Source organism: Oryzias latipes, chromosome 5 (assembly GCF_002234675.1).
Source record: "Oryzias latipes chromosome 5, ASM223467v1".
NCBI classification, from domain to species: domain Eukaryota; kingdom Metazoa; phylum Chordata; class Actinopteri; order Beloniformes; family Adrianichthyidae; genus Oryzias; species Oryzias latipes.
The window spans coordinates 23905631-23977719 of NC_019863.2; the positions used below are offsets into that span (position 1 = coordinate 23905631).

The 72089-nt window shown below is 40.9% G+C and overlaps 1 long non-coding RNA gene and 1 other non-coding gene across 2 annotated transcripts; both read right to left on the reverse strand.

Annotated features, from left to right (window-relative positions):
- Positions 1 to 9068: 9068 nt before the first annotated feature.
- LOC110015154 lies at positions 9069 to 34890 on the reverse strand. The gene is made up of 3 exons (XR_002290276.2): positions 34289 to 34890; positions 33319 to 33435; positions 9069 to 13739 (listed from the first exon to the last, which is right to left on the reverse strand). It is a non-coding gene; the product is annotated as an uncharacterized LOC110015154 (long non-coding RNA).
- On the reverse strand, positions 15421 to 15525 carry mir135a-1 (microRNA 135a-1). The gene has a single exon (NR_107092.1). It is a non-coding gene; the product is annotated as a microRNA 135a-1 (primary transcript).
- Positions 34891 to 72089: the final 37199 nt, after the last annotated feature.

The following is a 72089-nucleotide window of genomic DNA, read 5'->3' on the forward strand; positions in this document are numbered from 1 at the left end:
TGTACCCATAAAGCCCGGTATAGCACCATACTGTGGAAAACCGAACAACACTTTCCATAACAAAGAGCTAACAGACGAAGTCTTCACTTCTCCCTATTGCTTCATTTTGTCAACTTCTCCTCCTCCTCCTCTCCTGCTGCCTCCCTGCTTACTCAGAGATGTAGTTAAGGCACTTTTTTATTCTGCTTTGGGCAGAGGACTTTCCAATCTGTACGTGTCTCTATTATTAGAGGCTCCCAACATAGCCTGTGTTTCTGTAGCCAGTTCACACAAACAGCAACGCAGCCAGTCACTGCCCACACAATTAACCCCCCAAACACACACACACACATGCCGAGCTGCAGAGAAAAACGCAGTTTGATATGTTAACTTCTAATTAACAACAGCACTGCCGCCTCCGCTGCCTCTCCCACGTGTGCGTGACTGCGCGTGCACATCAGGCGGGCAGTTGCGGTAAGAGCTGTCCACATGTGCAGCGTGTCCAACAAGCCGCGCGTTTTTTTTCCAACGAAACCCTGGAGAGAGTTTGACCTGGTTCCATTTGGCGGGTTTGGAGGATGTGGGGTGGAGAGATGATCACACTGGCCAACTGCATTTGAGCTGCTCTTACTGTCCTCAGAGAACAGACGGAGAAAACTATCAATGTCAGCAATTATGTAAGAGCCAGATAAAGAGAGAAAAATGCTTTCCTGATGGAAAAACACAGACTTTCGGTCACTAATGTGTTTCGTAAATTACATTGTAACTGTAATAATGTGACACCTTTTCAAAATAACTTTGTGTTTTATTTCAGGTTTGTGTTCATCACTTATTTTCTGAGGCTGGATGGCTCAGTTGGTTAAGTGCAGAACTGGCATGTGGGTTCTATTCCCAGGGGACATGATGGGCGTCATCCAGTGTGGGTCCTAAGGCAAGACCCTTCGCGCTACTGCCTAACTATGTAGCCACATGGGGGCCCAAGTCTGGGTCTCCCTGTGCCGGTCCCCCGCCCCTGATAAAATACAGGGTTGTGTCAGGAAGGGCACCTGGCACAAAAATGTCTGCCAAATTACCTGTGCAAATCAGTAATTTGCACAAGTAATGATTGTGGCAACCCCTGCCCTGAGGGGATATGCCAAATAGTGAACAACAGTAACAAACATCACTTATTTTGTCCATGGGCTGTCTGTGGGTGAAAACTGGGCAAACTTGTCTGGGGAACGCAAGTGGCCTGCAGCATATTTTAAGGTCATAGGCCGCTCAGTGAGCCTGTAAAGCAGGGTCACTAGCGGACCGCGGTCTCAGATGCTGGGTCATGTGGACCCAAACCCGAATCCTACCTTGACGCAAAACTAATACGACGGGCACCTCTATTTTAAATGGTGCAACACATACTCACTTCCCACTCGTTGTCAGGTGGGGAGGGCTGGTGAGCATGAAGGACCCATAATGCAGAGACAGCTCACAGTTCCAGGGCAAGGGGTTTATTCTCAAACAAAAGGCCCTGCTAAGCAGGTGACAAAACAGAAACTCACTGTGGGCTAACCAGGTAAACAGGGCAGAAGACGGACATGGACATGACAGCCAGTGAAGAGACAGTATGGACCAGCACAAGAGGAAGGCAGAGACAAGATTTAAATACAAAACAGGACTGACGAGAAAAAGGTGAACATGATCAGGAGAGATTGCGACAAGGGAAGTAAAACTCAAAAGCATGACAAAACAGGAAACCTTCCAAAATAAGACAGGAAACAGAACTCAAAAATGACAGAAACAAAAGGAAACAAAAACTAATACAAAGAAACCCAAACCATGACACTCGTCATATATGGATTTATTTTCGGGGCCCTCCGCCTCACTTTCTGACATTTTGGGTTTCCCAAACTCGTCACTTTTTTAAGTGTTGCCTGTTCCTATTAAATCAAGGGTCCCCAACCCCCAGGCAGCGAACCAGTGTCTGGCCGCAGTCCGAGCGCCACTTGGGCAAGACACTGAACCCCACCTTGCCTCTGGTGGTAGGCAGGCACCTGTGTTTGGCAGCAGAGCGGCCACCGGTGTGTGAATGTGTGTGTGACTGGGTGAATGGGTCTGTGACTGTAAAAGTGCTTTGTCCTTGTAGGTAGAAAAGCGCTATACAAGTATACGCCAAGTGTTCCCTTTATGTTTTGAGTAGATAGATAGATAGATAGATAGATAGATAGATAGATAGATAGATAGATAGATAGATAGATAGATAGATAGATAGATAGATAGATAGATAGATAGATAGATAGATAGATAGATAGATAGATAGATAGATAGATAGATAGATAGATAGATAGATAGATAGATAGATAGATAGATAGATAGATAGATAGATAGATAGATAGATAGATAGATAGATGGATGCGTGGTTCCAGGAGCTGTGCCCAGTTAGAAACACCCCCAGTTTTTCAAAATAACTGATTGGTTTGTCTTTATCACCAGCATGGATTTTTAAAACAAAAAACAACTTGTTTTATTTTTGTGCTTTTCTTTTTGATCGGTTAACATTTGGCAAATATAAAATAAAAAAAACAATGGATCAAATTCTATATCAATGGCAAAACCGTGAAGACGATAGACCAACAGTGTTTGAGTTATTATGAGGATTCACATTGGCTGTTTTACAAATCATGGTAGCCTTATTTATCACCTTTTTCCTGTCTGGCCTTTGAGAGAGTCTAATCACTGCAGCATACAAAGCCTTCTGAGCAAACAGAGCAATTAGGTTTAGTGTCGTCCCCCTGTTTGGAAGAAGGATAAAGTCGGTGATTGTGAGAACAGCCCATAATGTGCTTCCCAGTCAAAGGTTTGTAAATCACAGACAGACATGAGTCATTATTCAGATCGTCTCCAGAGGTCCTTGTCAGGCACTTGTCGGTTCCTCTGGGGTTGGATCCCTGCGGAACGGTTCTCAGCTTCATGATTGCCGTCTATAATTAACGTTCACTGACAGATCAGGAAGCAGTGGAGCCGCATGGGGAAGAGTTGAAAGTAGAGACTCTATATGCGAAGCTTGCAGATTACAACCTTCGCCAAACAGTCATGATTTATTAAATACAAAATTTCTTTAACCTTTATCACAGCGGGCTGGAAAAGCGTTAAAATTACATGGAGCGTGAACTTTACAAACAATCATCAAAAACGCGGGATGAAAGAAATGCTGGATTTTGCAGAACTGCGCAAGGCCCTTGTAGTTCCATGGTGATAAGGTTGCATTAGCATAGGTCACTTCGGGCAACTAAGAACAAAAGGCTGAGTGAAAACCTCTGATGTGCAGCGGCTGATTAAATGCACTTTTTGAGAATGAAAATTCTGACATCCAAAAGTGAGATCTCACAAAAAACCAATATACTAAGGAAGTTCCGAGTTTTCTTTGGCTACTTTTACTTATCTAAACATGCTCAACACAACGAGAGGGTAGTCCTTCGTCTCTGTTGACCTCGTAGCAGGTAATCAGATTTAGTTATGTCTTGCAATCAATCTTTTAGAAAGGTTTCAAACAGTTGTCAAAACTTTATAATTCTGGGCTGTTTGCTGTTTAGTTTGTTTCCTCCTTTCATTCGTGCGTGTCAAAAGTTAAACCAGGTTGACATTTGACCAATCAAGGACTCGGTTTTGGTAGTGACATATGAATGAAGTTCCTTTTCATTCATGGATGTGCCAACTGTTTAAAAAACGGTCATGTTCTTGAACACCGGGTGTGAATGTAACTTTAGGGAAAGATACACTCTTTATGGACTGTGGTCTACCTGTTGATGTAGTCAGTTAATTGACAAGATAATTGCATTTAGGTAGCCTGAACCCTAACCTCAACCCTACAGTACTCTTTCTGCCTGTTATCCTGATTCGGGAAGGAGGGGAAACCATGATTGAAAATATTTGAAACGATTTAAACACCAAATATCAGTACTTGGGACGGCTTGGTTTAATGGCTAGCAGTCTGGGAGAACAGGGAGAAGGCCCTTGTTGAAATTCCAGTTTGGACCCTTCTCTGGGACCCTTCTCCTCGTGCATGTGTGGGTTTTATCTGGACACTCTAAGTAGACCCAAGGTCTGCATGTGACTGTGTGCAGCCCTGCAACAGATTGGTGGTTCTTACCCGATTACGTACAATCAAGTAATTGTAGCTAGGTTGGCTCCAGCAACCCCACTAGCCGCTTTTTCGATAAATGGATGGGTGATATCAGTGTTCGCCAACATGTGTTTACTTTCTCTTGATATGGATAAATGAAGTATTATCTAAGTTTTTGATACTACCGGTATATTGGAGAACAAGGATTGTCGAAATTGTGCATCAATTCACACAGTCCAAGCAATGTGGGATTGCAAAAACTAAAAGTGGTGAAATCCAGATGCTACAAGTTAAACATTTTTTGGTGTGGTTGTAAAAAACCTTAAGTACCCAATCTGGTCCAACAAGAAATGTTAGAGTTTAGCCTCATATATAATAGGTATTTATACAAATATACACATTGTGTGTCCAAAGATTTAAGACTTCCTACTGTAACAGTAAAATCTCTCCAACGCAAGACTCCTTTAGCTCTTATCTGTTTGTTCCACTGCTGGACAGGACATGTTTAAAAGAAATTTGAGAAAATACCCAGAAGGTACTTTCTGTTCTGTAATCCGAACATACACTCCTGAGCCACCGACATGCAAAGAATTCGAAAGGTTGCCATGGGGCTATCGGCTTCGTAGCGATGGCCAGTTTTTTAGAAAAGGTCAATCTTCAGAAGGTCATTTCAGTTCATTGTTGTGTTGTAGCCTGTCTGTCATTTACATGTCATTTGCCTGTCAGTGTAGTTGTAAGAGCTGGCATGAAAGTTGGAGTTAAAAAAAGTAAAAAAGGTAAAAATCCAGTAGATTCGCACTCTCCGATGCTTCGACTCTCTGCAGTCAATTCCTATCCGTGTGTGGAAACATCAGGACGAAGGCAGCGCCTCTGGTCTCCATAGCTGTACTGCCCAACTCCGGTTGCCTTGGTTACCGTTTCCCTAGCGAATGGTCATCTTACAGTTACTCTGCTAATGATCATATATCAAAGTCACGAGCGGCAGCGTGCGCCTGTCGGGCGCCGATGCGCGGGGGTCGCCCTGAGGCCGAAGTTTTAAACTTAAAATGTCACGCCAATTAAGAATTTGTGAAATTAAGCAAGTGGCATAAAAAACTTAGCATTTTGTTCATTAAGCAGGGAGCTGCTCCTAATGAGATTCCTCTTTGGATCATCTCCCACTTGATTTTTCCACATTCTCGTCTCTGGCTCCTCTCGCTGCGGTTTACCAGTTTAATCAGGCTGCAAAGTGAAGGGGGGGGGGGGGGGGGTCCGAGGGTGTGCATCATTCTCCCAGCTTCACAGTAATGCATCTTTATTAGGCTCCCAACAGCAGCCCAGGAGATGAGCCTGTGCTATCACTGTCAATTAGCATGGGGGGGGGGGTGCATTCGCTGGGGGGTGGAGAGGGGGGGGGGGGGCTTGCACCTCTTTATTAATATCAGCAAACAACCACACAAGACTCAGATGTATAGAAAGGAGAGTCTTTATTAAAACACACAGAGCGTCAGTGCAAAGCAAACATGGGGGTTTTCATCAGGCGTCAGCTTTTATTCACTGCGACAGTTTCAGTACAAATAAATAAATACATAAAAGGGGGGGGGCTTTGTTTTATTTAGCATTACATTATCATTTCATCATGGCTTTTTTGGCAATATGGCTTTTTCAATCAGCGCGCACGGATTATTTATTCATAGATGCATTTTTTAAAAAGGCACACTAGAAAGAGCCTGGCCAATCTCCGCAGAGTTGACACAATCAAATACACATGAATATTATATTAGTGTGGGTTTTGGTGTGAGAGTGGATGAATTAAACTTTATTCACACGGAGAAGGAGGCCAGGAAATGGAAGAAAGGATTAGAGCGGAGAGCGTTTCAGGAATATCTCAGCTGAGGTTTGGGTTTGATTTGACGGAAGCTGCTTTTGGATTTGCATTCGCGCGTGTGGTCTGACACCACATCCTTGCTTTAAGGCTAGTGTCTCTTTAATGAGGCTTTGCTGCAAAAGGGAGCTCCTCAGGACTCCTGATGTGTCCTGCATTGAAAGCGCACACTCTGTGGCGCCGCTCACACACACATGCCGACACGATGCCCCACAGGTTGAGGCTGAACGCAGTGGCATTGATCGGTGGCTATCCTGAATGTAGTGAGCTCGTCAATGAGACATAGCCTTTCTGGAGCTCCATATTGGGCCTCGTCCTTACACTTTTTTTCTTCCACCAGCTTGTCCTCCTCCCCCACCGTCTCCTGATTTCATGTTTATGTATCTCAACCTGAGTTATCTTGTTATAGTGCATATCAGAGCGTGTGCCATCACTTGTGCTTGTCCTAATGAGCTTAGGTCACATGACCCACTAGTTTCAATAAAAGCCATTTTATAGAACTTTTTTTGGTTATGACAGTGTGATGTTGGCTTCCTGAAAATGGTCGTAGAGATCAGACGAACAAAATTATAAATGGGTTAAATCTTTGAGTAAGGCTGATGCAAGACACGCTTTGGCACAAACTCAGACACAACAAAACAAAACTATTACATTAATAAAAACATACTTTCAGGACAGCTTTAATTTCGCTGAGCAATTTTAAAAGTCTGTATCAACGTCAGGTAAAACCCTTTTTAAGTGTTTATGACATAAAGACTGTCGAGATAAGAGTATGAGAAGCACTGTGTCTCATGTCAAAGAGCCTGCATTCGCCTGTCCACATTTTAATTGCTGTGTCTCATTGTTGCTCCACGTTCGTCCGCGGCTCTTTGTTTACATCCCTTAGTGCTCAACTACAGTGGCCATTTTGGCCCAGTTGCCCTGCTCCTGGCACGGCGCCTATTCAGACTGAGGTAACTCAGTGCGAATTTTGAAAGTCACAATCCTACAATAAAGTCAGCTTCAACCAAAGTGTTTTGAAAGAAAGGAAACTTTAAAGATAAGATGTTGTAAACAAGCTCAGATAAAGGCCTATCTGGTTAGACCGTAAGGCTTCACAAATATTTCCAGACACCATCCACCAAAATTGGGCATGTGTGTGCGTGTTTGTGTTTGCAGGCCATTCCTGTTTCTGAAGGGGAATGAAGTGTTCAGACCATTAGCAGCCGTGCTGAATCACTCTTAATGAATGCTATCAGCCGCTAATGAAAAGTATTGTTCTTGAGCAGCAGTAAATCAAAAGGAGCTTTAAGCGCACGCTCGCTGCACTCACATGCACTTCATCAATGTGCTCCCTGATGGGAATTCGACACCGTGGAGAAATCAAAGTCTCATTCTGACCACGGCCTCGGCTCAATACCAGCTCTGGAATTGACCGGCGTTGGCAGAGGGGTGTGGAATCTGATGGGGGCAGCTGAACTGAATTATCCTTCATTAATAATGGTGATTCAGTATGAAATAATGTGGCACACCAGACCTTCTCTACAACCCCATCCCCCCAGGCCAAAGGTAGGAGTTTTTCTTGCTCGCTGCTGAGTATACTCGTTTTCCGCCTGAATTTTCTGAAACAAAACTTGCATCCAAGCTCAGATAGCCTGCAGCAGCTGCTACAGCGGTGGCACGTAACTTGTTCAGAGTTATGGAGGACTCTGAAGGTGAAAAAGTTTCCACTGGCTATTCCTTTAACCTTTGACTAACACTGAAGGCCGCAGGATATCTGCAGAATTCGAAATGCACACTTTTTGTTTTAAAAAGGTAATACTTTCGATTTCTGAGCTTAAGAATTTCTCTGACTATGCCTCTATTAATTTTTGACGGCCTAAAACTATTGATCAAATGTGCTCTGGAGTAAAGACAGGGGAAATGAAGACAGTCAATAGTACCGCTCCTAAATTATAGAAAATATTCTTAGACCCGCAGCATTTCGAAGTGCCACGAAACGAAGGCCGGTGTTTACCCCAAGGTGCCTGCAGGGAAACAGCTTACAAATGTGTGAGTCAACAAAGCACAAGCCAAAACCCAATGAATTCATCCAAAAGATAGATTTATATTATGCACGTGTTGACAAATAAACCTTAAGGTGATTTGTTTTCATCCACTGTACCTCATAAAAGATTGGTGGTTTGAGATTAAAGACTGGCTTCTGATTTCCAAGAAAGCGTCATGTGTTTGTAATTCGAGTTGATGGGTTGTGCCCCCTTGTGTAGAAATGTGCAAATACACTTCATTACTAAAAAAAACACTCAAGAAATCGAAACTGACTTTCTGTTTATTTATTGAGAGTAAAATATTTAGATGCTAGGAGGATAGGTACAGGGAAAACTTTTATTTATGTGAATTACTGATAAATTTCAATGACACTATCACTAATTTCTTCTTTTGAATTTTTCCTTCTTTGTTTTACGGAAAAGCCTAGTTTTACTGCCGTTTCTGTGAAGTTCGCAACTGCACATCTCTCCACTTCCCATATTTTATCCCTGTATTTTATTTTTGTTTACGTGCTAAGAAATGCTGACTCATTTCTCAACTTCTTCAGCAGATGTTTTGGTGGTTTTGTGATTGTCTTTACAGCTTTATAGGTGGTTACCATTTGAGGTTTTAGTTCTGCAAGAAATTTTATTGAGAGGGTAACGTCTTTCCGTCTATTGAATTCTCAGTTTAAAATTAAATAACAACAAATAATTAATACAAACCATTGGTTGCACTTCAGTTTTTTTAATAGTTAAGTTGAGCCTAAACCAGACCCACATGATTTCTTTCTTTTGCTTTATTTTTGCTTTTATGAAATTGTCTATCCTCTATACAAAGTGTCAAGACAGGGAATTGAATCTAAATTGGTGCCTAATAAACAATATTTACTGAAGAATTATTTGTGATTCATCTAAACAGATTCTTTACCAACTAAAAAGTTCAAGATTTTAGTTTTTGTATCTTACGTACAAAAAAGCATTTGGTTAACATTAATTTCATTTTTAAATGAATATGAAAACAAATTAAATTGCCATAGATAGATAGATAGATAGATAGATAGATAGATAGATAGATAGATAGATAGATAGATAGATAGATAGATAGATAGATAGATAGATAGATAGATAGATAGATAGATAGATAGATAGATAGATAGATAGATAGATAGATAGATAGATAGATAGATAGATAGATAGATAGATAGATAGATTTATGTATCACCTCATGTGATTCATCTAGCTGACAGCACCTAAATGGATTTTTTTTCCTGCAGAAAGTCCAAGATTTGAGTTATTTCTCCTGGCCGTTGGAGTTTGACAGGATTGCCAGGTGCAGCTTTAGCTGCGACTTATAAATAAATCCCACTCTACTTGATTTCATCTCCCCCGAGGCATGGACCTCAACTCTTAAGTGAGAATTGGTTTTTCTATTACAGACAGGTTGCGGGGTGGCGAGTGATCGACACAGGTGGGGGGCTGGTAATGAACATGGTGCAGAACTTAGGTTGGCACAGCAGGCACCAATATAATAAGCCCTCCACCCTTATTTTTCATTTAGACACGGGGGGAGAGTTTGGTATTTACCAGTGGCAGTTGTGCTTTTCAATCACACGCTTATGTGGACACCTTGTTAAACACTGAGACAGGTATAATCAGACGGATTTGGTGTGTTGTCGTGGTGTATTTGTGTGGGTTGGGTGTGAGTGGGTGCGTTTAACAGGTAACCGCACTCCAATCAGTAATATTTATGTGCATTGTGAGACTTGCCGTTTGATGCCCGTTGACTGGCACAAATTAGCAATCAGGCGAGGTTGGTATAGAGAAGAGCCTCTTCTTATGAGGATCCTGACTCCAATTGGCCCCGCTCTTTGCTTTCCCATTGTCTCCTCTCTCTCCTCCCCATCACCGGAGCCATTTTAACTTGACCCTGACAGGTGCTCCTGACAAAACCTATTACAGTCTCAATTACGCCATATATCTCTCTCCAACACCTCCTAGGCCCGTTTTTATCTCCTCTCGCAGCATGCCTTTTTCCCAGTTCCCTCTTCTGATGCTTTGTGACTGCTAGGAGATCCAGCATCTGTGCTTCCCATCTGACTCTATTACTAGTCTATTAGTGTTTTGCCTCTCAGACATCCTAATTAGCCGTGGAGCGGCCATCACTCTTCTCTTTATTGGGAAAAACACAACAGATGTGGGTAAAGGGGAAAAAGGTAAGGTGGGAAATCGTCAAGAGGCTTAACTGACTTCTATAAATCTCCTAAAAATAGGGAGTAAAGTAGTAAAAAAGTAACTTCTAAGGTACTGACCTATCAAAAACCCATTTTTCCATAATTTCTTTGTAAAATTAACCTTCAATTGAGCCTAGTTTTCATGACTGCAATGTCAGTATTTGAAAGATAAAGTATAAATTTACATTAATATCATCCATGAATCCACACAGGATTAGCTTTGGGATAAAAAAAAAAGGATCATAAATCAATGTTTTTTTTTATTTCAAGTCCTAAAATCAACCAACATGAAAGGCTCACCTCTTCTATCCGTCAAGGGTAGACCCTGGAAAGGTCACCAGTCATGAGCGGTCTGTCAGGGGAAATGTTTACGGTTTGAGATAGTTGGGAGTAGTGACATTTGGTTGGTGCCAAATTGTAGCACAGTCTAAATTTAGCTGACATCTTTGGGCAGGATTGACACACTTGGCATTTAGTGCCTCAAAGCAACATTTAGTTACATTTTAAGACATTTTTCTCCTTGATTTTTCGTATGGTTGTAGGGTTTATCACCCATGAGCCAACCTCTTTCACTGACCGTGCAGTTAAGCACTTTACCTGAACACTGTCCAGGTGTTTAAAGCACAACTGCATCTTTTGGATAAATATAATTTACTTGCATTGCGTGCTGGAATTCTATCCGTAAAGTCGCTCCATTGGAAGAGTGTTTCTGACAGGGAATGTTTTTGAAAATCCACCTCCAGTGGCTAAGCACCAACTATTCTGTTGACTGCCAATGACAACAGAAAGACAAACCAGTTAATAAAGAACAACAATCAGAAAATATTTGGGCTTTGAGTTGAGGTGCTGAAACTTTTCTTCAGATGTTAAGATAAAGTTTTGGGCCAGACCAGAAACAAGCAAAAAGTTGGTGATCAAAAACCCACTCTGATGAAAAACACCTTTTTTTGTGTGTGTTTAATATGTTCTTGAGCCATTTTTCTGATGATGGAGGACATATATTAGGAAAATTAAGCTCAAATTGCAGTGAAACCAGCAGAATAATTCCAAACATTGGGGGCTTATGAATTACCACATTTTGGGGGGCTTAAAGCTTTATGAATGTGTTCATTACACAGTCAGTTCAGGCTGGAACAATATGATGAAGACTTTAGATTTGATTAAAAAAAGACATCATTGATTAATTTTTCAAACGGGCTTTTTTTTTCCAGCATTTCCTCTTTACTGTCTAAGTTTCTAAGTGGAAAGGTGTCCAAAAGGAATTTCTGCTTTTATATTTAAAGTCAGATTCAGCTGCTCTGTGGATATCTGTTAAAATATGAGTGAATTCTTAAAACCTCTGGTATTTTTGACACTCATTTCTGTATTTGGTTGTTACAAATCAAGAATCTTCAGTGTCCCTGACCTACTTTTTTTTTCTTAACAGGTCCTCGCGTCTTCTGCATCCCTGTTTGTGTCGGCCCCTCCTATACCGTCAGGTGTTTTGCAGTAGAGGCGTCAGAGAAGCGCCGAAAGGTGCGACAGATGAGTCTCCGGCCGTCTGCAGCAGCCTCCGCTTCGCTGGTTCTTCCCTTTTTTTCTGACCCAAATCTAATGCGACAGGACTCATTTTTCGCGCTCGCCCCCCTCTTATACCCACCTCCCTCTACCCCCCCATTGGTGCTATCGTAAGAGTCGTGCACCGTCCTTCTATTTTTAGCTGTTTGTCCTTGACTTGCATTGCCTGAAAATTGCCATGATCCATAAAGGATTGGGTTATAAAAAAAATAAATAACACACTGCTGCCAAGTAACATTTCCCTGCAGCTCTACCCCCCACCCCTACCCGACAATAAATCCTTTCACCAAAAAACAAATCATTTTTTGTCTTTTGCTATTACTGCTGCCAATATTCCTCCTATTAGGAGGGTTAAATGAAGGGAGCGGTGATGAAGGCAGATCATGCTGCTCTCTTTACGCCGCATCCCTCACTCCCCCCACCCAACCTTCAGAAAGTTATCTACTGTAGCCAATTAGCATGACTATTCTGTCTAGCATAACACCCCCTCCCACCCCCATCTGCATTTTCAGCCCTCGCACTCATTCTCATCTCCTGGCTTCCTCCTCCAACCCCTCCCCTCATTCTCTGCTTCTCATTAGAGCTGCATCGTAACACTGAATCATAATAGGTGCCGTGCTCTGTGAAATGGCTTTAGCTTTGTTTCACTGCATCGCCTGTGCGTGCGTGTAAACACACCGTCTTTTCAGACACGCACTGGCGCACACCATCCGGTCGTCCATAAATCTGAAGCAAAGCAGCATTTTGCGCATTTTAGGAAGTTGCTGATATTCCGAAGAATAGAGTTTATCTGTAAGGCCATGTCCAACCAAGGAGAGTTTGATATAAAAGGTGGTGGTGTTGGTGGTGTAAGACAGACAGAGATCCACAGAGGCACATTCTGAATGTAAAAAATGTGTGAGGGGATTATCGCTGAGTGCCAGGCGGCGCTTTTGGGGCTTTGTCTCCGTGACACCGTGACGTTGGCTTTGTTTCCCTGACAGCAGACGTGTGTGAGTCTGTTTGTCATTGTGCATGTTTGTGTGTGACGTCCAGGCATCTGTTTCCTGCTGGAAAAGGTTAATTACATCTCCACCGCCTGACTGGACGTGCCGCGCATAATCACGCCCGCAAATGAGACTTTGTCTTCGTGGTCGGACGCTGAAGGTAACCCCAAACCACGCTGGCCTTGGCTCTAGCAGTCTGCAGTTATGACCATAGATGGAACAGGTGACAGCTGAAGGGGGGGCGCTATCAGTAATCTATTCGTAATTACCTGCCTGCCGATTAACAAGACGGAGATGCCACAGCATCAGAGGACAAGGTGCTCTCCGATTCCTCATTCTGACCCTTGACTCCCATCTTCACACTCCAGCTAAGCTGCTGATTGGACAGCTGCTTGGCTTTAGATGGAGCCCAGCGCAGCGTGAAAATCTGTGATGGGCTCCAGCGCTCTGTGGGCGACTCTGGAAATTACTCCGCGCCTTCTCACTCGGCTTAAGTTTTCTCTAAGTTGATCTGACATGAGCAGGTAGGTGTGGATGCGGTGCGGCTCGGTTCCAGCTCAGCCTCCAACAGGGGCTTGCAATACAGGTGTGTGTGTGTGTGTGGGGGGGGGGGGGGGTTCTGAGGAGTGTGACTGAACCAAACAAGAGTCTCTTCACCACTTTGTGCAGCTATTGAGAGTTTTTGTAAACGTACAAAATAAATAATTTTCTCTAAATCCCAGTAGAAAATCGATGCTCTGATTCAGAACGGTGTCTCTTAAACCTCGATTGTCTCATTTATGTACACAAAAAAGTGAAAAACTACTTTTAAAAACACAGACTGAGCTGCGCAGATCCAGACAGAGATCCTGTCACACCTCTGTTTCCTCATCCCGCCGTTGCTCTTCTTCCTCGCCCTCCCTTTCTTCCACACGCTCCCTTCGTTTCTGCCTTCGTTTGCAGCAGAAGCCGTTCAGGCCACAGAAGCAGGCGCAGGTGAACGGCATGGTCTACCTGACGCACGGCATCTATTCAGACCTGCAAGAGAAACCCAAGAAAGGAGAAGTAAAGCTTAACTCCATCAGGAGCTCACACACTTTGTTCCTGGAAACTCTGTGGAATCAAAGATGAAAACAGAATTAGGACATTGTTTTTCCTCTGTTGCAGGCAGAGGAAGAACTGAAGGAGTTTTATTTGTTCTTTTAGAGAAGTCCTTTGTATTTTTAGTTTCTTAAAGTACAGAAAAGAAACTTTCAAAAACAATGTAGCTAGAAATTAAAAACTAACTGGAGCAACAATGAAGGTTCGTCATTTAAATTTCCGTCCGTCAAATTGAAAAATGTTAGCTCTCCTTGTCCTTTTTCATGTGTGATTGTCACTCTTTAAAGATTCCAAAGATGGCAGTAATCTGGCCTAAAAATTTAGAGATTATTATTTTGAGTGGAGTTAAAAGTCTGGATTATTCCTTTTATTGTGGTTATATGTTATAACTTTCAAAAATGTTTATGGAAAATGTCAGTCCCGTCTGGAGTCACAGTGACACAGAAAAGGAACATCAGAGCAACAGTCAAACATGGTGGTAGCAGTGTAATGGTATGGGGTTGCTTTTCAGCTTCAGACTTCTTTTTTTTATTTTGCTGGCCAGTTATATTTTCAAGTAATTATCGTCATTATCGAATGACATTCATTAAAGAAGCATTACAATTTTTAAAAATGCAATCTAATACAAATTAGACTATATTATTGAAGTAAAAATTACTTTTATTTATCTTGTATTGAACTTTTCTAATTTTATTTTTTTTGCTTCAATTTGGGTAACTTTGTCTACAATAGGGAAAAATAGCAAATTGAGATCCAAAAAAGTAAAATTAAGCTAAGAAACGGGATAAAATCTGTTTGATGATCAAAATTGACCGAAATTTGTTGTTGAAAGTTAAATTTAAAAACATAGATGCACATTTTTCTTTCATTTGTTTTATTAATTTAGTTTTTGATCATAATGACACATTGTGTAAGAATTCAGAAGGTAATAGTTGGGCTAGCAAAGGTCAGGTGTTCACATTTGTTCCACAGACCTAAACGCTCTTGTTGTATATCCTTTCATCACAAAGAAAGAAACTTTTGCAATCAAGAAAATTACAATGGCTGTCGATAAAAGTGCCTCTTTTTGCTGTTTTCAGCACAAACTGCACACTTCGATCCCCACCTTTGCCCCCCCCCCCCATCCACACTCACAGTCTGAAAGTCTGTTGAACTCCCTGCGTTAACAGTTTTTGAAAAGGCGGCCAGGAGCCAATCAGAAGAGAGCCCTGAGATTAGGAGACGTGAGGTGAAACTGAGAGTTTCATTTAATCGCAACCTGAGTCAGCAGCAGCAGTAGTAGCGGCGGCAGCGGAGGCGGCGGGAAGTGACTGGTTAGAGCGTGGTGAGGGGGTAATTTATGTGGGAGAAAGTGGGTGACAAAAAGAAAAAAAAACAGACCAAACAAAGTGTCTGCAGTCATGAAGGGGTGGGATGGGGGGGGGTGTTTGTTTGTGTGTGGCTTTGGGGATTGATACTGTCTCATATGGGGGCAATTAGCTGAGCTGTGCTCTGAGCTGCCTGCGAGCTAAGACAAAACTGCCTCAGGCTCTTTTCTGTGTGTACGTGCACGTATAGACCGTGAGGTTTGGTTTCATCCCGGCTCTGCCATCCCATATATCCATCTAATCCTCGTCTGCAGATCTCCCACTCTGCACCCAATGGCTTTAGACCCTATGTGACATGCCAGAGAAAAATCACATAGGAATAGAAAGCCATAAGACACAGCAGTGAATCAGTCACACTGGTAGCAGGAGTAAACTTTTCTCCCCTCGTGGTGGTTTGTGTGCCTCTGTATGTGAGTGTGTGTCAGCCTCTTTAATACCCTCAGCCTTCCTGACAGCTAACAAGGCCCTGCAGAGGATTTACAACGGTGCAGAGACACCTTTCGTGTCTCTCGTGTATCCCTCTCCCGTGTTCTTCCATCTTTCCACCCTTCTCCGAGTCCCTCTGCTCCCCCACATCCCCTCCAAATCACCCAACTCTTGTTTTGATCATTGCACAATTTCTACGGGTTCCTAATGTTGACACAGATGAAAACATAGCTGGCAGGCCTCTGAATTATTAACTAAAGAAACCGGATGAGTCAGCGCTAACAGAGAGGGAGACCAAGGAGTCCCCATGTGTCTCCTGTGTGGGCCCCCCACCCATCTAGAAAACCTTTATTTATAAGTAGAACTAAAATCATGTGATCAGGGATTCATTGAAATGTGTGAAAAGGCAAATTAAATCTAAGTTTTCAACTTTTAACCCCGTAAAGACCACTACATCATACACAGAAAATTCAAAGTTTTTGGACTTATCAACAATTTTGCATTCTTTCAATACAGAAAGTAGTCATTTAAAGAAATGAATAACAATAGATGAGTTATATTCACTATCGAATTTTAAAAATGAGCAAAACCTTTTTGGCCAAAAGTGTTTTTGAGGTTTCACAGAGGCAGCCTTTCTGCTGCCCCTAGTGGATTAATGATGAACTACAGGACAGAAAACATGGACCAAGTAATTCCAATGGGTTTATAAGGAAAGTCTTGATCATGCTAATGAGATAGGGGTCTCAAAAATGTGTGTATCAAATATGATTTGAATAATATATAAGGGTTTAAGTCAGAGATGTCCAAATCCATGCCTCAGGGGCCGGCGTCCTACACGTTTTCCAAACAAACTGCCATTGAATCTCCTCTTTTGGCTAAACACATGTGGATTTTTACTTTATTTTGCAGGTTTTCAAAGCTGATCATATGTAAATGCAAGTAGCGTTTGCATTGAAAGCTTTATTGAGCTTTGTTTTACAATGTGCACTTTTTTTGGCCTGTTTTGCATATCATCAAGCATTAATTGGCTTTTAGGCATTTGGTTTTATCTACAACATTTAGCTGTAGCTGATAATTATTAAGTTGTATCGCTGCATTTTGAAAGAACACTGTGTTCTTCGTGTGTTTCTGAGTGTTTCTGAAAGAGACTGCAAACTGAAAAGAGACCGACAACAGGATGAGCACTGCGCCGCAATCAGCAAAGTGACCTGCTGAGCTACTGCAGCTAATGACTAGCTGCTAGCTTGTTATGAAGTAATGATCAAAAGCCCATGCAGCGTGTTTGCAGGTTTTCTTTTTCTAGAATTAGCTTCACTGAATAATGTTTGCTTGTTGTCCATTAAATGACATGTTTCTCCTCTATTTTCTAAAGTTAGCAGACAATTCCCTTTGTATAGGGAAGCCGTCATGCAGGACTACCATGATGCTCGGCAACTGCAATCCGATTTCATGACACTCCAAAAGCTTTACCCTTTGGTTATACTTTAGTTCCTGCATTTAAATTGTTTTGACTAATCGTTTACACAATTAATGAAAATCCAGCAGATTCTGAAGCGGCGAAGATCAGCCTCACGCTGATATGTAACACACTGCAGTAGTAAAATGTTTAAGGAACACATCTGCTGAAAGGATCTTGACCCACACAAAGGGAAAGCATCTCCCCTATCCTCAAAGCTCTTTATTGGCCCCCGGTTGTTTACCGCTTTCAATATAAAATATTAGTGCTGACTTTTAGGGCCCTTCATGGTCAAGCTCCTACATGTGTCTGTGATTTGATCGCCCCCTACAGACCATGTGAGGTCTATGGTTCAGAACTTGTTGATGGCTCCTTGCACACGGTTCCGGACCAAGGGAGACAGATCCTTTCAGGCTGTTGCTCCTAAACCCTGGATTGATCTCCTGGACTCTGTGAACTATTTTAAAAGTCTACTGAAAACTTTTTTTCTTTTGCAAAGCATTTCAACTGAAACCGTTTTTATTTGGGCTTAGGTTGATTGTTGTACGTGGTGCATGTTTTTGCCTTTTATGTTTTTATATTTTTTAACTTGTGAAGCACCTTGGGACTTCTGTCCTGTGAAAGGTGCTGTATAAATAATATGTGCTTACTTACCTAATTAGTTACATTGTCACAGTATAATTTATCTTAGGGTAACCCTTTAACACAAGTAATATCGTTAGCTGCACTTGAGTAACACACACTGTTTGAGCTACCCTAACTGTTTGACCATTTATGCGCCATTAGTGTTCCAAAACGACGCAAAGCCACTTTTTTCTGGGTAAAAATGAGCTGATCTATGTTGATCGCGTAAATGGTCAAAAAAATTTTATTCAGGTGCCGCTAATGATATTTACAGGGTTAACTTAAGAGAAATTTTGTTTGATTTACTGACAACTTGTGGAGGAAGTTTTGCATTGCAATCAAGTGATAATAAAATGGACAACAAAAATGTATAGTTATATTAATAATTCAAGGTGGAATCCCTTAAAGAAACTGTGAATGCCTGAAAATGGTGTGTGTGTCTGTGCATCCGTACACTCAATGTGTCTTTCCTCTCGAATTTTGAGAACAAAGAGCCGCTTTGGCGGTTTAGAGGGGAGCCCATCCTTTTCAAAAGGCTGCTGCAGCAACAGACGTGGGAATAGAAAAGTCAGAGGGCTGGAGAGACATGCAGAGATAAAAAGAAATGAGAGATAAAGGCAACGTGGTTTGAGAATAAAGCAAGACGGGCAGTCGGAGAATTTGAAGCAGCTTGGATTAATGTCAAAGTCAGCCATCCTTGTTTTAATCCATATTTTTCAGCCTCATCCCAGCCAATCCCCACTTTTCCTATATGCTCATGTGCATTGGCGTGTGCTCCTAAGCTGATTTGTGTCTTATCGAGATTCGGTGTGGAAACAGACAATGCGGTTTATTTGTGATCGTCTTGTTTGTCCGACAAGATAAGCGCTCACACGCCGACGTGCGGGCGGGCGTGCGTGAACGAACCAAGCAAAGATAAGCCGAGTGTTGTGTCTTTGACTTAGAGTGACACAATCCATATTCTGATCCCAGGCGGTCAACAGCCCCTAGACTTGCAGTAATCTGCACGCACTGTAAATACAGCGTATGTACGACCTCTACTTGTGATGGGAAATCCTCCAGAGAGAGAAAAGGGTTTCCAGAAAAGCTCACACTCGGTCCTCTTTACCTGCTCGGACTGCTGGAAGAACAGAAGCTTTTCCTTTTCAATGCCTCGAATATCTGAATCCCAAAGCACTCTCTTTCAAGTACAGATTTTTAAGGTCATTATATTTGTGGGGTGTACACTTCAGAGGATGCTTTCAGAACTCACCCAGACTTCTTCTTAAAAGCAGAAATGCTCCCGAAAGAAGAAAAAGCCTACAGATTCCGTTTTTACTTACGTTGTGTGCCCGTTTCTTTCGGTCTTTGAGAGACGCCCCCGTTTTTTTTTTAAATTCTCCGAGCAAAAAATGCTGCATCTAAACGAGCACTAAAACCTGTGTGGTGAATGGTTGGTGTCTGCTCAAAGATTGTACCTGTATTTGTTGCATTCCTGCCCCCCCTCAATCGCAATTCATTATCCCCTCCTCCTCCTCATATCTATTCTCCCTGTTCTTCGCTTCCTTGTCCAGGACAGAATGCTCTCTATGAAGTTCTCAGGTAAACCACCCCCCTCCAAACCCAGATAAGCAGGAAGGAGCAGGGAGTAGAGTTTCTGCTGCTCCACAGATGCTGAAGGCACCAAAAAACAGGAAGCTTCCTATAGAAAGAGGAACGATAAGCTCGCGCTGAAGGTAAAGGGAGCTATATGGAAGATTGAATGACAGCCCGTCAGGCTTCCATATTGGAGTCGGTGTGTGTTTGTTGCACCGTGCGCCGTCTCAGTGTGCCCTCGCAGATAAGTGTCTCCCAGGCCGGCACACAAAGAGCCCATTGACTTTTTAAACACACAAGAGCTTTTTCTCTCCTCCACAGGCCACTGCTTTGTGCTTTGACCCCCCCCCCCCCCCCCCCCTTTCAAAAGCTCACATATCTGTACATTCCCCACAACACACACCACCTTCACCGCCACACTAACAACCACTCCAACATCCCCAATCCACCTGCGCCGAGTGCTGCTGGGCTTCCATTTGAAAGTTTTTCTTTATATACAAAACACAAGCATGGAGCAGATTTATAATCAAAAGTATCGACCGCCACTTGTTGACTGCCTTCACCTTTGCCTTCCCGTTTGTCAGCTCACTGTAATCCACAGGTTTGAAGCCAACTCTAACGTTCCAAAAGCTAAAACAGAGGTCAGTTAAGCTTTGAGCCCAGTTTTTTTCCATGCACTAATAAATAAGTGTGTGGATTTGTGCAACTGCATTTGTCTATTTAACATGGCAACCATTTTTTTTCCGCACTCATCGGTGTTGTTGGGACAGTCATATTCCGGTGCTGCTTACTAGGGGCTGCTTGAAAGCTTAAAGAGTACCTGGAGCCAGGTCATATCATTAGGTAACCGCATGTTACACAAACAAGTCAGTTCCTATTTAACCCAATGTAGAACATATACAGTAGTCCCTCGCTATATTGTGGCTTTGCAGTATCGCTGGTTTGATTTATTTTAATTGCTGTTTTTGAAACAGTACACTGTCCTCTGTGTCCTTTGGCTGTAGACCTTGTCAATCAATCTTCTCTGTACCGTGTCTCCTATGTAGAATGCGTTCAGCGTGCCACATTCACATAAATCTTATGCTACATTCACATCACCCAGGGCAACGCACAATCCAGTAACCACTTTTAATGAAAAGTCTACGTAAACGCGTATATGCGCATTTGGGACTTTCGTTTTTACATGTCCCAATGCAAGTTTTAAAGTCTGTTTTCAGGGTCTACATACAAAATGCACGGCCAGTAATAGTGGTCGAAAGTCAAACCAGGTTGAACTTTGACCAATCAGGGCCTCAGGTTTTGGTAGGGACACTGGAACTAAAGTGATGGGTTGCGTTCTTTTTAAACACCAACTGCTTGAAAATTGATCATGGAGGAGAAAAAAGAATAATTGCATTTTGTGCCCGGACAGAATTCTATGACACCAAGACTTTCATAGGACGGTGAAAGAAAGAGCCTGGAGCAAGATTTGCACAGCTTTGACATTTCAAACCAAGAATCTTCCAACTGTGAGTCTTCTTTCTCTTTCGGCTTTTCTTATCAGGGGTCGCTACAGCGAATCAACCTCTCCCTTGAGGATGAGTTGCATGGTTAACTTGGCAATGTTTTACACTGGATGCCCTTCCTGACGCAACCCTCTCAATGGATCTGGGCTTGGGACCGGCACAGAAGTAGAGAAGGGAATAGAGAGCAGCCCGGATTTGAACCCTGGTTTCACGGACGGAAGGTGCCGCAAACCTGCATGAGCTAAACCGGCTCCTGATCTTCCAACTGTGAGTACAGGTATTAAAACCATATGCTAAAAACGTGTTAAAGATCCTACGTTGTGCGCATTCTTGAACGTGCACCGCATGAGCGGTGTGTACTATTGAGAAATAAACAGCTACAACTTAGTTGTGTGGTGGTCTGTAAAAACTTTTAAAAAAAAACATTCAGACCACCATCATGCCATTGTCTCCATGTTCTAACTACCATTAACTACCATAGAGGGTTTTAAAAAATAAGATACACAGAGAAAAAGTGGTGCCAAGGTGCTATTGAGTCTTCGGCAGAGCTCATGACCAACATGTGTTGACAAATTTTCCACCTTTATGAAAGTCCTTCAACTTGTTTAATCTGGACATCTTTCTAACACGTGTTCTTCCTCTGTGCCAGTTATTTCTTATATTAATTTAGATCAAGGTAAGAAAAAGGTTTGATCTTCCTTCTCTGTAGTCTGCATTTTACTGCTGACCTACTTCTTCAAAATCTTCTCCGAAAGGTTTATGCTGCCAAGAATTTACATCATAACAAATGAACACGAGTGACGAAAGTACCAAAAGAAATCAAATATTCCAAAAAAGAGGAAAGAAAATGTTACTTTTATTTCAACCAATAAAAAGCCTATATAATTTTTAAAGCATTTCAGAGTAAACTATATCTATCTGTATGGTAATCTATTACTTTTGGCACACTAAAGAAAGATTTTTTTTATGAGTTATTTTCGCACCTCATTTTCCTTCCAGAAAATGGCAGCACAGACTCAAAATATATAAAAACTTAAGAACCTTTGCATGATTTAGGCTCTTTAAAGCCAAACAAAACATTGATGGTTTTGGTCCATACTAAACTCACTCTGATCATCTTTTGATCTACTTAAGGAGTGTTTGCAGTCTTTTAATTATAATTAGGTCATTTTTAACCAAAACTGGGAAAAGAAACGTATGACATCACTTCTGCAGAACAGCCATTAGAATTTTGTGGGACCACCACCACTTCCTGTCATCCATCTGTTTACATGCTCTCCTAGCTTACAGCCCCCAACAACCTCAACCTTACATTACCAGTGCAACAAAAATGGCGAGCAATATTGGAGCTATACAGCCGTACAGTTTCGAGCGAGCAAATGCCATCAAAGACGTACATATTTGTAGTGGTCTACAAGTGGATGCATCAGAATGGAGCGGAGCAGGGAGATTATGGATCGTCCAGCGTATTTTCTATGTAGCTAGTCCACTTTTTTTTCTCCACACAGCTTTTTGTTTAAATCTGCTCTTGATTGACACTGAATTGAATAAAAAACTACTCAGAAATGCAATTTTGAGCTATTTTTCTGTATATTTGTCCTCCATCATCAGAACAATGTCACAAGAACACACCATTTTCATAAGAGTGGGTCTTTAAACAAAATAAATCCCAGAATTAGACCATTTTAACATCTAGTGCTGAGATTATAATGGAAAGAGCTCATAGTCACCAACAATCGTTAGGTACTCGTGTCATCCCTCCGTGGAGCAGCACTAACTAAAGAGAGGCTCAGGGGGGTTTCCGAAGTCTGCTGGAAGAACATTCAGCGAAAGCTCCACGTTCCCAGAGGAGACGGAGGCTTAACCAGCCCTTGGTACAGAGCAGAGAGATTAAGAGGTCTCAGCTGCTCTACAGCTGTCTGCTGGACCGCTGAGCCTCTCTGTAAAGTTCTGAACTCTGTACCAGAGCGTTTGTGCACAAGTTCTGCAGCCGAGAGATTTCACGGCTGAGCTGGCTAAACAGATTAGCTGAAACAGAGAGAAGAGAAAGGTAATGAGTAACCATCGACAAAAAAACATAAAGAGGGGCCAAATAAGGAAGAAAAATCTACAGATGAGGTGAAGAAATGTTGATGAGAAAGGAGATATCTTTATCTGTTGATGTACTTAGGATGTTACCTGAGCCCTTGGATGTTTAATTATTTTTCAACGGGGAGGGGGAAAAAAATTATGTGTGAAACATGCTGTGAGGGGGAGGCGCTGCAGGCGGCCTCAACCATGCGGCGCAGGCCAAAGAGTCTCTTCTCTTCTGTCAGCTCGTTGAACGTGCCAAAGAAAGACGGCATCATAGAAGTCAATATTAATCACCAAATCAGGTTATTTTGAGGAATTTAAACACCACTTCAGCTGGGATAATAATAGCAGTAAGGATAAAAATACTGACTTTAACAAAGACTTTTTACTTCTTTGTCCAACTAGCCAACTGAACATTTGGAGTTTATTTAGAAGCCTGATTTATTTTTACTTTTGGCTCCTGATTAAGTGTAGTTTTATATTTCTTTTATGGGCTAAATTTTAGATTCTTGCCTAAAAAAGGACACACCAATCTCTAATAAAGCGTATCTGTATAAAATGCTTCCAAATAAACATAAAACAACTAATTAAAGCAGAATCTATAGTAAAAAAAAGAGAAATTAATTTTCCTTTAATACAATAATTTTACACTTTTAAATTCCTTTTTTTTTGCGTCAATTAACATATTTACATATATTTACATAGACCTTTTGTTTGAAGCCTTTAATCATTTACTGTAACAGTAATGGTAAATGGAGAGATTTATTAGAGCTTTAAGAAAAATGACTTTTTGGAGCATTTGTACTGATTTTTCTCAGTTATTAAACCATAAATCTTCGGATTATCTTTGTCAGCCCCCCAACCCTTACCCCCCACCGCCCTTTGTGGTTAGATGTAATATCCGTGACAATTGTTTTGGGGTGACTTTTCTTCAATAAACGGCATCATTTTTTTCTTAAATTGACAGCAAAATTGCAATATTGTTGGTGGTTGTGTGTGTGTGAGTTGGGGGGGTATTGACATTTAATGGTGAGAATTCCTCCGCTGTACAGAGCATGCTCCAACAGCTTCCAGGCTCAGATAGAGGTTTGGTGAGCTCATGTTTTGGGCAAATTGATGATAAACGTGTAGCTGAAAAACTTTCCATTATGAAAACCAGTTTTACACTCGGACTCGTTAATCTGGTGAAGACCCATTACTTGATGGTTCAAACTTCAATGAATTTGTCTCATGCAGTTCAACCTTAACGTTTAGTATCAAAGTCATTTGATTTATGAAATTATCACAAAAAACATTATTTGGGTTAAAATCAATCCAGAAGATAAGAAGGTTTCAAGTTCTGTGACATGATTTGCATTAGTGGAAACCACATTTTTAACAGGAGCAAAGTTAAAGACCCACTCCGATCATCTGGCAAGTGTTGCCAGTGGTCTTTTTAAATTATGATTATGCCATTTTCACCAAAATTAGAAAAAAAGAAAAAAACCTGTGTTGTTTTCTAGGACATGGTTTCTGCAGAACAGAAAGAGTTCATTTGAAATTTAAGTTGTGGGCGGACTGTTGGCGCAAATCAACCCCGACCCGCTTCCCCTTCCTGTTGCTGAGAGCTCACTGTTTAAAAGCAACAAAAATGGCAAACAATATTGGAGCCATCCAGCCGTCCAGTTTTGAGTCTGAAACCAGCTCAAACAAGGGTAACAAAGACGGATACATGGATCTGCTTGTTTATTAGTGAATGCATCAAAATCTCCGGAGCAGAGCAGGGAGCCTGTGGTCCACCAGAAGTATTTTCTACGTGACAAAGATGATATTTTTCAAACTGCATTTTATCAGCTGCTACTGACTCACAACGATTTTAATAAAGAAAATTTAGAAATGCGCTTTTGAGATTTATTTTCGTAATATATGCCTTCCATCGTCAGAAAAGTGCCACAAGAACATGTTAAAAACAGTAAAAACACCATTTTCATCGGAGTGGGTCTTTAAGGCCATCAGTGTTTGAAATTTGCTTCAATTTCTTGCACTCTAACTTTTCAGTCTCTATTTCTGAAAGCACTTGACTAACTTAGAATACCAGTTATTGATCTCATCCTTGTTATTAATTCAAAGGTCAATCAGTTCATTTGGATGGCTTTGGGTCTTTAAGTAGCAAAGTTAATGAGCTCTAGGTTTGTTGTGTTCTGGATGGAAGATCCCAAAGACCCACTGCAGACACAGAACATACTGTCCACTAAACCTGATATTTAACTTGCTCATTGGGAAAGAACAGGGTTTTATCCTTTCATCTCAGGAGGGACGAAAAGTCTGCAATAATCTTGTCAACTTGATCTTTCAATCCACTTAGTGATTCACTGAGCGTTCTACATTCCTCTGGCCTTTTATGAGAAGGAAACTGCAACAAAGGGGTTTGGGTTTGCTGTCAGGTCGGTTCTTCTTGGGGCTGAAGAGTTTTGGTATAAAGGTGGAGCTTAGGACTGGACTATTAACCATATAAAAGAACTGGACTGAGTGAGCCTGATGTCACTGATAGAAAATGATTTATTGAAAGTGAATTCAGTCCCCATGTTTTTGCGATTCAGACGTCGCCATGTCGGAGCCAGACGACGTCAGTAAGCAGCGATTAGTCTGAGTCAATCTGAGTCAACATTTCTATAGACAATCAGGAGTGAGCTTTTTGGGACGCCACACCCCTAAAAAAGTTAGCAGAGCAAGAATGGTTATTCTGACAAATACAATGACTGAGTAACAGCTGATTATGTCTCTACAGAATTCTATGGGATTTTGGCAATATGTCAAACATTCTTGAGACGACTTCAAGAAAAGTGTTTGTACTGCATAAATACTGTTCCAATGTTTCGATTTAGCTGCTGAACACACAACAATATATGCCCACTGCTACCATTTTTTTTACTCTTTATGATTAAGAAGTATTGCCTATACAGCAAAATTGTAGGCCCTTGTTTGAAGGAAATGTGTCTTATTTTGTGGTTTACAAAAAAAGTCTTAAGAAAGTTTTTCTATATAAAAATAATTCTAGTTTAGGAAAACATGTCTAAGTGAATAGAATTTATTTTCTAAAATAAGAGTACTTGGTAAGACCATTTTTCTTATTCCTTTGGCAGATTTTGTTTTGCTTATTTAAAGAAAATGACTCAAATTTTAAGAATTGCTGCAAAAACTCTTAAGTAATGACCTATAAGCTTCAAAACACGACGTTACGTTCACACTGGCCATGTGACGCACGTTCAAGAATGCACATTAAGCATATGGTGCTCACTTTGGACTGTCGCTACCTGATACTGGCGCATGTCTGCCACCTTCAGTTGGAAGAGGTTTGGTGCAAAATGTCGTAGTGGTGCTAAACTCGTGAATCTTGCTCCAGGCTTTTTCTTTCACAGCTCTATTCTGATGTATAAAAGACTTGGTGTCAAACCACAATTATTAATTTCTCCTCCATGATTGTCAAATGGTTTGCACTTTCGGGAATTGAAAGATCCACTCTTCATGTGTCACTACCAAATCCAAGTCCCAAAGTGGACCTGGTTTAACTTTCAACACCTGTTCAGTGGATGCATGTTTTGTACATAGGGCCTAAAAATGGTCTTAATGCGTGTTGCAGCGTGGAAACACAAGAGTTTTGAACGTGGAAGCCTGAAATGTACGTTTACATCGACTTTTCATTGGAAGTGGTCGCTCGAACGCACGTCGCCAAGGGCGGTGCGAACACAGCTTCATAGATCTAATGTTGGATGCAGTTCTTTAAATCTAATGAAAAACTTTTTCAAATGTTTAGAGCTAAACTCCAAAATACTGCAGAGAATGTCAGTGGTCTCCAAACCCTATGCCAGCACATCCCCAGGTGTCAATTGGTTCTAAGATTATGTCACAAATGTCTGTCTTTTTTATTGTAAATAGTTATTTTGTCAACACTTGTACATGTATGTTGGTCAGTCTTGAGCGTTTTGTACACAGAGGCCAAAAACAGTCATAGAATCTCGTCTAGCCATGCATCAATATATGAGCTTTGAACACAGATGCCCATACCCACATTTACGTAGAGGTTTATTGACGCCCATGGTTGAGGGTGGTACGAACGTAGCTTCAGTGTTTTGTTTTGTTCTAACCGAAAACATTCAAACAAATTCTAAAATAAAGATTGGGAGAAAAAAAACAGACGAAAGAACAGCAGAGTCAAAAAGATATGCAAGGACACCCTGCCCCAGATATCTGCAGCACACAATGCAGACATGGTGGCAGAAAAGAGGAAGAGGGGGGGGGGGGGGCAGAAGAAGAAAGAAGGAGGGATGAAAAGTCAGGCCAGGGAAGGATTATCCGGCACACATGTTTGTGCAGAGAGGAGTAATGGATGACGGCTTTGTTTTTTTCATGCCACGACGTTCATTATTTACCTTCCACATTTCCAACCAATCCTTCGTCATTAGAGTCAAAATGCTAATCGCGTAAACACACCCAGACCCACTCATTGATTGTAGCGCTGTAATGAGAATAATTCCAACTTTCTTCCTAATTTGTTTCAGGGTTTTCTTCCTCCTGAGAGACAGATGAAAGAAATTCCACACTGAAGGGGGGTGGGGGGAAGAAAACACATCATTTTTGGGATCCAAACACCCGAAAAGGCTTTGAATTCCTCCTCATCCCCTGTCTGCTTCACTCCAGCAAATCACTGATGAACGGATAATCAACAGGCCAGAGATACCAATTAGGCCATCAAGTGGCAGCAGAACAATCTTCAGCACTCCTCCACTTCCCAGAGGAGCGCTGGTGGGGGGAAAACAAAGTGGAAGTGGCAGCGGAGCACGGAGGAAGAGCTCGTACAGGAAGGACGGGGAGCGCAAGAAGAAAACTTTTCAAGAGGCCTAATCAGGGAATCCTCCCTCCCTGCACCGCGGCGTGCTTTAGCAGAGCAACTCGTCTCCCCTGTCGACGGCTTGACCTCCATGAGCCCATCCCGCTCCTCCGTCTCCCGCTGCCCCCCCACCGGCTGACCTGATTGGCTAATGGCGGCTCATTTATCTTGATGCAGCACCTGCAGTGTTGACAAGACATGAAGAGTGTGCGCTTCCGAGTGTATATGTCACGGCTGCTCCAGCAGCTTCATCTGCGCCGGAGCTCCTCCGAACACTCACCCATCTCTGGGGAATACCGGAGAGGAGAAGGAAGAGGGGAGGGGGCGATGATGAAGGAGGAAATGAGGGTACGAGGAAGAGAAAGGAGGAAAAAATAGATGCGAGAGAACCCAAAAGGAAGAAACAAACACTCACAGGAGAAGCCGGAAAACAAGGGGAGTTAAAATGAGAGGAACTGATGCATCTTTTTTTCCCCACTCGCTGCTAATGCTTCTTTAATTATCGCAGCTGAAATCAGTGGCCGAGTGTGACGGCTGTAACAGGGCCTGTAATGGGTGTAGCACTCAGCCACCGTTAATTATCCTGAAATGAGAAATAATGACAAAAAGTGACAAGGCGAGCAATCCCACAGACGCCGTTTTCACTTTAAACTGCATGACAAACTTAATTTTTTTCTCTTTGCTAAATCTTAAAATGTATAGAAGTTGCAGTGTGGCCTTTAGATCAAAGTACTTTACATCAGAATTATTCAAACATTTCAATCCAAATTTAAACTTAAATTTCAACAGTCCTATCTGATGTCAAAAAGCTATCAATTCAATTCAATTCAATTCAATTTTATTTATATAGCCCAAAATCACAACAACAGTCGTCTCGATGGGCTTCGAAGTAAAACATGAAATCAAAAGGATCACGAATACATCACTATCTGGTTGTGTCTGAATCACTATCTGGTTGTGTCTGAATGCCTCACTACTCACTATTAAGTACCAGGGGCGAAGCTATAGGGCTGCAAGGGGGCAATTACCCCGAGCAAAAAGCTTTGCCCCCCCATTTTCAAGTCAATATTAGTATCATTCTTGACAAAGATTAAGAAATGATTCATTCAAAATTCTTTAAACATTGCAAAAATAACAATTATAAAATTGTTAGAAATACATATTTTTTACCCTTTCATTTGTAATACCCTTCTGCTCTGGTGCCACCCCTCCAAAGTCTACTGCCCCCTACCTGCCACCCCATTTAAAATGTTGTAGCTTTGACCCTGTTTAGTACACAATACTGGGCGTTTAATAATAACAATAATAATAATAATAATTGATACTTTATTTATCCCACAATGGGGAAATTCTTCTCTACATTTTGACCCATCACTTGAGGGTAGTGGTGAGCTACGGACTGGCCTCACCCGGGGGGCAACAGCTGGCTGAGGAGAGCGGGGATCGATCGAAATGAACAATTCTGAAATTCAGTCCCAGTAGATTCATAAATAGTTTTCGTAAAATGTTCTAATTTAATAGGAGTATTTCGGCAAATGGGTGACGTCACACTTATACCATTAACCCTGTAAAACCAAGTACATAAAAAAATTCAATTTTTTTCGGAATTAACAGGTTTGTTGTTATTAACCGTTTGATGAATCTGCAATAAAAATGTAGCAATATTGCCTTTTTATGAGAATAGTTAGGATAAATTATGATAGGTTGGATACATTGGTAAGTTTTAGCCCACAAACATGTTAGTTTAAGATACGAAAATATTGACACGAGTGTGCGGGGGGGAGGGGGTACCTTATTAACCCACTATCTCAAATTTGATCAATACATTTTTAACATGGTGCAACTGTAATGAAAATAATTCATTATTAACCAATGTTACCTTCTTTCAATACAATAGGTAGTCATTTAAAAAAATAACAACAATAGAAGAGTTATTCTCACAAAATTAGCTAAACGTTTCCCGCTAGGTGTTTTTAAGATTTCATTCTGAAATAAGCAGGACAAGCTCTTCAACTGCCCCTAGTGGATTGATAGTGTATAAACACAAGTATAATGAATAGTTGCTAAAGATCATCTTTGATCTTTGATAATGGTCCACAAATGTATCTTCCACTGACAAAACAAAGTGTTATGGATGCTATGGTCTATTAAATAATCTTAGACGGCTATTTTAAATAAAATAAAAACTAAAAAACGTATTTATGAAGGGGGACTAATTTTAAACCGTCTCAAATTCTGGCTTTCTCTACTTCATTGTATTAAAATCTTGTTGATACTCATTACACAGTTGCTTCCGACCATTCAGGCATGAACAGCCATGAAACACCAAATGATATATGAATCTGGTAGCAATAAAACACCTGCATCATTTGGATAAGTTAAAAAAAAAAAGGAAATAGTTTGCTTCTCATGTTATTTCCCACCAGGTTTGCTGGTGTGAATATATTAGTGTAAAATTTGGTTTGGACTGAAAATTTTAGACTAAGAACCGTCCAAATAGTTAGCCGCATTCTGTGCTGTTCTCTTCTGTGTGAACTCTAAACACTTAACCCTTCAACATCGGAGTTGTCACCAGCGACGCCAAAAAAACACAATCTCTTTCCCCGTTTACACAATCAACGGGAATCAGCTGAGTCTGTTGTAGAGAGAAGCAATGCTTTTCTCTTTTCTCTGCTGCTTTTCCCTGCCTTAGAATATGTTGGAATTGTGTTGATTGCGTACACTGCCAAAACACTGGAGCTAAAGCTCTGGAGTTGAAGGGTTAGTCCCAAATTCAAACACTGTCAGCCATTTTGGACCTAACTAGCTATCGTAGCCTGGTTTAAAGGGAAATAAACATGTCACTGATCTTCTCCATTGTAGCTTTGCTGCTAGTATGCTGCAAGTTTGACAACAAAGACTACGCCTCCTTACCATCAGCAGATATTTTAACTATATTAGGACAATATTTAGTACAAAAACAAGTGCAACGCCATGTACACTTCCATAGCTGTTTTCTGGGCCCTCCCTCATGATTTAGCTGACCTGCACAAAGTGCGGTGATATTATGAACCAAGCTAAACTATAAAAAGAAGTCTGGAAATTGATCCAAATCCAAAGATTTGACCAACAGACATTCCTGGTGTGAATACGGTCTGACGTCCGAGTTCAGCAGTTTTAACATAACTCAAACTTAAATAGAGTTATTAATATGTTTGTAAAAATTCTTGAGGGTAAATAAAATGACAAGATAAAAACCTAAAGCTGGTGTCCGAATGCATTGCAGCAACCGAGCAATTGATGCAGATCGAGATTAGGTAGACTTCAATAAACTCCAAAGCCAATTTTAGCACATCTCACACCGCAAGGAACTTTTAAAGCTATTGCAAGTTCAAGAATGAACTTGAACGTGCTTTTAGCATATGGCGTTCACACTGGCCTGTTGCTACCCAATACAAGCGTGTGAACCCAGAGCTGAAAGAGGGTTGGTGTGAAATGTTGTAATCTTGCAAATCTTACTTCAGGCTTTGTCTTTCACAGATCTATTCCCATAAATGAAAGACTTCATTACGGCTAAACACAAAACGCAATTGTTAATTTCTCTTCCTCGGTTAATTTTTTCACCCCTGTGAATTGAAAGAACGCCATCCATACGTCACTACTAAATCCAAGTCCCTAATTGGTCAAAGTTTACCTGGTTAAACTTCTAACGTGCGTTCAATGGCTGCAGGTTTTGTACACGGAGTCTGAAAACTGACTTGCGTAGCGTTGCATGAGCGTGAGAGTTCGAAAGCGGAAGGATGGAATGTGTTTTGTTTTTCTTTTGTTGTAGGTCACAATTGTGCCACTAGGTGGCATAAATTCCTCTTAACTGGTGCGATGATAATGTGCTTGGGGAAAATGTTTAATGCGGATTGAACAGGGTCTAAACTTGGATTTTTGACTGTGTAACAGCCTGCTTATTGTGAGATTTTTCAGCTGTAAAGATAAAGCACCGCCTTTTGTTTATTCATTTATTTATTCATTATAACTTCTCTGAAGTATAAAAAGTTGTTTTAGATGCCCTGTGGTTCATATTTTACTCACCGGATCACCGACACGGCATTTTGTTTTTCAGTTTGATTACCACAATCACTTTGTAGGTCATGCCTTGCTAATACTTATCCTTCTCCACCTCGTTTTCCGCCTCCTCTTCCTGACAGCAGAGTGAGGAAGGTTTGCATGCAATATGTCTTCTTTTGTTCTTCGCTGCCGGCTCTTTTTCAAATAAAAGCAGAGAGAAAATGAAGAGCGAGAGGAGGAGTGGGTCGTGATGCCCGTTCTAATCGTAGGTAAGATATTAGAGGCTTCATCAGCCTTGGATAGCCATGACTTTCTCTGCGCCTTCTTATCTTCTATTTTCCCTCTCTAGCCAGGTGCTGCCTTCCAGCCTTCAGCACATTTCATCCCAAACCTACTTATCTCTCACATTCTTGTCACCAACTCGCAGTCTGACATATGAACACAGGCGCTCCCTCTGCCTGCTCCCCCTGCTGTCCTCTTTCTCTTTTCCCTCTGTCATCCCATCCTTTTGTCTCTCTAGGAAGGCTGGAGGCAGCTGGTGGGCTGGGACTTTACCTTCCTAGGATCCTACGATCCAGATATAGAGAGACAGGTGGGCTTAGGAACTTCATCTAGCAGACCTACGATTCATTTTGACCATTCGAATCATATCATAATTACTGGGTGATGATAAGACTCATAATCGATATTGGTTCATTCTGAACTATCCTAACATTGATTCAGGACATTTTTAGCCAAAAGTTTAAACCAGTGTGACTCAGGCATTTTCCAATATTAAAATAATCAATGTATTTTATTTTGAAACAATTTTATAATGGTATGGGTCGATTCGTTTACCAACATTCCTCAGGCAGATCGATCTGGTTGGATTGTAGGACTAGAAATCGATTAATCGATTGATTGTTACACTCTTATGGAATTCTCAATGTTTCTGCCCAAAATCTTCCTTCCAAAATTAAAGCAATCTTCCCAAACCCCTGATGTGTACAGGTGTTTTTTCATCTCAAACAATCAGAAACTCATTTCCAGATCTTTCCACCCCATTAGGAGATATGTAGCTTGTCTACATTGCTTTTAATTCCAGTGTTGTATTTGCATGCAATCTTTGAATTTTTCTTGTGTTTTGTAGCTGCTGGTTCCTGCAGGAGCGAGGGAGTTGTCTGAGTCGAGCTCTCTGTCCTGATTTAGAACGAGATCTATTTCTGTGCGCCCTCCAACCCCACCGGGGAAATGTTCAAATCTGCCGTGGAATCTAAGTGTGACGTGAAAAAACACAGAGGAGATGACTTGAACGCATAATGTAGGCTCGTGAGAATCCGCCGTTTGTGGCAGAGCTTGCCAGATAGCATCAGAAAGGATGGAAAAGGAAAAAGAAAGTGCCAAAGCAGGCTGTGAAGGCTGGCTGGGATCTCCAGGTCAGTCATTCATAACCAGAGCACGTACAGACTAAGCCCAGCTTTTGACACGTGCACGGATAAACATGCACTGTCGGTTTAAGTGTCTTATCTGAATGTCAGAACATACATTTCCCAAAACAAGTTTTATATTTAAAGATTTTAAGTAAATCTGAAGACAAACTCACCTGAGAGTGGGAAGTGGAGCTGCAGGGATGATCGGCTCATGAGCTTTCGTCCTCACATGCACACGGACACACACGCGCTCTGCAGCCAAGTGTGCGCGTGAGGACAATGAGACTGGACTGGATGGAGCGCAGCAGAAGGAGGAGGAGGGAGATGCGGTTGGGCGGGAAGGCGAGGAATAAGAGAGACAGGGAGAAATGTTAAAAGAGCAGCAGACAAATAAAAAATAAAAAACAGAAGTAGGGAAAGTGCGCAAAGTGAGGGTTTTCCTGGACTTTTTGTACACAGAAGCTCTGACAGGTGTCTTGTTCATTCATAGGAGACTCCATCCCACCTTTTTTCACACAGTTTTAATTTTTGCGCACTTAAATAAAGCTTATTTCTCAACATCTGTCAAAATCCAAATTTATTCTTAAGAATGTCTTTTATAAATAAATGACTGATGCACTGTTTAATTATTTAAGCCTGAAATACACCAATCTTTTCCAAACAAGATTTAGAAGCACAATATTGGAAAAGCAAAAATGCCCAAGAAGTTCTTCTTCAGAAACTATAAGAAAAATACCAGTTTTTTTGTTTGTTTTTTGGGATGCAAATGCAGAAAAAACGGAAGATTTGCTCAGCCCACATTTATAAATACATAAAATCATATTTGAAAAAAGACTCAAAATCAGTTATTTGTCCAAAATTAGACACTTGGAGCGCCTGCGTGCACACACTGGGGAATTAATTAGAACCAAAAAAGAAGATCTGGATGGAACAGAAAGTCTCATCTTTGCCTGAGTCTGAAAAAAAAGGCTTGAAAATTAGTCACAAAAAATCCCGCACAGAGCCTGTGGACTTGGAAGCGAGAGAAAGCTGGAGAGAAAAGAGATGAAGAAAGAGAAAATGCCAAAAGGGACAGAGGAACTGAAGTTGTTATAAGAGAGAAGATTGGCAAGAGCGCGTGACATGTTTTTTTTTCTTCCGTACCCTCTCGAGGCAATCCCGAGTTCTCGGTTGTATTAATCTTCTATCCCCTTCTCCTCCGCTGTTTCTCCTTCTCCCTCCTTCTGCCCTCGTTCCGCCGTCCGGGATATTCCATCAAGGAAGGGTCTGGCCCGTGGTGGATGAGGCAGATCGCTGTGCGCTCCGCTCCCTCTCTGCTCCTCTTTGACTCCGCTTCTGCTGTCTCTTTTCACGTGTCGACAGGATCTTTCTTTCTGTCTTTCTTTCTTTCTTTCTTTCTTTCTTTCTTTCTGTCTTTCTTTCTTCTCGGCGGCAGTGACACACCGCGCGTAAAGGGGGGTGGGGGGTGGATGAGGACACGGAGGAGTGGTGAGGAGGAAAGCCATGAGTTTGAACAAATAAAAAGGAGAAAGCTGGAGGATGGAGAGGTGGAGGTAGATGGAGCGCCAGGCGGGGAATGACAGGAGGAGGCAGGTGGAATGGGTAGTGACACATCGGCGGAGGTGTGCGCGCGCGCGTGTGTCAGAGCTCTCCAACACCGACACACCACCAACCAGGAGGAGGAGGAGGAGGAAGAGAAGGAGGAGGGACAGATGGATGCATAGATAGCGGGTGGATGGAGGGAGTGATTCAACAAGCCTCCTCTCCTCTTCCTTTGCGCACACTTGCGCGCGCACGCTTTCTAAGTTCATTATCATTCACTGGATTTCACCATGACACGCATGGCTGACCCACTCACGGAGACGGAGCAGGGCCCTGAACTGAATTCTAATAGCTGAGAGGCTGGTGTGATGAAGAGGAGGAGGTGGTGGAGGATGAGGGGGGTTGTTAGACAAGCAGGTGTCCCCTCTCCATCCATTGTTCCCCTTCAGTGTTAGTCCTTTCTGTCCACTGTGTGTATATGTGTGTGTGCCCAAGTTCTTTATCTGGTGTTGAAGGAGGTGAAGCCATGAATCTCAGCCCCACTTTTATTCTGAAATACAAACTACAGTTAAAGAAACGTTTTAATTTGGTATAAAAGTGTTTGTTGCCAGATAAAAAACTCACTTTTTATTGAAGAACATCGGAAATTTGTGGAGAAAGTCGCAAAGAACACAAAATGTGGGACAAATGAGGCTAAAGTAGATGTTTCTCTATAGCTCTTGCTGTGAGGTATAGATTTACTATAGTCTACGGTGGCCTTAAAGTCCAAATTACTTCAATAAATCACTCAATGCAAAAACAAGCACAACATAACCAAATATTACATTTTAGAAATCAAATCGATTCCAAGGGGGCGTAATGAGCTTCATCCAGTGTAGGTCCTTGGGCAAGACCCTTCGCGCTACTGCCTAATGTAGCCACAAGGGGGCCCCAAGTCTGGGTCTCGCTGTGCCGGTTCCCAGCCCGGATAAAATACAGGGTTGTGTCAGGAAGGGCATCTGGTCTAAAAATATCTGCTACATGACCTGTGGGATTCAGTGAAAGCCTATTCGCTGTGGCGACCCCTGAAGGGATATGCCGAAAGGTGAAGAAGAAGAAGAGATTTTAGAAATCAACATAAAATTCCAGAAATCAAAACATAATTCCAAAATAGCAAAACAAAATTCCCCCAAAACTGAAATATAAAAACACATGTTTTGGAAAACAAAAGCATTTTCTAGAAATCATAAGGAAATGGAACAGAACTGGTACAGAGGATTCTTGAAAACTCGTCAGATTTAGCACAAATCTGGAGAGCTGATCGTTCTGAACATGGTTGGGTGTTTGAGCAATGGATTCTCAAATCTTTTTCAAAGCTGTTGTCACTGCTGCCCTTACGGCTGGATATACGGGCTGTCTGCGGGTGAAGAATGGGCAAACCTATACGGGACATGCAGCTGGCCTGCACAAAATTTCAAGGTCATAGACCGCTCCATGAGCCAGCATGGCCAAAATGTTTGTGCATATTTTATCTATGGGCATGCAGCGAATAACAGACGAGAGCAAACACTTAACAGAGGGGTGTCAAACAAACGGCTCGCGGACCGTCTCCGCCCCGCCAGGTGGTTTAGTCCGGCCCAAACATGAAGAGTACAAATCATAACGATGTTTATAAAAGAAAGCAAGTTTCTAATCCATTCCTGTGGCGAGTTATGATTTTTTAAAGAAATAACCGAAATGTGCAAATCCACCACTAGGGGGAGCAAAGGAAAAGCTTAACAGGTGAAACAACATAACTCTGTATGTGCCAAAAACGAATCCTAACAGCTCTGTGTCTGGGTAGGCAGTAGTTTGGTTCCCTGTGAGCCTCACCACTGAAGGATGATCAGTGGTGACACCCTAATGACCAAAATGTCATTAGTCAAAAAAAAGTTGAAGTGAAGTCCTGAGCTTTCCAGGAAAATGGAAAGCGTTTTACTTATTCACAGAACTGAATGCAAACCTGCATGCTTGGTATGTCATCAACAGGTTCTCCAAGAATATAACATTCAACTCCTCAATGAGACTCTCCTCCAAGAAAAGTTTCACCATTTGCAGTTAGAAAAAAAAAAAGATTTAGCAACTATTAGCTGGACCGATAAATAACCATCTGGATTTACTGCAGCCGTGATGTCAGTGATGGACCAGTGAAAGCTAGCTACCTCATTGCAAACAAGTTGGAGCAAACATCCAAACCATTTTTAGATGGTGAACTTATTGAAAAATGCTGAAGGCTACAAAAGTCTTGCTCCCAAAAAGCAGTCGATCTTAAACATGAGTCTGTCAAGAATTACGATCAGATCCAACATCTCTGAGGAAACATGGGCAGCCATATGAAGGAATCCAGTCATTTATTGTATTTTCAGTCACTATTGATGAAAGCCCCAACATCACAGATCTGTACAGCTGTGCATATTTATTAGAGGTGATGAAGAGACGTCACAGTGGAGTTTCTTGAATTGATGCACACAACAACAACTGATGACATAGTCAGCTCTGTACTGGACAATGTTGGGGTGAACTGGTCACATGAATTAATTTTGGTCACTGATGGTGCCCCATCAAAGGTCAGGAAGAAGGCAGGTGTTGCCACAAAATTCAGGCAGAAACCAGGAAAAGATTCTTATAATAATGAATGATAATAATAATGGACATTTCATTGTATTTTGCTCACTTGAATGACAGTAAATGTGTTTCTGCACAGGATTTGAATCCTGTTATTAACGGTCTTGTGAAGTTTCAGGAGAGAAAGGAGGTTAACTCCAAACTCTTATGTTCACAAATGTTTGCAAGTTTAATTTAGTGTAATTTTGTCATCATTTGGACGTTTACATTTTAGGAAGATGTTTCATTTTTTTCTGTAACCCCTCTTGAATTTATTATCAGGATTGCTTCAGTGTCAGATTTAAAATATTCAGGCTGTATAAAATTGAATAAACCAATACTTTTTAAAGTGAAATTAATTTTATTTAAGATCCATTGGTCTCTGTGAATGAATGTGTAATAAGAAATGATTAGGCTACCATGTTGGTTGAGGCATGTTTTCCAATTGGGTAAAAAAACAAGAAAAAAGCTCTTATTTTGCCTTTACGCTACTGGTCTGGCCCACTTGAGATCAGACGGGTTGAATGTGGCCCCCATATCAAAATGAGTTTGACACCCCTGACTTAACACGTAACGGGGAAGTAGGTGAGACGCAGGTGAGTTTTACAGATTTTTTATCTTTTTCAACTCCCCCAAATCCTGCACATTGTGCAAGGAGCCCGTCAGAAATGAGGAAATTAGAAAATTAGTTTGTGTGGACATCCCACTGGGGTCCTACACGCACTTACGTATTGCCTACACACCCTGTGCACGCGGACAGTAAAGAGCCAGTATGTATATTTTACAGTATTTTCCTAATGACTGACATTTGGCATTGGAGGGAAACGTACGGCAGCATCCTCTGTACGTCACAAATGCTTCGTGGTAAACTTGCCTCGCGCACGACAACGCTTCGTTCCATTTCCATATGAAATAAGAGCCTCAAGGGAACTGTAAGACACGCCCGTACTCCCCCTTGAGATGTTGGCGCCCCTTCATGGTCCCAGACAACCCAATAACCCGCAGAGCCCGTACAGGTCAACCCCCCCATAACGGTCATGTGACTAAGGTTTTGGGATGGCACCACTCGTTGACAAGCTTTAATCACGTCTGTTTATGATGTTATGGAGGGTTTATCTTGCTAACACACCTGTAAAGTTGTCAGTTGAGGAGGAAAACCACCCAATGTGTTGAGATTCCTTGACTGCATGTGCAGTCCTTTTTCTGTACTTTCGCTTCAGTAAAGGCCCTGAATCCTTCTTCAACCACTGAGAAATGAATATTTTAAAAACCCAAGACTGACCCGGCTGACCGGAGCTGCAGAGCACGTTTATTCTCTGCTGATTACTTCAGCACAGACTTTACAGGTTATGAAACGTGCCCTCAGGCTCAAAATAAATAAAATATTTGGATAGCTCAGAGCATTCCCTCTAAAGATCTGAAGATTGTGTTGTTCGCATTAATCTTGGTTGAAAACAAGAAGCTTTGCACTTTAAGAAGAGAATCCAAGAAATCCTTCCTTTTATATTTGTCACCTTCATCTCCTGTGGAGACTAAAGAGGTTCCAGAATAGGCAGTAGGAAGCCCCCACCTGTTGATTCCAGATCCGAAGCTAACAAGTGACTGAGAAATGTTGCAGTTCCTCACAAGGCTATCAGCAGAAGTTGTATGAATGATAGTAAAAAGTCAACATTAAACAAGAATAAAATAGCACAACTATTACAAAAAGTCAACATTTGACAGAAAAAATGTTGCACAATTATTTGAAAAAATATATTTTACGAGAATAAAGTCGTACAAGTGTTAGGAAAAAGTTGCTAGTGTACAAGAATAAAATTGTACAATTATTAGGAAAAGTGTACATTTTGCGAGATTTAAAAAGTCGTAATTTTACAAGGAAGTTTTCAAAAATAAAGTTATAATTTCCTGAAAAGTATGTTAAGCAGTTAAGTAAAGCAGATTCAGTGAGATTATTGAGCAGTGTGATGTCCATCTTTCTCTGAAATTAGATAAAAAATTTAAACGTTACATTTTATTTTCATAAAAACACTGACTTTTTCATTTCAAAATCACTGTGTTTTGAAGTATAAATTTACAACGTTGTTCTCTAAAAATTTTTACTTCTCTTACTTTTTTACTCTCATGTATTTGTTTACTGTGGTGGTCTAACACTCCATTTTCTCCATGAGATTTAGAAAGAAAAAAGAGCTGCTGAATTATTAAATAATTGAATTTACAAACATTGTAGATGGCTGAGAAATTTCCTCCAGCTTCACTTTTGTGTCCATGATGCTTGTTTGGTCCAAATGCTGCTGGAATGGGAAAAGCTCGACTGTTAGTCTTCTCGTGTTGGAAGCTGCAGAGAAATGTGGTCTTTGATGGTGAAAACATTGGTTTGAGCCAAAGAGCAGCTATGCAACAAAGAATGTGAAGCTGACTGGGTTTTGTTTGAATTCCCTTTTTCCCCCGCCTGTGTGACAGCCTTTCATTCTGGTTTCAGTGTGAACATCAAAAATCACATTTTGAACCTCTGGTGTTCCTTTGGCTAAACACTAGAGAGTTATAACAGCAAGTTAGACTCCAAAAATATGCTAAACTTCCGATGTAAGACAATTAACCCGCTGCTCACGACTCTGTAAAATGAATACACAGCTAAATGTCTTTGAACGCATCATATTGTGCACACTTTGATCAATGAACCAAAAGAAAAGGGGGGGGGAATTTAGCTGAGACGCAAATTTCATCATAGCAGCAACTTTTTAATGATAGCCTTTCCACTCCAAAGCTCGACTCAGTACCTCAGAAAAGGATCCCCTTTTCTCTCTTTTTAATTTTACTCCCTTAATATCAGTTTTTTCTTTCACTTTGGATCGTTTCTTCTTGAGAAAAGCCCATAAATTTGAAAACATTTAACACAGAACAATGTGGCCTCCTGGAGGAGTTTAATGGACTATCTTTGTTAGAAATGAAAACAAAAGCAAGCATTTTTAATGCATTTATTCTGTATTCTAATATTAAAATTACCGTTTTTAAACCCCCTGATGACACACATATTAAATAAGACTTTGGAGGGTTTTTGTTTGGGATTATTTTTATTTTTATACAATGTGTTTTTCTTTCATTCCAAAACCAACCCAGACCTTATTTCATAATGAAGATAATGAAGAAAAAAACACAAATGTTGCTTTCACGGCTACCCAAAATCTGTCAATCAAACGGCTCAGACGTTCGACGTCCCTTTTACAGAGGGATCTGAATAGTCCGTAAATAACTTGAATAACTTTAAAAAATTAAGATTAGAAAGAAGATGCTAATTAAAAGATATCAGAGCAGTAATGATCATTCTGACAAACAAAAGGACTCAGTAATGACTGTCTATTTCTATAGTCTATAGGATTTTGGCTTCTTGAAACCAGTGGGTACTTCCTGTTGGGAACGCGAGAAGGGAGGGGTTGAGCTGTCTAAGGTTTTTACAGTCTATGGTTCTTCCTTGTGGCAGAAAAGGTGAAGACAGGAGAACCTGGTGTGGAACGACTGAAACGGTGGATTTAATGAATGGAAAACTCCTGGATGTGTTGCAAACCTGGTCTACAAATGGAAAGAGGGGAAGAGCAGAAACACAAATCTAGCAAAAGCCGAAAGAAAACATGATTTAATGAACCTCAATTTCAATTAACAAAAAAAAAAAAGAATATTGTATTAAAAAGGCAAGAATAGAATACAATGAACATGGGTTCTTGAACGCTTTTAGCATATGGTGTTCACACTGGACTGTCGCTGCCCGATACTATCACATGTAGTCACAGTCACATGTCAAAGCGGTGCTTCCAAATCTTGCTCCAGGCTTTTTCTTTCCCAGCTCTATTCTGATTTATGAAAAACTTGGTGTCATATAAATATGACCGGGCTCACACTGCAATTATAAATGTCTCCTTCATGGTAAGTTTTCAAACAGTTGGCACTTCCGTGTTTTTAAAAGGATGCTATCCAAACAGCACGACCAAATCTGAATCCGTGATTGGTCAAACTTCAACCGGTTTATATTTTAATGTGCATTGAATGGATAACAAAATTTGTGTAGCAATGTGTAAACAAGCTTTGAACGTGGAAGCCCGAAACACGCATTTCTATAGACTTTTCATTGAAAGTGGCAGCTTGAACACGTTTCCAAGCCTGATGTGAATGTAGCATTACTGTCCACAGGTTGTATTTCCTTGATCCTGCTCAAAAGGAATTTAGGTTTAACTAATCCCAAATTTAAGAATAATAGCTCAGTTTAACAGGGCACTGTTTAAAAATGTTTTAACACTACGTTTTCTTTATTTGAAGACTTTTTTTTTTGCCGTTTGTGGTACCCGAAAGTCTCACTGATCTACCTGTGGTTGACTGTCAAATCATGATATCTTCAAATATGAACACTTCAGAGTCTGAAAGGCAGATAATAGAGCTAAAAGTACGAGAGCAGCAGGTTTCATGATGAATGTGCTGTGCTCTTTAACGGCACAGTGACATTATGAAAGGTCAGGATGAGCCCTGATGAAAATGCTAATGTCACGTCATTGTTAAAACACTTGCAATATTTTCACACTTGTACACTGCATTTGGCCCTTGTGTCTGCAGTATAAGATATTGAGCAATAAAGCAATCATAGTATTGTATGGGAACACTTTAATAAGATTACACTGCTGGCAGGCAAGCACCAATTTAGTCAAATTAATCCATTTAGGAGGGAAAATTGACCCTGAATGGCTTTTTAAGCACTTATTAAAAGACAGTAACAGTTCTACAGCTGTGGATGGTTTCCCTTACCTTACTGAGTGTTTTTTCCCCCCACAAACATCCGTGTTGGAATTCACATTCATGTTCCGACATATGGAGAGAACGGACCTCCTGCAATTCACTGAAAGATATTTCTACTCCCCATAATGCTTTTCATACTTCTATCTGTCAAGACTGAAATGGTAATACTCAAGTAGCATGTGGCTTTAATGGAAGCAGCCTAATTTCTTTATTCTTTAAGCGATTAAAAATAAGTAGAAAACAAAACATTCCTTGATTTACATAATGCATTTTCAGTGCCTCTATTAACCCAATATTACCAATCGTATTATTTTTGGTATACGCATTTCTGAGACCCCAACTGCATTAGCATGATCTAAACTTTCCTAAAAAACGAATTGTTTCTAACTTGGTCCTTGTTTTCTGCCCTGTAGTTCATCATTATTCCACTAGGGGCAGTAAAAGGGCTTTTTCCTGCTCATTTTACAATGGCTGCCTCATTTAAATCTCCAACTTGCCTGGCGGAAAAAAAGTTTAGCCAATTTTCAAAACTTTATGATGAGAAAACCTCGTCTGTTGTTGGTTAATTGTTTTTTCAATGACTTGACATAAAAAAATGCCAAATTTGTTGATAATTAATTAAATATTTTTGCATCTTTAACATTTAAAAACTAATCAAATCACCCAACATATCATAATTCATACTACTGAGGCGGATGGCTCGGAATCTCTCCGCCTTGAGGGTTAGCCCAAAAATATATACATTTCGGCCAACTCTACCCCTCCAAATGCCCCTACAATGGGAGGGATAGGAAGGAGTCGTATGCAGTGACGTGCAGTCAGGAGAGGCAGGTGAGGCTGTGCCTCACCTGTCATTAGGGGATGAAAAGAGAAAAAATAAATTATAAATAAATAATTATTTTTAATCAGTAATTTGTGCTTTGCAGTCATTTTCCATTTAAATTTACCATTTTTGGGTGTTTTTTCTTTTCAAAATCGCTGAATTTCCGCATTTGCCGTTCAGATACTAAGAAGTGACGTGCGATGAGGCACCAGCCCGCTGAGCCTCACCTTGGATTGCGCAATACCTATGCAGTCAGACGGTACTGCTGTCTCTCTGTATGTTGGTTTAATCACTTGTACTATATGAGCTGAGTTTACATAATTTAGCAGATGTATATGATGTACAGTGTTTGTTTTTATAACGTATTGAACGTAAGGCCAGAAAACGGTCGTAGAAACTTGCGTAGTATGCGTCATGGCAAGAGTTTTGAACATAGAAGTCTGAAATGGACATTTACCTGCGTTTACAAAGACCTTTCCGACGGCTGTGTGAACGTAGCTGCTTTAAGGAACATTCCAATCATGGTCGTGACTTCAAACTTTCTAAAATTAGAAACGAGAGCTGCCAACCCTTGAACTTTTTTTCGTAGCGAAGTAAAAATCTAAAATATGTGTTTTATTCTTTTATTTTTGGCATTTTGATAAGTAAATCGTTTAAGTGGTAAATGCTGATCAAACTTTTTCGATTTTTTTTAACATCCCTGTAGCTGAAGAGTTTGCTATGAATAGCAGGAAGTTGAGATTTATTATGTGAAATGTAAGGCTTCAGTGTTTCAGCAGACAGAAAATACAGTAAATGCTCTTAACACTTTTGTTTGAGGTGAGAGGTGCAATTTGGTACGAGAGCGCAGACACAGCTGCGCCACTCAGCAGCGAGTCACGGCAAGCAGATCTGTTTGGGAGCCACAACATTAGCAAACAGGTGCAGGAGCAAATAATAAATTTCGTTCTCCCCGGCAATTACAGCAGAAGTTCAAGTGCATTTCTCCCTGGAAATAAAAGCATCCTGGTGTCTGGGAAGACATTTTAATTTACGTTTGTAAGAGAGCTGGCCGTGTGTGGAATAAATTAAAGATTTATTTGTTGAGTTACAGTATCCAATATCCACAGGAACTCAAAGGTCACTGACAGACCAAGAAAGGAAATAAACATCACAGCATCGTTCTGGAAGGAAAGAAAAAAAAAATCCACACAGCGCCGGCTGGAACAAAGGTCACATCTCCTCCTCTACGGTTCATTGTCATGTCAGATGGCTGCCCTGCCTCAGGTGGGATTTCTGTGAGGACCTCTGTTTGGAAAAGTAGAAAAATGCAGGAACAGTGTGTGAAAAACTACCCAAAGACGTGTAAGCCTGAAGAAACACCTTCAGCCTCACATGTGAATCAATTTTCAGTGTCTCACACCATCCTGGAGTCATTCGGGATTCACATATATCTGCTTCACTCGGTCAATGTTGGAAACCCTATGGATTGTCTAATTCCCTCTTTGAAAGTAAAGATGTTTCCTTGCGGCAAAACTTTAACCGAAGCTGTCACCAGTGGTACCTAAATAACATGCTCCTTGAATTATTGAAACTCTTTGACCCTTTAAATAATTAAGGCAATCCATTGGACACTGTCAAAAAGCAGCTTCACTAGCGAAAAGTGTTTTATATCGGTGCAAAGCCGCCTTTCTCCGTGACAAAATCAGCTGATTTACGTTGATTGCTTAAACACTTCATTACTGTGAAGGGTTTTATATTGTTTAGTGTGACAAAATTTCTTTTCTCATCCATCAATCCATTTTCTTTACCATCTATGTCCCTTCTGGGGTCACAGGGTTGCAAAAGCCTGTCCCAACCACTATTGGGCGAAGGCGGGGTACACCCTGGACAGGTCAAAACTGCTTTTCTCCACTTCATAATCTGCTGGAATTACAGTAATTGCGTAAACTGTTGAAGAGTTACAGTAGTTGAAAGAATGTCAATACTAGAGTTGAAGCTCTGGGTGAACAAGTCTGCTCATGTGTTCCTATCCAGCCACGAAAACAATTCCTGTGGAGAAAAGCGGCTTTTAGCCAATATGCAACAATTTATGGTAGTAAGGTAAAATATTAGTTATGCAACACTTTACCAACACAGTAAAATTTTGTATCATACCGCAAAGCTGCTTTTCTGCCTTTTGGAATCAGTTGGAATTACGTTAATTGCCTACATGATTGAACAGTTAGTGTAATTCAAAACAAATATGGAGCTCAAGCTCTGAAGGGCGTCTCTAGTTTTATAGCCTCAAAACAAGTCCTACTTCACAGATTTCCCCAATGGCAAGTTGAGGGAACACTATATTTGCTAAAAATTTCAGTTTGTCCAGCTTCGCATTTGCAAAACACAATATAGAATTCAGGAATGTGAGAATTTATTGCAAGTCACAAATCCAACTTCCTGTCTATTCTGGTTCCAATGTCTGATTCCGATCCTAACCCTTTACGTATAAAACATCAGAGTTTTTTTAGTCAGACGTTTTGAGGAAAATGCCAAATAATGATCAATGTCCTTTAATGTCCAGTAGTTGCTCCAACTATCCACAAATTGTAAAAATAATAATAATAATAATAATAACAAAAATAACTTTCATTCATCTTACATTAAAAATACTTTTCAGAGTTTTGTTTTTATTTATTTTTGTGTTTCATTGAGTCAGTTTGAACTAGATTAGCACTGGTTTTGATTTGGATGAATATATCTAATCTGTTTTAGCTTTTGTCTTTGCTTCTAAGTTTTTTTCTTCTTCAAATACACTGCAGAGAAATGCTGGTCTAAGAGTTTGTGTTGTGTTCTTTGATAAACGAGTCTTTGGTGGGTGGCTTCCCTTCATCTTATTAATGGCTCTAGACTAAAAGAGGCCTCTTTTATTTAGCTTTCAATCATATCGTATTAACAAAACCCCCCAAAGATAATAAAGGTTAGAAATGGACGTGTAAACAAGACGAAAGCTTTTTTCTTGCTGCAGAGAAAACCGAAAGGCCAAGAGAGACAGTCATTTGTAATGGGGTAAGTGTTTGTTTGGAAAAAAGACTGAGAGCAGAAACCTTCAATTTTATGTCTTCTTTGAGTTTTTGTTGCCATATCCAGCTTTCTTCCCCCACGCGGGTGATTTAAGTGTCGCCTGGTCTGACCGGAATGAATCTGCAGTCCAGTCAAGGAGACAGAGTCGCCCTCCTGCCTCGGCTGTCTTCATCCTTCCTCATCTGGTGGCACCCAGAGTGACACGCAGCAATCCAAATTTCCCCTTTCAATCACGCGTCCAAATGCAATCATCTAATTCTCTGCTGACGCGCCAGCCCGCAGTGAGAATACCAGATCTGTCGCGCGGCGGCCCTGGGGGTAAACCTGCGTCATGTAATGCAGAGACGTGCTTTATTTCCTCAGTGTACGCTCCGCAATTCATCTTATAAATGTCAGATAAAGCTTGGAAAGCCCGCACGCCATCGCTCGCCCCGCTGCCTCCCATCTATCCATCCACCTTCCTTCCCTGCCACATAGAAAAACACACGTCTGATGGGCAACATTCTTATTAGATATCATTTTGATCGGCCTCCTCTGGCCTTTGTTTTCCGTTGACATCATTCTCTCTAGTCAAAAATGAGAAAAGGTGATTGTTTATGAAACTTTTGTTAAAAAAACAACAACTTTAGCAACGCTGAATTATAGTGTGAGCAGTAATTCAACAGAAGTTTCTCTGCGATGTCAGTCTTACAGATCATGATGAAACTTTGCTCAATCTTCACAAAGATGTGTTGTTGTTTTTTACTAAGCTTTGCATTGTTTGCTTTTCCCTTCTTTTTTCAAAATCAGCCAAAGTGTTCAAACAGGTTTAGGTTAGGACTACCTTAATACATGAGAAAAAAAACAAAACAACCATTCAATTGAAAAACACAGAAATGACATGTTTGATTTTGATAAAACCTCTTTTATTTTTGTAAGGAAGTCAATATAATCATGGATGGACTCTTACACACGAACTTTACCCAAAGATCATTTAAAGACCCACTTAAAAATTGTGTTGACATGTTCTTGTAGCATTTTTCTGATGATGGGGAACATATAGTAAATAAATTAAATTAAGTAAATTAAGCGTAAAATTGTATTTCTTAGTGTTTCTTTATTCAAATTGTTGAGAATCAGGAGCAGACAGAAAGAAGCCGTTTTTACAGAGGGTCTTCGTTAGAAAGGTCAGGGGTCGGGAACCTATGGCTCGCGAGCCATATATGGCTCTTTTGATGGTCACATCTAACTCGCAGACAAATCTTTAATTATAAAATCTTTCAGCCCTTCTCGGGCGCGCAGTAGTAGCGGTGCTTGGAGAAAATAATTCCATTATCAGTTTACCATTATCTGTTATATCACAGAGCTAGTACAGCCTGAAACCTGTGAATTGTCGTGCCTGCAGCTGCGCACTCCCGTCTCTGAGACAGAGCGCGCAGTTGCAGGCACGGGATGTGTGAGGAAGAAAGGGGGGGGGGGGGGGGGGGGGTTAGTGGGCACAGGCAGCAAGGTGAATCGCGCACGGATTGCCATAACTTAAAACACGCTGCCCGTCGCATACTGCAGTGTGTGAGTTTGTGTTTGGCTCCACGTCTGCATGTGAACAGTCTTTCTCACATCTAAAGAACATTCAGACTAACCTACGATCACGTTTAACGGATGAAAGTATCTACGCCTGCATGAAGCAGAAACTCACCACGTATCAACCAGACTAGTCCATCAGCAAAACCATACAGCACTAGAAGTCGTAATAATGGTAAGAAATACTCATTATTTATTAGCAACAGCATAACAATGTTCTTAAAAAGAAAGAGACAGACGTTTAAACGTTTAAAAGTGTTGAAATTACATAAAATTCACACATTCACTTGTATTTTTACTTTTAAACATATTGTAGCGGACTGAGTTGGACTGGGTGGCTGTTGGGTTGCGTTCTAAGTTCCGGAGTTCATTGAACGTATCAAGCAGAGATCTGATTGGCCCTCAGTTCTGTCGCTCAGCCTGTCGTTGGGGAATTTGGACCAATGGGGGTTCAGCAATGGGCCGAATAAGGGAAATAGGAGGGCTGTTGCAGCAGTGAGGGAATATAAAGTTGGGAGAAGCGCTCTCAGCGGGAGAGATTCAGGAGTTCCTGAATTAGTTGTACGGTGCTGGTTACGGTCTACTCTACAGTAACCAGAATAAAGAACCTTAAAAGAGGTTAAGTCTCCGTGCCTCAGTGTGGGAAAGGGACGCTACATTATTGTGTGGCTCTTTTGAAATTACATTTAAAAATATGTGGCGTTTATGGCTCTCTCGGCCAAAAAGGTTCCCGACCCCTGCTCTAGGTGGTCCGCAAGGTCCGTGCTCAGCTCCATTCGGATGCATCCATTCAGCTGGAATCTGCCTCAAAACTGGACGTCCTTGTTATTTTTGTTGCATTAGTAATGTTATGTTGGAGGTGTGAGGGGCTTTAAGCTAGCAAGAGAGTGTCTAAACAGATGGATGACAGGAAGTGGGGGCAGGCTTACTCTGTGCCCACAACTCAAATTTCAAATCAACTGCCGCTCTGCATAAACGATGTCCTGGAAAACGATTGTTTTAAAAAAAAATCTACTTAAAAACTGCATAATGTGACTATCTGAGAAGAGAATTTGGCAAAACTTTTGAAAGTTTTAATGCTTCTTGACTCTGGACAAAAGCCCTGTAACTCATAGGGAATCATTTCAAATCTCAACTAAACTTTCGAAAAACTATTGAACTTTTCTCAAGAAGGTTTTGGCAACAAGGCACGACACTGCAACTGCAAAGAATCTGGAATCCGATCAGGTTTGCTTAAATGTGGTCTTTAAAATCTCCCCCCAATTATACTTAAACCTTCCACATTGGAGATGTCGCTGGTGACGTTTAAATGACCCGTTGTGCTATCTTGTGGGATCCTGGTGATCCCCCTCTCAACGTCAACGTGCCTTGGACAGCACAAGGGATAATAAACGCTACGCGACAACATGAATCCACTGTGTTGCATAACGCTGCAAAGTTGCTTTTCTCCATTTCAGAATCCGCTGGAATCACGTTAATTGCGTCAACGGTTGAAGAGTTACGGCAGTCAAAAGAATGTCTACTGGAGCTAAAGCTCTGTTTTTGAAGGGTTAAAGTCTTAACACGTGGCTCACTTTTTCCTTCATACGTCACTTTTTAAAAACGTCTTAAGTGTCTTATGCTTCTTCCTGATGTTGCTGAGACTCAGGAGTTCTACATCTCCTTCCCTCTGCTGGTCGTTCATCACCACAACGTACAGTTGTTTAGCCAACACCATTCTGCATCTGGAGTCTTAGCATGTTCATTTTCTACATTGACCACAAACCTTATTGAAAATTATGTTGCCATAGAATTTTTCTTTTGGTTATGGTACTATACTACCTTCTTACATCCTGCTGGTATGTGGTGAATTATGTCCGGGGTGAATTTAGATACACAACGTGTATGTGGCCAAAAACTTGAGGGTTTTTATGAAGGCCAAGATTAGAAATCCAATATCCAATAAAAGTGTCACTTGGAGAATGCAGCTCTAAAGTACCAACGAGAGCTTGCTGTCAGTCTTATCTGCTTGTTTTACACACTTTCACTGACACACACACACACACAAATTCATGCTGGTGCTCCAGCAGCGTGACATGAGAGTCAGGATGGCTTTAGATGCTCAACATCCACCCATAATCCTCTCCCTTCCTTATCAAGTGTTTGTTGTTGTGTGTGTGAGAGGAGTCTCAGCTCGCTTTGCCGTTTCTCATGGTGCCTCAGCTTATTTCACGGCCCTCCTTCTGCTGTTTGTATGCGAGTCTATGCGAGAGCGCTCCCTCTCAGAGTCATTCACCATGCTTGTGGTAAAGGATTGTGTGTGTTTGTATTGGGGCTGAGGACCTGATGGGTCCCTGGACACAGAAGATGGGTTAGCCTCTGCCCTGGTTTCCATGGCAGCTGCTAGCTTTATTAGACTCTCCCTTTAGCCCCCACACACCTTCACAAACGCACCTCATTGTGTGCTGACAGGCCAACATTGCCACCCCGCCCCGAGGCGCTCGCATTTTGGAGCAGTTAAGAAACTTGTCAGGAATGAGAGATGGGCGATGTGTGGCTAAATGAAGCGCAATGGAGAAAGCGTCACACGATTTCACACTCCAGTAGCCTCCGGCGCGCCTGCTGCTGCGCACAGACACATTTGAGCAGCAAGGCAGCCTGAGATGAGTCTGAAATGAGAGCCACATCAATACAAACCCCTTTATATCTATGCTTGGCAAAAGCTGTTCTAGATCAATATTCTCCAGAGCAAACCCATGTCACATTCAGTACACTGGAAGCCAGACGGCATCACTCATCTCCAAACTATCCATCCATCCACTTATTGGCCTCATAACACACTCCAGGGAAGCTTTACACCTCAATTATATTCAAATATAATGTAGTGGTAAATGCCTGGGTTCTGGTGTATGATGTCATGTGAAAGTGTGCAAAGAAAACAAGTGTGAAACTATCAAATGGTGAAATACCTTCAGAACCTTTATACTACATTTGGCAACCCATGTTCAAATGACCACTTCCAATCAAAAGGCTATGTAAACGCGCGTGCATAGGCGTTTCAGGCTTCTGTGTTCAAAACTCTCGTGTTCACACGGCGCTACGCAAGTTTTCCAGTCTGTTTTCAGAATCTACAGACAAAACGTGCGTCCATTGAATGTGTGTCAAAAGTTAAACCAGTTCAAGTTGGACCAAAGAGGGACTTGGATCACATGTTCTGGGAAGATGAGTTTTCAAAGGATCCAAATACTCACTGGGGATTGGCTTTAAGTGATGAAGGGAAATGGACAAAACTGAACCGTGGATCCCTCCAAAACTGGATCTGTGGGGAAAAAAAATTCCTGATCCTTCTTGTTACTGAGCTGTGCAGTAATACAACTGTTTAGTAATGTAACTAGAAAAATAGAGTTTTAAAATGTTTTATTTTATTTCTTTTTGTTTACTTGTACAAAATATTGTCTAAATGAAGGTTGTACTTTCTTCTTGTTCAGAGAAATGAAGTATTCATCTATGCAACAATTTCATCACATTTAAAGTCTCCATTAAAAAATTAAAACATTAAAACAAGATAATTTAGAATAGCAGTTGAGTAGCAATTTGGTCTTTGATTAAGCACTTAGAGAAAGGCAGTCCAAAGCAAATAATAAACAGCTACTTTAATTAAAAAGTTAAATATTAAAGAGGGAAGCAAAATTATATTCTTTAATTTCTTATGATTTTGGTCCTGTGTTAAAATAGTTTATGATGAAAAAAATCAGGAAATCATATTTGGTAGTGACGTATGGATGGTGTCCTTTTTAAATTCACAGAAGGCCCAACTGTGTGAAAATTAATCATATCTAATGCAGTGGTAAATGCCTGGGTTACGGGGAGCGGTTTGATGTGCTACAAAACTAAAAATAAAAAAATGAATTAAAAGAAGTCTGAAAAGGGCAGAAAACACACTTTTTGGCAGCAGTTTAGCTCAGGCGGTAGAGCAGGTTTTCAAACAACCGAAGAGTTGGCAAATCAATCCCCACTTTCCCCAGCCAGCTGTCGCCCCCCCAAGCGCGGCTAGTCTGCAGCTTACCGCTTCCCCCAGGGGATGGGTCAAAGTGTGGAGAACAATTTCCCCATTGTGGGATACATAAAGTAAAGTTTTTTAAAAAATCTGCAAAGACTACAAGTAATTTAGATCAGTGGTCCCCAACCTTTATTGCGCCACGGATCGGTTTGATGTCTGGCAAAATTCTCACGGACCGGTATGTTATATGTGGCGGACACACGCTGCAGCGACGTTGCAATAAAGGGAGAGACACGAGATAAGACGTACTCCTCACACTCGAGGTGTGACGTCTCCCATAGAAAAAGCTTCACCTCCAGCTCTCGCTAAATGTGGCTAAATCCCTCACCATTGCTTCCTGATACGGGTGCCGCCAAGTTGAAACCAGTTGATAGTGATTGGTCTGAGTCAGTCTGAGTCATCGTTTCTATGGCAATGGCGACAGTATGCTATAGATACAATGACTCAGATTGACTGGGACCAATTACTGTCGATTGGTTTCTACATAGCGGCTCCCGTATGAGGAAGCAATCGTACTTCTGATGTGGGAAAACGAGAAGGGAGGGGTTGAGCTGTCCATTTTTTACAGTCATTGGACAGCGACAGTCCAATGTGAACACCAAAAGCGCATTTAAGAATGCACATTTACAGTGTTCCGGGATCTGAATTACATGCATGGTGTGAATGTAGCATTAGATATACTAATTCAGGTTTGCTATCAACAATTTCGAAACATTTATTCCTGCAGGATGGTTCTTTAGGCGCATTTCAAGGTCAGCAAAGACATGGCTGATGAGTTGGTGGAGTAGACTGTTGTAATAAACTTGGATTTTGCACCGTTGTAAAATCTTTGTATGAAATGATAAAACAAAAAGAACACCATATGTTAAAAAGGCGTTCAAGAGCCTGCGTTTATTGCGTTCTTGAACGCCCAGTGTGTACGTAGCATTAGAGGAACTCTGTTTCAGCAGCTCGAAATGTTACATTTGTATCTCCGCATGGAGCCTGCGCATCACTAGACTTCTGGCACACCGAATGTGATCAAATAAAATCTGTGTAACAGCTCTTTCACATTTGTAATTTGTCTTGTTTCAGTCTAAATCACAGAATAAAAACGAGTCTATGTTGCCTTTCACGGCAGTCGGTTCTGCGTTCACAGTGATTTTTCAGAGCAAGCCATGGCTGTAGCTTCACGTCTGAGCCTGAGCAGCTCTGTCTGTGTGTCTATGCAGGATGACTTCAGGCATTTTTGGCAGCACAGAGACCTCAGCGCACAATCACTTCCCATGTGTTGAATCACCCAGACGCCACAGAAATTACTGGAGATGTTTCCATTCATTTGTAAACATGGAGAAAAAAGATAAACACGGAACCTGAACCATGTCTAAAATTAACTTTGCCACTGTTTCACAAACTCATTTGTTATAAACCTTTTCTAGCAGGAGCAGTTTTGGCTGATTTGATGCCTTGGATTTTGCGATCTGGTTACCTTGACAAATATTTCCCAGGCTAATTCTTTTACAAAACGCTGGCAGTTTTAAATCGATTTCCTCTGCAGAAGTGGGAGATGTGGCATTCTTTAATATGCACAGAAATGAGAGTGGAAAGTAAAACTTTAGTTTTCTTGGCTGGGACTGTAAATTGTTCTTCAGCTGGAGGTGAAACTATTCCCCTCTCGTGAACTCTGCCTGCATCCTTGCACATTGCAGTCTGCCTGCTGCAGAACATAAAAAATCAAATAAAACCAAAAGAAAAACTGCTTCTACTCACATCATTTTTGAATTTAATAGAACCAGCACATTCTTCTACTACTGTGTGTTACTTTTTTAGAGTTGAAGAACTTGCGTTTTTTTTAAACCTCTGGCTCCTCACCACTTACCTTTGTATGATGTAAAGCTATTTATACACATGAACTGTATAATTTTTTAACACAAATGGATTCTCTGAAACGTTTGACAAGTACTGTATGTAACTGTTGTTAATTTAACAACAATTTTTACACTACAACCCACATTCATGCTGGACTGAATTATACTAAACTTTATTTCTATATACAAGTGTTTTTTTTCCCCACACTCCCACTGTGAAACGAGCACACAATGTGAGACAGATGACAAAGTACCAGGCTCTAGAAGAGACCCTACCTTTTGATCAGTTTTCCAGTAAAACACTTTTGTATGACGCACACATGTTTCAAATGTGTTGAAAATATTTTTAAAAATCCACCCACAACTGAAGTTTTCTCACCAAAACTAACCTTCAGCCTGAAAGATGCTGATAACCTTCGCAGGAATTGTAGTTTTAGTCATCAGTAGCACAGACCAGAATTTGATGTCATCATGCCCCCCCCCCCCAAGGCTTTGGTGCACTGAGCTCTGTATGGTGTGTGTTTGGTCTTGGGAAGTCTGAACTACTGTTGCCACTCATTCTTCTTCCTACTATTTCTGATTACTCTTCTCCAAGGTAAGATCAAACTTACCTTGGTGGCAGATCAAACTTACTGCCACCGTCTGATAGTTAGAAATTCGACGGTAGCAGCGCCGGCATTTGGCGAGGACTGTTGACATGGGCCAGGGGTCCGGTGATGACCAGATGTCAATCTAGTGAGCCCGGCCACCGTGGGTCTAAATGGGGAGACGGGATTAATGCTGCACAAAACTCATCCCACCGTTGGTAGCACCACAGCAATCTAGAGACCCACATCTTGACGAACTGCGGTTGATGCTGACAAAATTATGATGTGTGTCGGCGGCACTTGATGTGGACGACCACCGTCAGGAAAAAATTACATATTTACCAGCCGGCAACCCGGCTGCCACCGCCCTGTGGCCGTCCAATTTGGTAATGACATCATCCCCGCTTGACTGATGTTGTTTCATGACCACAGGAGGCCGATGCCTCCTCATCGCGCAGTTGTGTTTGTGACCATAGCCCAGGTCAAGGTCAACAAAGACATGGCAGATGAGTTGGTGAAGACTGTTTTTACTAAACTCTGGTTTTACTCAATTGTAAATCCCTGGGATGAGAGGCTGAAACAAAATATCTCCTTCGGATTTCTCCTCACCTGCTACGACCGCACTGCACTAAATCCATATTAGTGACAGCAGCGTCAAATCTTACAAATGTGATGTCGTTCATTAGTGACAGCATCTTGGTGGTAGTTAGTCATGCCATTTAAGATGAAGTGATGCTCCCTCATGCTCCTGCTGACAGGCATCTCAAATACATGCTGTCAGGTCTGATGAAGGAGGTGACATGTATCAGTTCATCACTCAGACAGCTTCTCCGTGACGGTGTAGGAGAGGATGAGTCCTCCATTTAAAACTTGGTTATGTTGAATTTCCTCAGCTCATTTACTATTTAAAAACCAAACTCTTCAGGAGTTATTAATGGAACCTCGTATGCTTTTAGCAGAGACCTCTCATTTAAAATCAAAATGTAATGTTTGAGTCATTAAAGGTGGCTTAAAACCTGAAACCCAAGCTGAGACACGCAGTGCATGCATGCTGCACAATGCTTGTCCGTTTGGGCCCATAGAAAGTTTTTCTTGCAGCTTTAATCCAAACTGAATCCTTACCATATGCATTTGTGTCACATTTTGTTTAGAATTCCTGCAATGAAGGAAACATACATGATGTACTGCATGTCTGCAGTCCTTGTTCAGCACTGTGGCTTGTCTGGGCTGAAGCTCATCTGCACAGATGGTTGATAGCCCTTTGGCCTTCTATTAGACTCTGCCTGTAGATTAGAAAACTGCCTTTAATGCACCTTAATGATCCGATGAATGTTCTCTGATCGGTGTTCTGTCTTCATGGGGTCAACAGAAACATCAAGTCAAGGCGTTCGGAGGAAAATGAAAAACAGATCGTTTAGAACAGTCGGTTAGTCGTTGATACATTTTCCTTCAAATTGTTTTACTTGTCCCAAACATTTTCAAAGTTTTAGGTTTACAAAGGATCTTTTGTTTTAAAGAATATTTGTCAAGAGGGAAAAAAAAGGAACCCAGAGACACCTAAAAGGGCAGATGTGCTTTATATTGTTTTCCCCTTCTGACTCAAATAAAAAAATATATCATGAACTGTTGATGCACTTTTTGTTCAATTTTTTTTAATCCTCACCAATACTTCTAGTATTTCCTATTACTACACTTCTGAGTCATTTTAACAGAAAATGTTTTGAAGGTCGATACGCTCCACCGTTTTTAAAGTTCAGCTTTGAATCAGGCTGTTCTCAATGCGTGGCATTCTGTAAAAGAAGGTTTTCTTTCCAACAGATACATGTCAGCAACTTTTGTTCTCATCTGTTCTTGAATCTCTTTCTCTGGTAGCAGGATGTGTTTGTTTTTATCATCTTATAGTGTGACTTTCTAAAGCGGATTAAACAGCTCGGGTTGTGAAAAGAAGCTGGTTGATGGAGGATTTTATTGAAAGGAGATTTTGCACAAATAGGTTTTTTTAAAAAGCAATAATAATACTCAGGAAGACTACACAAGCCAGCCAACATAAAAAATATATGACCTAACCATATTGCTGATATACACTGTATCTATATTAGTAGATTTTTCAATTAGACAGACAGACAGACAGACAGAGACTGCAGATAGACAGGTTTCTTTTATTGTCACTCTCTACTTAGACGAGGAAATTGAAGACATCACCATTTACATTGCAAAGACAAAAACTAACGAAGTATAATATAAAATAAATCAGTGATTTTTATTTTTTTAGATGCATAAAAATCCTTAAAAGATTTTTGTTTTAAGCTAATGTTCTACTATTGGAGTGAAGCAGCTGCTTGATTCATGCCAGACCCAGGCATAAAACTAACCTTGACTTTCATTTTTAGTAATATTGGGGACAAACAGAAAAAAATTGAGGAGCTATTAGAGTGGCACAAAACGTGTAGCTCCCAATATTGTTGATAAAACCTAAAAAACTGACTGAAAAACTACTGCTAAAAACAAATGTTACTGTGACGACGCCAACTCCCAACATAGTTAGTAACGCGTATAAAATAACGCTGCAGCACCACTGTAACATTATCCGTGTTAGCATATTTACAATTATGGATAACTCAGTTAAACTTGTTTAAAAAAAAACCTGACATTTCTGGCGGAATCTTAGGAACTTCTCAAAATTTCCACATCAATGAACACAACTAAAATTAATCCATAAATAAAGCAATCCGTATTAAAAGGCACACTGTCATTGTTTGAACAAAATTAAGGCTTTTAAGTGCATCCCATAAAATATGTGGTAAGTTTTGCTTCTTGTGTGTAACATTTAGAATTCTTGCATATTTTCTGACCTTTAACTGGTCATTTGTGCGCAGCTACAACCAGTGCCTTCAGATTTGCAGCCCTCATCATCTAGCAGAAACCCTCTGAAACAGCAGAGCCTCTGCAAATTAGATTCTGTTTGCTACAAACTGCTGACCATGCTGCTCTGAGTTCCCAGTTCCTCTTTTGGGATAAAGATAATCACCTGTGATCAGTCTGCAAACTGCACGTAAAAGCATCTGCGTGTTATTTTCAGCTCACTCAGATGGAGACTTGTACATTTGATTGGACTAAAGCTTTGATATATTAAAACATACCAGCAATGAAACAGCATTTACTCTGCACAGATACTGGTGGATAATAGAATGTCCTATTCCCCACGAGCAGCTGCGCCTCTTTAATTGTACATTGAGCACTCCTCTCTGTAGCATCAAGGTCACATTTGTCGTGCTGAAGAAACTTTCTCCACCTGCATCGTGTTGCTCCCTCCCCCCCTTGAATGAAACCCGCTTTCTTCCCTCCTTCCATCAGATGCTGGCATCCTCGTGTGAAAAACGGAGAAGAATGAGCGCCGGGATGCAAGGACGTGCGGCGTGGAGAATATTAAGCACCGATGGGTGTTTGAAACAAAGCCCTGCAGGGACGCGGTTTTACGCACACACACACTAGAGGTGTGCATGAGCACTCAGTGCCACAGAAGCGTGCAAAAACACACACTTGGGTGGGTATTAGTGGACTCCTCGGTGCCGGTTGAAAAGAATGTATTTGTACCTTTAGCCTAAAGAGTGAGGATTACAGGGAGATGCGAGGAGAATGCTAAAGGGAATGAGGGAGGCCGACAACCTTGGCGTGGACTAAAAAAAGAGGGAGGGGGAAGAGAGGATTGTGGGTGGCACATCGTTTAAAACTGCTTTGTAACAGGCGACGGTGTGTCATGAAAAGTCAAGATGTTGACTGCATCACAGCAGGGAATATGAAAGCTCTCAGAGTGAAGCAACACGTTTGTGAGCAGCGATCTGCAGTGCGTTTGGGGGGAAAAACATCCACGACTGCAGCCACTTTCCCACTTTCCACGGGTTTCTGTGCCCAATTGTGTGGAAACGGGGGATGCATCATCTACCGGTTAGGAGTGGCAGGACAGAATGCATAATTTATTTTCATTTGGGCGGCTGTAATAAAGAGAGGGCTGGCTGGGAGGGTGGGGGTGTGTTTGTGCGCGAGCCTCTGGGAATGTGGCTCCTCGTATTTTTTTGTGGGTGGAAATATTTGTGTGGCACGTCTGTGTAATAACCACGGATTGAATGTGTCAGGTCATTTCTAAAAGTGTTAAAGAAAAGCAGGGAGAATAGACAGGCAATCTGATGAGCAGAGAAAAAGGAGGCGGGGATGGAGGCGGGATGGGGGGGGGGGGGTTGAAGGCAACATCTCTGTACCGTCTCTGCACACGAGCATGCAGCGCGTGTTAAAGCTGAGGCGGGAATCTTCAGGCGCCCTACCCCAACCGTTTAAAGGGCAGCGATTACAGACAGACCTTTCATAATCTACATTTTCTTCTTGGATTAGAGCGTTTATGAGAATTTTACATGTCAATATCAGAAAGTTTAGTTCGTAAAATTTGTGGAAAAGGTGCACCACATGACAAGAGATGCACATTAAATTTAGAAAATGTAGTCAAAACTGGGCAGGCAAAAAATGAGCAAACCTGTAGCGGGCAAATTCACTTTTTGGGCCACTTCACTTCACAAAAATGTTCAATTCGATTTTTTCTGTAGGCACACAGCAGATAACAGGTTGTATTGAACACTTGAACAACACGTAAGGGAGGCAAGACGAAGAAGACCAACAAATGACTATTCTTTAAAAAACACTTTTTCAGCTAGTCAGACTAGCAATACCCAAATATGGATGGTAGGTACCCCTGGTATCTCAGACCATCTGGGGGTTACTGGTTTTCTCATGTGATATACCCTCCCTCAAGCTCAACTCCAGTGCTGCCCCTTAGCCATCCATTCCCGAAAACACCTCAGTATCTGAGCCACATGACCCCTGCAGACATCAAGTACCTCGTGGGAATGAGGGATGACGCACTGGCGTACCTGGGTATCACTCTGAATCTTGCCAACATGGTGGGGCATGCAGGTCCATGTGTTGGGAAAGAAGGTGAGGTGCTCAACGATGAAGAGGATGAGAGTGACCAGCAAGATATAGATGGCTCCACCACCAGAGGGCAGGGCGACAAAGACGATCCCCGGATCAGGTGAGGGGTCTTTAAAAGACTGAGATAGTGGCGATAAGGGCCCCGATGAAGGCACTAATGGCCCTGATGATGGTGCTGAAGACCAAGAAGGAGACGAGGACCCGGGTTCAACCTCCTCACGCTTTCACATCTCAGATCCTCCACCGATCTTATCCAGGATTCCCCTTCCTGCTCAGGGTTGTTCATTAATCCTTGCGATACCCCCAGGGACCACCCAAATAAAAGACCCGTGCTCTAAAAGTGAGTGATGCACAATTAGATGCAACCCAGGTAAAGTCAACTGTCATCTGTTTTGCCAAGCCCTCTTAACTCACGCTCAACACAAGAGTCCAACAGTGTCTACACAATGGCACCTTGGCCCAACCAAGTCGCAGGCCAGTGGGGCTGGGAGTTTGATTGCAAACTCAACACTTGAAAACGTGACTCCCGAGAAACCGCCTTCATCGAAAATATCCTCCACGAAGACTCTAGGCCTTGTTTATGAGCCTTAAAGCCCCATTTGGTTTGTGTTCTGATGCCAGTTTGTAACTGTAATGTAAAGCAATATTGAAGTGTGTTATCTTGTTAGATTAGCTCTTATGGGTCAAACCATATGCCTTTTTTTTGTCTGGCTTTATTTTAAATTAATTAATAATTAAATTAGGAGCACATTAGTTTTTATGTTTTTTTACCTTGTACATAGAGGCTTTTGTGAAATTACATCCAATCTTTTTTGTCTTTCTTCAGTTAAAATAACTGGACGTAGTATGCCCTGCAGAGGTTCAGTACATTATTATATTTTGTTGGACAACAATTATTGGAAAAGAGTAAATGGGTTGCCATATACAGTATTGTAGACCAAGGACCATCCAATTGACTTCATCACCACTTCTGCCAGTATCTACCCATGGGAGGCCACCACACAAGCATGATCATGACAACTCTCAGCTGCTTCCCACTGCCAATAAGGTTGTTGTCACAAGAACGGGCAGACGGTTGGCTCCAATTGCAGCAGGTTTATTAGCTCAGATAAAAGTCCACAAAGCTAAATCAGTTTCAGGTAGGCAGGGGTCAATCACAATCATGAGAGCATAAGAGAAGTAACAGGGATAGTGAGGATCCAGGCGAGATTCAAGGCAGGCAGCAGGCAAAACAGGGTCAGGAAACAGAAGATACAGGTATAATGCTTGGTAATGCAGGCAGGGTGGCACAAACCATACTGAGCTTACTCAGTGCAGTGTTTAAGTATGCTGTGGTTGACTGAATGAATGAGTCAAGTGTGCGGCATCCAAGAAGAGTGCGTTGGGGTTGTTGGGAGATTTAGTGTGGTTAGAACTCGGGATATGGCCCCTGCTAGTGACCAGAGGGGGATACAGAGTTCTGACTTCTGATAGTCGTACCAAACTGACAGATCGCCATGGCTGTCCCCACATTTGTCCAGCCTACCTTGGACAACTTGACCACAATTACTCACTGTCGGCTTTGGCTTTTTGTGACTTCACCACTGGATCAGAAGAACTGGTTTCAACCTAAGCTTTGCACACAGGTACAATAAAGATGGCTAAGTGCCCACACTCTGCTCTTATTGTCTACCAAAAAAAATTTGGCAACACGTATACAAGGAAAGCATGCACATGAAAAGGAATATTTGCTGTTTGTAAAGTCCACATGGTTTCTCCACTCTGTGAAACATGGGGCAAACGGCAGAAAACCAAACGTGAACTATTTTATTTTTTTGCAGTTTGTCCTGTACATGCTATTAAGTGATATGTGTCTGACAGTAACCATCACTTTAGTTACCCCATTTATCATGAAGTGAAATTTGATTGTAACCCAAGAAATATCCATTGACAGCATGACATGCCTGTATTGCGGGGTTGGTGGTGTCTGCTGTTGCTTCATAACTACCCTCTTGACAGGTACCCTTATATGGAACCTAACAAAAGCATTTAAAATGATAACTTTGATTACATATGTACTATAGTTATAGGAAAGTGTTTGCACTGGACTGAGGAGGGTGGAGGACTACTGGCAGGCCAGCATTTTCCTGCTTTTGGCATTCTTGAACGCACAAAAATGCTGTCTCGTCTTTGAAATCACAATTTCACCTTGTGTTGAGATGCCCACACATGCTTCAAGTAACAAAGTACTCAATCAATCTTAATTACCCTCCTATGAAATCAAAGTTCCAGATTGAAACTGGTTAAAAGTAGGTTAGATTGCTGGGCAGCTGGAGGCCCAGATGTGACAGAACAAGCCATCTCACTCAGTAATGGTGCGGGGGTGTGGAAAGTTTGACGCTAAGGTGAGCTGATCAGCCACCGGAAACACCCCCGATTCTCTCTCATGTGAGCTGTTTAAGGTCATTTTGTTCCCATAGCAACAGATACGTCAGGAAAATCCCCCCTTCCACGACCCCTCCCCAAAAGCCTCTGCATGATTCCAACCAAATGCCAATGTCTGCGTGTTTAAATGCACATGCTTTGGTTTCCTGAAGTTCCACAAATGCCACCGACCAGTGAAACCATCTAGCTGAACAACAGGGTCTTTGTGAGTTTTCAGATCAAATTAGAGGTTATGTGTCCTGAAATGAGCGTCTGGTGTTTCTCTGACAACACAGAAGATGCTTTAAAAACTTCTTATATTGTGAAATAATCAGTCATTTCCCCTGTTTGTGTGTATGACTGCACCTTTCTTGTTAACCGGCAAAGACAGGCTTGCCACTTCTTGATAAAGCTAACACGCTGCTTAGCACTTAATTAAGATATATGAGTCACCGTGTCTCTTTGTGTGTGTGCGCCTTTGCCCCGCCATCATCGTCTGCCGCACACGAATTGTGCCGTCTCTGGCAGAGTAAGGCAGATTTGCAGCCAGGAATGTTTTCCAATTGAAAAATGTGACACATGCTTCAACGCTCATGTGCGCAAGCTCTCCACGCATTCAGTCTGCTGTAGCAGCAGGCCGGCTGCGCTGGTACAAAGGCTGCGCACACACATCCCCAAACCTGAACAGCAAAACGTCTTGATGGATAAACAGTTGGGTGAGGAGGTGTTGATGATGGATACACACTAAGTTTTTTTTTATGTTGACTGTGTCCCACACACACACAAACACAAAGATGAAAAAACGAAGAACCTTTAGTTCCCTGTCAGGATGATTAGCACTTTGATCATCAATCATCAACCTACAGACACATTCATGCTGACATAAAATGTTCCAGTTCCTAAATACACTGGTACAACCATCTGCAGTTACGTGTCTTGAGGGGCACACACAGAATTCATCGTCTTTAACTGAACTGAAAAGACTCAAAAGCTGCTACAGACACAAACCTGTTGAATATAAATCCATCAACAAGTGTCTCTTAAACCAATTGGCTTCACAAAAATGTTTAACATGTTTTTCATGTATCAGCCTTAGACTTGTAAATATATCTCGTGATGGGCAGATGAAGCTTCACGAAGCATTGAAGCATTCGTCAAATTAGTTTAATTGGTCCAATTGCTTCTTCAAACTTCATTTGCTCTAGTGGGACGTCTACTGGATGCAAAAATATCAGTTTTTAGGAATTTGAAGTGTGTGTGACATTTCACAGAAAGTCTAAATAAAAATGTCAACAAAACAAAGTATAAAAAATATGTCTACTGTAGTGATGGTTGTATGCATACACATATATAAAGGGTGTGACAAATTATTTGGTTAATCAATTTCTATTCCTACGATCCAACCACATCAAGATGTCTGAGATATATCCATAATTGAATCGAAATTATAAAATACCATTTAGATTGAGGCATAGTAGGTTTATTTTACTATAACGTAAAAATTACCAAGTGCCATCACAACCTTACAGTCCAATATGTGGAAACACTTTGAATTTTATCAAAGTGGTGCAAATATCAGCAGTTTGAAGCAGCAACCACAAATGGCGATATGGATCAAATATATATATATATATATATATATATATATATATATATATATATATATATATATATATATATACATATATATATATATATAAACAAAGCCATGTGATTTTAGATCTCTTCAGTCATTGGTCAGGAATTACAAGACCAAGGCAAAGAAAATTGAGGCAGAAACTATGGAAGTATTGTGGTTTTAGTTCATTCAAACTTTATGTTTTGCTGACCATTTTTAAACGACTGTGTCAATGATTTCTTGGTCCGGTGGAGGAATGCTGCAGGGGCAGTTACTGGCAGGAAAACCGCTAAGATGGTACACCGATAAGTGTCTATGATATTGTCGGGAAACAGTAAGAAGCAATGTGTGTCACGCAAAAAATTGTTAAGCCTGCATTCATCTGACCACATTTCAATGAGTTGCTGTGTCCCACCGTTATGGTGTCATGTCGTTTTTACAGAAATTTATTTAGGAACTACAATATAGTTTTTAAGAGGACGTCACAGCTGCGCCCGTCGGGCGTGTGTTGCGTAATAACACGCAGAAAAGCATGGAGAAGCGTTTTCAGCTGTGTTAAACTAAATGTTCCATCAAATAAACAGTTGGACGCTTTTTTCTGTTTGATAACACGCGGCTCATCTATTGCTTCACTCCCACGCTGTTTACATCGGCTACGGTGGCCGTTTTGGTTCAGTTGCTCTGCTCAGGAAACGAATTGTATTCCGACTGAGGAATCTCAGAGCCAACCAAAGCTCAGTCCTATTGGAAACGAACCAAGACCAACTCAAAAGATGGGTCCGAGAGCGTTTCCTGCTCCCGGACCAGGGTCCACGTGGGTGTATTCAGACTGAAATTTGTTCTGGATTATGGGGGGAAACAAACTCTGGATCACTTTAAGAGAACCAAATGTGTCCAGTGTGAATACACCCTAAAAGAAAGAGTTTTATTGAGTCCACCCATGTTAGCCTACCAGCCATTAAAACAACACATGCCCCTTATTACACACAAATTGTTTTTAAAGTGATAGTGAAGAACCCAAAATGCAGAAGATCTGGCTTGTGGCAAGAACATAAATTAGGGCTGTTCAAACGATCTGTTGAGGTAAAATGTTTGTGTGCCAACATGCTAGACTTAAATGTTTAATGAATAAACCCAAACATGAACAAACTGAGATCCAAGAGAGTAACATAAGGAGGAACATAGCAGATAACCTGAAAAGAATGACCTAAAAACCGGACGCTTTAATATACAGAGGAGGATCAGCTTTATTCAGGACAGCTGGGGATAATTGACTATATAAACCTGGTGTGACTGTAAAAGAGGAAACATACAAGACCTGGCAACAGAACAGGACAAAAACCCCAAAAACTGAAATCCCCCAAAAAACAAAATAGAGACAAACAAAAGGGCAAAATTGTCACACAACTTTGAAATCAAAATGTTGCAATAAATATCAAATAAACTTTTGAGCACACTGTTCTTTGGCTTTTTGGGGGTGAAATCTGACTTTTTAACAAGGAAATTGCACGTTCACACAGATTGAGAAAAGCAAATAAAAATTTTTAAAAATAGCACGTTATAACAGTCCTTAAACACTCTTTGTTAGTTTTTCTTTACTGTGTTTTAGACCAGAGGAAAAAGAGAAAATGATAAAGATGTAAACAGAAAAATGGACGGTAAGAGTGAAATATTTAACCCTTTCAGATTGAAGATGTCATCAGCAATACTACTACAGAAAGATGGCTGGCTAGTTTGGGGTAATAGTGGCTGGACCCTATCCCAGCTGCTGTTGGGTGAAGGTTGGGTAAACCCTGGCCAGGCCATTGAAAGGCCACACAACCAGAAGTTAGCATCACAAACTGACTTATAATGTTTATTTTTGGGCTGTTTGAGAAAGCCTGAGTATCCTCAGTAAACCCACACCAGAGAAATACAAACTCAGCACAGAAAAAACCCCAGCTGGGATTCAAACAAGAGACTTCTCACTGTGAGGCGGGAGCGCTATCCACTACACCCCCCACAGGTTGTTATTGAAAATAAAAACTTATTCTTGTGACCTTCTCTGTTTACTTTTATGATTATATTTAAATCAAAGTAAAAACTGCTCCTTGTTAAAGAATTTTCTACCTTTTCTTAAAAAGTCACAATCTAGTGAGATACAACCTTAACTACTGTCCTTGGCTCTTCCATTAAAATTAACATAGTTAAAATTTACATTCACACTGTAAAAATATATTCATGTGTTAGTACAAAGATAAGAACAAACATAGCTTTTGTTGATTTCATATCATGCCAATGAACTGATGAACAAAAAAAATGCATCAATATTTGTCTGCTTCTAAACCTAAACATTATTTCTGACAAATATCAGGATCCTGAATGTGTGGGATGAAGATGCTCTCTCTTGGTTGGGCTGATAATTTGCAGACCAACATTTTACAGCTTCCAGAGTGATTCAAAAAGTCAAACTTTGGGGACCAACCGACACATTTTGATTTATTCTCTTCTAATCCGATTCTGTATTGCCCACGGCTTGCTAGTTTGCCTAAAAGGTAGGCTTCAAACATGTGTTTGACTCTACAAAAACAAAGAAAAAGCTAGCTTCTTATCTGTGGAACAACACACATGATGGCCCACACCCTTTTGTTCCTTTCGTTTCTCTGTCCAAAACAGAAAAATTCTGACCAGCAGTCAGGACACACTATCAGTCAGGGATGCCTGCCTGATCCACCAAAACATGTCACAACAATCTGCACAACAAAGTAACATATGCTAGCTTTGAATGTCACTCAGATCCGACTGATTTCACTGTTTCCTCTGAGCCAGACTGTTAATCTTCTGCTGTGGAGCCTTTTGTTCTGTGGCTTCACACCACAGAGGCATGTTGGCAGGCTGCTGCCAAGAGGCAGATTCTACCAAGCCAGTACATTACAGCCCAACAGGGTGTCTTTAAACAATTGCACCCACACAGCAGAGAAACAAACACCGTTGTTCCTCATACATTTTCTGCACTTTGTGGATCCGTGCTGCAACATTTACTGTTGGCTCCACATTTTAAAGGGATGTTTTCCAACTTGTGAAATTTTTACTTTGCTTCATGTTGCAAAATCCTTGATTAATACAACAGTAATATATATATGTATATATATATATATATATATATATATATATATATATATATATATATATATATATATATATATTATATATATATATATATATATATATATATATATATATGTAGTATAAACAGTACTGACCTGTACAAAACAAAAGTTTGGACACACCCTCTCATTCAAAGAGTTTTCTTTATTTTCACGACTATGAAAATTGTAGATTCACACTAAGGGCATCAAAACCATGAATTAACACATAAGGGTGGCAGGTGCATGCAACTTACATTAGCCTTATGAATACTTTATGATACACTTAGCATATGCATGAAAATAATATGTCACATTTTCAACGACTTTTGAGGTAACCGCAAGACACGCCTTCTGTTAGCTTAAGATGCATCTGGAACCGTCCACTCCTTTTTTTTTCTTTTTTTTAACCAACCTCCATGGACCTAGACAACCCAAAAAAATTGCAGACATGACTATGTTTTTAAATTCAATTGAGCTACTCACAAGTGACTATCTGAATTCTGTGTTATTGTTTCTGCAAAAGTAATGGTAAATATGCAGAATTAACATTAAATACATATCCTTGTATCCAAAACATCTCTCCTCACAGACCCAAAATCTTGATATGGTGGCAAACTCAAATGTTACAGGGTTTTCTGACTATTTTCTACCAAACTGCCATGATCTAGAGATATGTGCAGCATGGACTGTTTGTTGGAGCAGCAATTTTCATTTGTACCTGATCACAATCAGACAGAAACTATGTTGTCTGTGCTAAAATGTATACAGCGTTCTTGTCATCCTAAAACAGATGCTGTCATCAGATGTTTATTAGAAAGTCAAACTTACCAAAAAAAAGGGGTTTTATTCACAACAATTTTCAGTCATTACAATCTTGTCTTTCCTCTTAGGGATGGTGTTGACCTTCAGTTTCCTGCAGTGTAAGACAAAGTTACTTTAATGTTACTGGAAGGACTTCAGTGGATAAAAGTTATGGGAGAATCATAGCACAATGATAACCTCATTCATTTCAACTTCCTGCTGATGTAGCGCTGTGGTTCTCCTTAAATGCTCATTTTGTAGTGATTGTCTATTTTTCTGTGGGCAGCAGAAACTGCAATCCCACTGGTAGAACGGTCAATGTCAACTAACATCAAACCCTCTGAAGTTAAAGTATTTGTGTAACGTGAAGGACAAGCATTTACAGGAACTAGGGTTGCACTGTTGTTGCATAACTCATGTTACATCTGTATTTTTTACATTTTGTTTGAGATTTATTGCACATCCTCTTCAAATTTACTTTACTTTTCTTCTGGATCATTCAGCTACTGATCTTATAATATACTTTTTAATTTTTATATTTCTATTAAAAGCTTTTCAGATTGTTTTTAGCCCATGTAAGTAGTCATAGATCAGTTTTAGCACTTTATAATTAATTTTAAGTTGTTCTTTAAGCATTGTTCAGCAATGTATTTAAGTCTTCTAATTTGTTCAGCCCCTTTTTTAAATGTATGATTTAGCAGTTTTGGTCATATTGTAAAATGTGAGCTTTAAGTGTTTTTTCTTTCTTTCTCATCTTTCCTCTTAGTGTGGCTAAATATCTAAACAAAAAGATAAATCTCCCATCGTGGACGAGCTCCAAATATATGTTGGTTGACCTTTCAGTGTTCAATTAATAGATATTAGAAGTGCTTTGAAGTCTAACATTGCTTGTGTCTTTCTATAAAGAGCCTATATCATGCTATTGTTCAGCCTTTCTGAGTAAAGTATATCCCTTTATATGAAAATATATCACCTTTAGCACACTGATGAACACATTTTTTATTAAATGAGTTATTTTCGCAGTTCATTTTGCTGCCCATAAATAAGATGACTCGACCTCTGAGGCACTGCCTTTCGTTCCTGGTGGGTGTCGCCCATTTCAAGACGTTGACCTGGAGCCGGCCGCGCGGCGCGCAACTGCATTTCACCCCAAAAAACAAACAACATCCGCACTTCTGCAAAGATGGATGTGCGTAATGTGCATATAGAAGAAAGTGTTTTGCCGATCACTGCTGGCTCTGCAGAGAAAAGTGTGTTTGTGTGTGTGTTTGTGTGTGTGTGTTAGCCTGGGGGCAGTGCTGGCAGTGCAGATTCTTCCTGGAAGGGGCTGCTCCTCACTTTGTGATGTCACAATGTGAGAACCCAGTCTTTGTCTTGGATTGGGGGGGGGGGGGGGGGGGGGGGGGGGGGGGGGGGGGCTGGTGCTCAGCGCGCAGGTTTTTAGAGGAATACTCAAAGATGCGTGAATGGATCAAATTACCACTTTGGGGTTGGAATTAACATTATAACACACTTAAAAGCTATAAGAACTGCTTTTATTTTTTTGAGCGACCTTTCCAGATTAGTACACATTTTATAATTTTAGTTTTACCATAGACTTAATTAATGGTTATTAACTGCTATAAGTTATTTTTTTTTTGTTCAGTGTTATTCCAAAAGAACAGCCGTTACCTTTGTAATAATGACATATGCTGCGCGGTGAATAGATAAATTATAGCTTATGAAGAACAAATTAAGACTAATTGTAAAGCTGCCGTCAGAGAATTAGTGCAGTGGTGGGACTGTGTTGAAAATATAATCTGATTATTTTATTTCTGAAGGCCTGCAAGGTAACATCAGTGACAATTTATTGTCAATGAGCAAAAAGAGCCACAAAATATGATGACTGTGATCCACAGAGGAGAGCAGCAGCCCCCTGTCATGACTCGATGCTGTTTTAAAATAAAGACAAACCGTCACATTGCAGCAGTCATTCTAAGGACGACAGGGATCCTCCTTCCGGTCCTTTCCAGCAAACCGTTCTGGCTGACCATTCTGCCTGATGTAACTTTCTTTGACTTGAACATTATCAAAACTAAGGACAGAGCAATAAGTTTTCGAAGATTAGCGCCCACTACAATTGAAGGCAAGGGAATTGAGTTGGCGGACAGCTATAAATATCTACTGCTGATGGAAGATCATGCTTCCAGAAGCACCCGAGAAAATCTGAACAGGCATTACAGAACTATCTTTCTGCAGAGAACAGCCACCACTGATGGGAGGTGGTGATAAAGTGTGCCTTGGTTTATTACTATTTGTTGGGTTTTTGACAACAAATTACATTTGGCCATTCTCAGTCAATAAGAGACAGTTTTACTCTGCTAGAATCTGTGAAAGTAGTTATGTACTTCAATGTACACTAAAGATACACAAGCAAAACAAGTAAGAATTTTATTTATATGATGAAAGCAAAATAATAACATGCCGATAGAAAAAAAGGGTTATGAAAATTTTCACTTTACGAATTGACCAAGCAGACTACAACCTTGATATTCCATGCAGGCTACTTGCATGGAACAAATGGTCAGGGTTCATACGGTCAGGGAAAACCTGGAAACATTTTGGAAATGTTTGTGGATAAAGTCAGTCGGCCGAACAAAATAGACTGGTGTTATTCTGACAAACACATAAACAAAATGGATCATGTCTAAGACAAGGACACTTTGTGGCTTTTCAACATTTAATTGCACCTTATTTTATAATTTTAATGAGCAGACGAGGTTGTTTTGTGCGTAATTCTTTACCTTTGAGTCATGTCTCTCTTGTCTCGCTAAATGCGTCTTATTGTTCCTTACGCTTTATTATATAACAAAAGTTAAAAAATAGACCAATCATTGTCGGAATTATTGTGTACCTATAATGCGAACAACATGGCAAGTAATTTTCTTCTGCTGCTTTCATTTCAGGGCTTTTTGCATTCAATTTTGTTTGTTGGCTTTTTCTCAACAGGTTAAATTAAAGCTTAATGTGTTTGAAAGGCCAGAAAAATGTACTTTAGTTAAGTTAAAAGTTATTTACTAACTACATTAGGATGTAGTCTATGCACCAAAACACCTAAAACTTGACTTGACGCTCTCTTTAAGCGTCCAAATGAGTCCATATGGAACTTTTTATGGCAGATATGTTAAAAAACACTGACAGATTGCTTCTTTTATGTCAAAAAGAAGCTAATTTCCACAAACTTCATTCATTTAAGTGAAGTTGTATCAGGAACAGGACATGATTGTAGGGATACCAGTCAATTAATACACTTACAACACCCACAATGGCTTTTTCTTAAGCTTCCGTGTAAATTTTATTTTATTCTTTTCAACTTTGGCACCTCCATGCTTTTACTGTGTCTTTAGTTTAACACACCTTGTTCAGTTAATTGACTCATTTTAGGTGTGGGGCTGAATCCAGTGTCTCATTCAAAGGAAAAAGGTAAAACATTCAGGGCAGAGGTATTTAATCACTTTGTGCTGTGTGTTGCTAATTTTCAGTGCACCATTGAATCCTAGTCTTCATTTAATTATGCATCTCCTTGAGCAGAAAATTATTTTGTTATACATTAGGAAATAAATTCAGGCTGGTTTGAGAAACAAGGTAATACAGTGCTTTTGTACCTGGTCGTATATCTTCATGACAAGCTGCTGCTCTATGGGTGACAAGATTGCCCTGTGTGTTTTTTTGTATTTTAAATTCACTGATCAATACATGTGGTCTTTCAAGCAACCTTGCGAGCGTGTACTTATAACCCGCAATTTACACCTGGCCCGACTTGCCTTTTTCGTCCTTACGTGACAAAAAGAAAAAAAAATTCCAGCCATGAGGCAGTCAGGATGCATCACGGCACACCACAGAGCTAAAGATAGAAATGGAGTCTATTCTATTACGCTGTGCAAATTCACCTGAACGTGTCTGAGCAGATGGACAGGCAGGAGGGCTTCAAGAGAAAACTAAAAGAACACATCCTGAAGGAACAGATGTGACGTTAAAACACTACATGTGTCTTTGGTTAAACATGTGAGTACAGAGCTTGGAGACGGTGTACTCCTTCATCGTGGTGCAAAAACAGAAGCACATTTATGCTTCCCACATACAGCAACATCAGGCAGTTTGGGTCTTTATGTATAACAAGCAGCAGAGCAAAGCTGTAATTACTTCCCCTGGTTTGTTGCATTTGTTTATTGACCCTGTTAGAAGACACAATTGTTGGGTAAACTTTCTGCTCGACGGTAGCTGTGTGCATTTTATACATAATCAGATTGGCCCTTTGCGATTAAACCTTTAAAATATGAGACAATAGGTACATATTTAAAAGCCACAGTCAAAACTGCCCATACGGGCTGTCTGCAGGTGAAGATTTGGCAAACCCTTACTGGGTAGACATAATATTAAGGTTGTGGACAGCTTGGTGAGCCTGCAGAGTGAAAATGTTCAATCGTCCTTTTTTTGTACGGCCATGCTGCGGGCGACAGGTCGTAGCGAACACTTAACACATAAGTAAGGGGGAAAACGGTGAGGCACGGGCATGTAATATGAGTTTTTTCAGTCACTCCAAACCCTCCTCTAGAAGCCCGTCAGGGTTGTTCAAGTGATAAGTGAGCGCTCCTTGCATGCAGTTTGGCTGTTAGATATTAGGAAATTAGACGATTATTTTCACACCCGGGGCGTGCGATATGTGCGTGGTCAAGTATTTTTACCTTACTAACAACTAAAGCGTGGCGTAAGAACACACTAAGAAACACTAGTTGTTGATAAGGTGCACATACTAGCGCCTTATTGACTGCGTGCAAATGCTGCACACACTGATTGTGCAGGTGATCCGTGAGGGCCCGTAGGTTATCCGTGAGATCTCCACACAAACTACACTCTGATTATCTAATTCCTTGAATTTCTAACAGTCAGGGTGCACAGACTTATCACTGGAACAGTACTTACAGGCCCCTTGGGTTTGCGGGAATTGAAAAAAATCAAAAATCTGTATGAGGTGTCTGCATCTCACCTACTTTACTCTTGCTTACCCGTACGTCTTGTTTAAGGGTTCATTACAACTACTCTAATACAACATGCTTGTAGAAAAAAAAAACAACACTTTGGCTATATGGGTTAACCGAGCATTCTACCATCGTAATATTTTGTAAGCGCCACC